We start from the raw sequence: 72,089 nt of genomic DNA on the forward strand, positions 1-72,089 counted from the left end.
TAAAACGTATGTACCAAGGTCTTTCGGCATAAGGTAAAACTGGTGAACAGAATATTGGAAACAAGTTAGTCAAATTGACAACATCGATCGAATATGAACAGTTGCGGTCCAACGTATATTGATGGAGTTTGATTTGTTTTTATATGAAGTACACTTTCCATAACTTCTAAATAAGGATTTATTGTGACTGTTATGTTGGGTAAATCAGACGAAATGGTTAAATAACTTTGGGTAACGTACGAGGTCGATCATGGTGTATTGAAATTATTATACGCCCATTATATGAACAGAGGAAGACCTTTAAAAGAATAATGGTTATTGTTGCGATAAAAAAATTGTAATTTCTTTAATGTTTGTTCACACTTTGTAAACTTGTTTATGCCCAAAACATTTGAAGTTCAGACGTTTTGGGAGGCTTATCGTTTATTCAGATTTTTAAAACGTAATTTGTTTCACTTGAAATGTCGTTAATTTGATTGCCTCGAATTTTGATGCTGTATGGCAGCATTAAAGGTGGTTTTTGTTAACCTCTTACACCCGTCAATGCGGAGGTTTTTTATCATCTTCAAGATACGATACTTTCAGACGTAACCTCACTTAACTTTCGTTAAATGTTTCGTTCATTGATTTGTTTGAATGAGATTGTATTACCATGGAATGGCATTTCAAACGGCGTTGAAGTTGATCTATTCGATTCTATTAGTATTACATACAATAACGTCTAACATTAATTTAAGGTTGAACCAGGCATCCTTACCGTTATAACTGTATCGAAACGTTTTGACCTTGGTATGAGTTAGAACTGTTTCTTTTTCGATGGTACATACAATCACAGCACTGCTACAGAGCTGTGATACAATGCATTTCGTTAAAGTTTAGCGTTATTAGAATAGCGAAGTGCTTTTTCTGTAACTGCAGATACACATAGCTAAGCGAGTTGACATCTTTTGTGTTCTTTTCCAATTGTTTTGAAATGTCAAACTTGCGAAAGCTACGCAATTTTGATGATTGAAATGAATCAATTTCCCGAATTCGCGTATCTACAGTAAGTCTTAACGTTTAATAAAAATCGAGATCCCTTTTATGTAAAGTTCAACGTCACATAAAGAACGACATTTTTTTCGTTAAAGGTTAACGTTATGAGATAAACGAAATCAATGTTACGATCAACAATGCCCACTTCGCAATGTCAAAACGTCAAACTTGCATTTGCTACGAATTTTCTTTGATTGATGCATTTCAATAGAGAAAATTTAGCGATGTGATTAACCCTATTTTCTCCATTCAAAAGGCCACGAGAAACTGATGTTTTGGTAAGGCTTCGTCTGATGAAAGTGTAGAAAATAGAAAATCTTCAGTTAAGATCAGCGAAGATTGTGGGCGGGGAAAATTCAAGATTTTCGAATTGGATCGGGATAATTGGTTGATAAAGAACAATTGATTTTAGACAATTTCGCGAATTGTAGGCCGAACGAAGTGAGGCTTACAAGCGAAAGTGCCTTAAATCAATCGTCCCAAACAGGTACACATGTAAGTTTTCATGCCGAGCGCAGAAAACCCGAGAAAATTTGAAAAATTGCCCTCATTTTCGGCCCCGAATATTCAACCTACTAAGAAATGTTGTTCCTTCAAGCGTATGGGAGCAGAAAATAAAAACTCAAATCGCCGAAAATTTTAAAATTTTAGAACATTTCTGATATCTGCAATGCTTTAAGTTCACAAATTATTTCCGACTTCTTCTATGCGAAAAATTGATTTCTTGTACGAGGAATCATCATTCTTCCCCCTGACATTTGGTAGGAAGCGCAAGCCTTTCTCCTCACAGAAGGAATTATTACTGTTTCTGCTGACTCAACGTCCTCTCGCCTCACATTTCGTAGAAGGAAGCATAAATATTTCTTCTGACGTCTTGTAGAAAGAATCATCACTCTTTATCCTGAAATTCTGTATAAGGAATTGTCACTCTTCATACTAACGTTCTGCAGAAGGAATCACATTTTGTAAATGGAATTATTCCTCTTCCCCCTAACATTTTATATGAAGGAAGCATAACTCCTTGACGCTAAAAATGGTAGGTGGTTATATCGAAAGTAACTTAAAATTTCATCTAAAAGTGTTCAGATTTTTGTTGATGAGGGCTCGTTATCGTTAGAAAGACCTCGTCAGGAAATATGGAAATGAATGAAGCTATTTTACAAAGTTATTTACAGCGCTTAGGCAAGTGTTACGACGATATCAGAAAATTCGGAAAGTAGGAGCAATAAAATACCACTCACGTTCATCATCACTGGAGATTCTCCAGTACACTTCAAGTTGAAGGAATTATAAAAAAATACGAAAATATTAGAATAATGGTCTAAAAGGTGATCCTTATCGTTGATAATACTCATATACAGTCAATTTCTTATCGTACTCAACTTACTTCCGTTGTTTAAGTAGTAAACCAAGATATTTGCTGATATATCTTAATGCTTTACTTGATCCTTGAAGTTCATATTGAAATTAGTTTGGAAACTTTAATAAGTGCAATAAAACAAATATTTTGCTAGCAAAGTTTTAGTCAATCATTGTATCCGTTTCCTATGCTGAGACGTACCAGTTTATGTGGTAGCTATAACAGCGTATAATCGATATGCAAAATAAACAATCTGCAAGCAAATCATGTGAAGCATTATAATTAATTTAATTTAAAAAAAACTTTTCAAATTTTTCTTACCGACGTAAATGTATCCAGACTCAATGGGAATAGTTTGCCAACCAAAAGTTGTCTGGTACGCTTCAAACGCTCCATGAAAATCATCACCAATTTACGATATTTTAATGAGAATGAGTGCCATGACGACGAATACACCGAATTCGATAAGGCGTTGCTTGTCAACATTATTTCGTTGCCGAAATAGCAAGGTAAAAATATTTGTACAACTACACCCGTCAAGAAACTGATGAAGAAGCAATATTGTATGAAGTTTTCGCGGGGTGATGTCTATCAAATATTTTAAAATTAAAATCGTGGAAGAAGTAAGTCAGAAAGGGAAAGGACTGTGTAAAATCGATTTATTTTTGCACGGACGATTTTCCACAGTAGATCATCCACTATCTGCTTATAGATTTACATAAGTTAGTTGGTATGCAATGCAACACATAATTGTTCCACTGAAACATATTTGAGCAAAAACTGCCATCGTAAAATTGTTCTCAATGGTCTCTGCCAGACTAGAAATGAGTAGAAATGTTTGTCAAATTTCGGTGAAACTTAAATGAGAAAACGAAATAGAAATCAAAAATAAGAATTTTGAGAACTATGGCAATACTTGTGCAGCTAACGTATAGTGCATTCCTAGACTTTCGCAGTGGCAATCCAGTGGTTTAGCTATAGGATCCATTACTTCATTTGATACAAATACATTTTCAAGAGAAATCTATTACTTCATTTTTGTTGAACATGCTTTTCGCGAATATACGTCTATTAGCCAAGGCGTGTTGTTTATTCCAGAAGTCGTTAGGAGTCATATATGCCTATAGCATATAAAAAAAATTGAAAATATAGGAATAGGACTATGTAACCCCGGAAAAGGTTATCGGATTACTTCCACAGGTGATACTTAAGACTTATTTCGAAGTGCAAACGATAATTACCAGAACCTTAGAACCAACTTGTTCAAAAATTCAAGTCAAACCTGATTCAATTAGTAAGTTGATAAGGTTATGACTCTATGGATGAAATTTGACAGTAATTCTACAGTTCGTATAGATCAAGTCCAAGAACTGTAAACCCGAACACTGACAGCTGTATCGTCATCCATAGAGAAACCTAACCTCAACTTTATTCAAAAAAATTGAAATTATTGATCTCCCGTTTAATTCTGTTTTTGTCCGGATAGCCTTTTCAAGTAGTGTTACTGCCAGCACTGAATACTGTCGTTCGAATACAACTTCACACCATCCAAAGTGTCAACGTCCTCTTTTTACGATCCGTCGTCGAAGAAGCAACAACGTTTTCTCGTACAGGATAATTTTAAGTTAATTCTAGTATCATTTCGCGTCAAATAGTACGAACGCAAAGTTTTATGTATGGAACCGCGGTAAAATTATTCATTTTAATTGTACGAATTGTGGTCGAACACGAAACGTGAGTTGAGGTTGCATTCCTCGGTTAAACATAGCCTAACTTAAGTTCAATTTGTACAGAATTTTGTGGCTGATCTACTTTCCGCAATAAATGTTAACGAAAGACGACTGCTCACTTTATTTATCGACCACAAAGGGACCCGCCAGCAACAAGTAGTTGCAAAAGTTGTTGAGATAAACATTTTCCTTTTACGAATTTTACAACTTCTTTTGCGACTCTTTCAGGTTAGATTCTCTTCGAATGTTTTTTGACATTTCAAATAACCTTCGACCTGTGGCCTTGGAACAATCCAAGATCTACAGTAAGCATACAGTAAGTTTTGGCGTATAAATAACGAGTAGTTGCGGGAAACGACGTAATTTAACATACAATAAAATGTAAATTATTTGTTGAACCTTACCACTTGCATGCCAGTCTTTGGCCTAAATATTCGTAGAATCGATTTTTTACTATGAAGCCATGATGGCACATTTTTGGCCAAATGAAAACAATGTAGAAGACATAATGATCTACATCTTTCTCCATTTGGCCAAAAATGTGCCATCATGGCGTCACAGTTAAAAATCGATTTTAAGAATGTGTAGGCCAATAATTGATATTTAAATGGGAAGGACATTTCATTGTATAGGCTGTTAAACACTTAGCTGAATCGTGATAGTTCTTGCCGTTGGTTCATCATAAAATGTTTTCCTTACTCATCCATCTCCTGGTGTAGTTTCAAATATTTCACCATTTTCTCAACGATACTTTGCTGCCCCTCGGTCTTAATACTTATGTTCTTAGCCAGCCCACCGATATCGCATACGGTTGTCGACATTCCCTCCAATCGCATACCCAAAATTTCCATTTGAATGCTCAGCATATGCATCAAATAGCTCGGAAACAATTCCATCGTAACATTTAAATTGATCTCAATAAAAATGCCGATGACCTGATAAACGTACGTAATCCAATAGTCCATCGAATCATTTTCCCATTGGAGAGGATACCAGCCAAGAAATGGTAATTCAGTTTTGGTTGCGAATTTCGGTTTTAAGTAGGCAGTTACACCGCAAATGTTTGGTACAATATAGTAAAACAATGCAATATTTTGCAATAATTTCATTCGATTCTGCATGTACTGGGCTTCGTTTTCATTTTCCAGCACAAAACTATTTATTCTTTTTAGGCATGACTTCATGCCGGCATTGTGCCAATAAAAATTAAATATTTTGGCAACATATGCAACGCATGTGAATGTTACACATATCGATAATGTTATTTGATCCACATCGGATATGAACAACAAACCGACTACCATAAATCCAGTATAACAGAATGATAACGTAAAATGTACTGTAAACGAAAGGATGTAGTACAATGCTGATGCTATGGTATTCGGTTCAAACGTTGACCACAATCCACAGATAAAAAAGTAGAAAACTAAAACTTTACTCAGGCTACTGTCACCAACAATTTTCATTTTTGCTTCTATTCGCGTTGACTTCACAATCGATTCTGGCGTTCGATTGAATTTAATTTTCCTTTAAAACCGCCGAGAAAGGATTTTTTTCTCAAAGTTTAAGTTTCTTGAGGCAAAGATTTAGATAAGTAAATTATGAGTAGTTATACAGAGGGCATCTGTATCAGTGAACTGTAGAAATGGTTTTCGGGTACATTCAGGGAAATATTTGAAAGGCGGCAGTTAATAAAGTGTATGCGAAAACGTTGAAAGGCGAAATTCGGAAAAAATTCCGGAAAATAAATTCAGAATTTTTCAGAATCAAAATTCCACAAAAAACGACCATACAAAAGCCTGTCGAATGTTTTCAAATAATGTCAAAGAAAATTGTTCTCAAATGGTTAAAAGTGGTTATGACCCCGCTCAAAAAGCTGATGTTTATCAAACTGCTATCACATCTGTTACTGACATAATCAATATAAGAAAACGATGAATTCTGACTAGTACGGTCTTATGTTGAATATAATGAAGTAACAGATTTTGGATTAATCGGTTGAAAAGTTTGAATATCAAAAGAAGTAAAAGATTCGGTAAAAATGCTTGAAAATGCTAAATTGCAATAATTTCGGTCTACCTCTTTATCACTCGCTTCTATTCGTTGCTACCGATGGAGATGCCCTGAAAGTTTTTCGAATAATTTTCTTCAACCCTTTCAATAGTATTCTGTAGCAATAAATATTTCACCAGATTACGTAATCGATGGCATTTTCCTCCATATAAGTTCGATGAAACTATCGGTTATTTTATAAGTCGTTAAAACAATCTAATTGAAAAGATTGAATATAATTATAAAGAAACTTTAAGTTGTTAAAGTTTTCAACTGTTTTCTCGTTTTTTGTTCACGGAATTGAAGTGGAATTGTGGAGTAGAATTTCTTTTCTTTTTTCATAATCGATGATCTGCCATATACCCTCTTCATACAAACAATAATAAATGGTGGTCGCATGGAACAGGTCACCGACTATTCAAAATTGAGTCACAGCATTTGCCTGTTTCGTCGAGTTTTTCAATCTACATTTCGTATTTTTTTTAGCGACGTGACACGGTGCATGATTTTGCGATAATTATTTTACAAATGGAGAAAAATATGATGCCACACTTACCAATGTTACGCCATTTATATCACTAGTGCATTTATCGTGATATCGAGAAACGATAAAAAACTTCTTTCTGGAATTCAATGGTTCATCAAATAATTTTCTTTTAATTCGTTTGATAAATGATTATCGCTGTTGTTAGTACGATATCGCTCAGTAGCAATTCCACGCAGAACCATTCCAAAAAAATATCTTTCCCTATCTAGTATTGAAATATCAGACAAAAACCTCTTGGAAGAGGAAGGGTGACGCAAGTCCTTTACTTATAAAAGTATTGATATCAGAAGGGTGACGCTTAGGGTTCCGATACGCAAAAATTTAACTTTAACATTTCGGTTCTATTTCTAAATCAATTCTACTTTCGTCTCTCTTTTTTTATTTTGCTTTTGTTTTTTTTTAAATTAAAATTAAAATTATAAAGATTGAAGTTAGACGCTTTCAAGAAACCTCTACGGATATTCAAAATCTTTGCTGTGAAGTTTTAAGAGGTATTAATTCAGATTACACCTGTGTAAGCTTAGTTTCTTGTATGTTAAAAATTTACATTCACGAAACATACTTGACCGAAATAGTTGTAATAGTGCCATGACAATTAATATCTCAGTTAGGAGGACGGCAAAAATAATTTTTAATGTTGTTTAGTTGTCCTCATCATCTGCCATTTGTGACGCAATTTTTTAATATAAAGAATTGGTGTTAAAGTTAAATCTTTGCGTATCGGAACCCTGAGCGTCACCCTTCTGATATCAATACTTATGTAAGTAAAGGACTTGCGTCACCCTTCCTCTTCCAAGAGGTTTTTGTCTGATATCATATCTCTTTTGTAAGCTAGTGTTTATTCAGGGTATTTGTATCAAGGCGAAACTGTTTTCCAGCTGCATCACATTTTTCAAGAATGCCGCACAGTTCTTATACAAAGCTCTGATACTTTGTCAAAGAAACCAACACTCTTGCTGTAAAAGTGCCCACAATAACCCAAAACCCTTAAGTTGAAACAAAAAAAAGAAACTAAGACATTGTCGAAGAAACCAACTATACTTCTGTTACACCTACATATGCCCTAAAACACCTTATAGCCTAATTGAAACACCAATGTCCAACTGCGCAACATTTTCTCACCTTATACTCTCTAACTCTCAGTCTTGAAAGCGATATATTTTTTTAAAGCAGTTTATTGTCGAAAGCGCTTATAACGCAACATTCCTCGAAAGCGCTACATTTGTCAAAACCGCTCCTAGATTTTGACAAAGAAATTAATACTTTGTCGGCCTTAATCTAAAAATACGCAGTAAATTCCAACTGCCCACATTTTACGCATGTACCGTGATCTCCTGCACCCGAAACTCTGAGACTTTGCCGAAGAAACCAACATTCCATCTGCCACAGTTCCGAAATTAATTCTAAAACCCTAATTGAAACAGTGATTTCCAACTGCCCGAAATTTTTTTGCATACACAGTCTGCTTCCCACCACAAAACTCTGAGACTTTGCCGAAGAAACCAACTTCCCATTTGCTTCGCAGCCAGAGATACACAAATCGAGGGGTGGTCAATCTTACAAAAAGCGTACATTGATGTCACTTCCACATAACAGCTTTTTCAATACGGAACAACTTTGCTGAAGAAAAACTATCCACCTGCTTCACAGCTAGATACACAAACATCGAGGGGGTGGTCACTAATACATAACAGCGTACATTATTCACTTCCACACAACTCTTTCAATATGAAACACTTTATCAAAGAAACAAACTCTCTATCTACTTCGCAGCCAAAGATACAAAAATCTAGTGGGTGGTCACTAATACCTAAAAGCGTACACTGTGGTCACTTCCATACTGCCACAATATCCACCTCTCAACCCTCTACAACTTTCACCAATAACACTACCATTTAACTCAAAGACAAATTCAAAATCATCACCGATCACTGTACGTTGAAGTACACCACAATTATAAACGCCTTCCCGTTGGTGGTCAACCACCCTTCTTCACCCTTCCTAATTGAAACAGTGAATTCCAACTGCCACACTTTTTTCACATATACTGTCTGCCCGACATAACACATCGAGAAACACATACATTTTTTTTAAATTTTTTGTAGTGTGGCCTGCGTCACGCCTGCTTACTAACGTGCAGGCATGATCGCGACGTCGTCGTATAGTAGTACACATCCATACATACATTCACTCCTGAGCGCCATTTTGAATTATTTCATGACGTAACATCATGCGTCACAAGTGAATGTTTTGGGTACAGATGAAAGAATATTATTGTGTGAGCCTGCTAAACCTGCGAACACTTTAATATTCTTTACTTGCAGCATCCTGCAGCACCGTTGACACTTGCGATAATTTTCATTTTCGCAGGGCTTATTGTTTGAAGATTGTTATTTTGCCACGATGGACTATAGCCCTCGCCTTCGGCTCTTGCTACAACAACCAGTAAGAAACATACAGGGAGATGCGGGAAATCAGAAACAAAACTACATTTTTTATTTACATCTTTAAAAAAAAAATTCTATTTAAAATCGCTTGATAAGTCGACGATAAGTCGATAAAACCTGGGCATTGCACGATATTTATTCCAAAACAGGGTCACCCATATCAAAAATAGCGTGAAAAATGGGTAAATAAACCGTCGTTACCGTGCAATATTGCACGGTATCGACTGATTTCAAACTAATATTTCGACTTATTTTTGATATGGGTGACCCTGTTTTGGAATAAATATCGTGCAATGCCCAGGTCCTCTGTCTATGTATGCCATAAACCAGACAAAATTAAATTTCGTTTCGCCTTCATTGCGTTTGATGTAAGTGACCAATTTTTCCAGAATTGCAGATTATTTCCAGATTCTGGACAGTATCGACTGATATTTTAGACCATTTTTGACATGGGTGACCAAATTTAGAAACAAATATCGTGCAATGCCGAGGTCCTCTGTCTATGAGGACCATAAACCAGGCAAAATTCATTTTCCCCTCGCTTCCATTGCATTTGATGTACGGTATCACTGTCTCCAAGATTCACAGAATTCTGCAGAGTCTTCGAAACATGTTTCGGATCGGAGTGTTTCGATTTGTATGACTTGGTACAATTTTATTTGGTTATTTTTGGAACCTTCTACTGTATACTTTGTATTTGGTTGTTGTAGAACTCTGAGAGTATCTCACATTCACATTGTGATCAACCACGAAACTGGAGACATAGAATTTTCACAGTTAAAAAAATCGATTCTTCATGTTTTAGCCAAAAATCCAAAGGTGTTTCTTCGTACGGTTAATAAGTTACTGTTACACAAAAAATTTAAGAGGATGCTGACCTATTTTTCTATGCAATAGTAAAGTTGTACGACTCAATTGTCTACACTAAAATCTTATCAAGCGATTTTAAATAGAAATTTTTTTTAAAGATGTAAATAAAAAATGTAGTTTTGTTTCTGATTTCCCTCATCTCCCAGGTAGACTACACACACATTTAAATATATCATTTTTCATTTTTATTTGTCAGTTTGTTCTATTGAGAGGGCCCTTGGTAAGAAATTACTAATATACGTACATAAATATTGTATTTACAATTACTTCAATCAACGCACTTCAAGCATGAGTGGAACTCTAGATAGAGTACTGAAACTGGACAGTGTATCATATAAACGTAAAACAGTGTAAAAACATTTTCATGTTAAATAGAGTATTTTCTGCATTCTGCAGCTGACCACTATGATCACTATGATGCTTGAAGTGCGTTGCTTAATCAAAACAATTTAATAACTTTGCACATCTGTAACAAAGAACGTTCATATATCCAGATTGTCTTTGAAATATCAAAATAATCGTTCAAGGTTGTTTTTATAATAAATAAATGCTCACATTAAGCTTATTGTTGGGTTTCCATTCGTCCTCCGTAAAGAGGACATGTCCTTATTAGCCCCATACGAAGTGCTTGGTGAAGCTTGGAACTAAATATACCAGGTAATGGCAAATGTGGCAGAGTTGAGTTAGGAAGCGAAAATTTGCACAGATTTTGATTTATTGAAAATTATTAATTTTCGACTTTTCGGTGGATCCTCACCTGTAAAAAAAAGAAACATTTATGAACGGATAGAGTTACTTTTTAGGACACAAATACCTCTCTTTGAGAAGTACAGGAAAATTGAATTATTCGATCGTAGTTTACGTTTCAGTTTTCAAGCGAAAAAAAAATGAAAAAAATTCCTCAAAAATTATTTGCGTTTTCAAAAATTTCCCGCACAATAATAATCCATACGACGCTCACTCCAATTGTTGTCATTGTGTAAACGGCGGATGTAAGGAACAAATCCGACGTTTAAAAATCGATCAAATTTTGCCTAGTAGAAGGCCTTTGCTTTCATGTATATTTTTTTTTTTAATTCAAGTCTTTTAATAATTACTTTCATAAGTCTTTTGTAAAAACAGGTCGATTATTTTACCTTCTAAATTATTTCATAAGTAAAGAAGACAGATAAAAGACAAGAACATCTGTTTGTACACGCCAGATAAATAACAAAATCAGTCAAAAAAAACCCTTAAAGGGTAAATGTGACGCAAGTCCTTTATCTTACTTACAAAATATAACTGATATCGCTGAGGGTGACGCATTGTACGCCGTACGCAAAAAATTGACCCAAAAAATTTTTGAAAGAAAGTTTTACAAAAAGAAATTTGCGTCACAAGTTGGGGGTCGTTGGAGTTAAGGGGGAGAAGTCAAAAAGTTGCTGTAAATATGCTCCGCCGTCCTCAAAAAAAATTTGTTACAACATTTTTGGTAGTGGACTTGCGTCACGCCCGCTTACTAACGTGCGGGCATGATACATTGTGTTCGAGATTGTGTTGCATACATGAAAACAAAGACAACTACGCATCCGTAAAGGTATTCTGAAGGTTGAATATTTTATTGTCTACCTCATGCGAAAATTGACTATTACATGGCTGTTTACCCTCTGCCAAAATAGGAATATTTAGGGTTTATTTCATTGTGACAGTTCTTTCAAGTAAAATTTGCCTTGTTTTCATTTTAACGTTTCGTTGAAAGCATCGAACAAAAAAGAATGCAAGAAGTGTAGCTGTAGGTGTATTTCTTACTTACAGTGAACGACATCTCAAATGTCTCACTGTCATTTTTTTCAGAGAATGTCATTGTGAATTTGCAATGACACAATAAAATTCTCAGAAAAATTTGACGGTGAGACATTTGAGATGTCGTTCACTGTACAACACTAAATGCTTTTGCTTATAGTACAAGCACTCCACTTCGTTGCAATTTCTTTAATAGTTGCACAAACAATGCGTCTTCATCATAGCACTGTCAAGCACCGAAACTGACTTTGGCATGACTCAATAAGAACGAAGCACCGAAGCTGACTTTGACATCACTCAATTAGAAGGCCAAACACACACCTGTTGACTATTTTTTTTTTGATAGCCATTGTATGAAAAAGAAAAGCCAACTTTGATCGGTTTATTCCTTTATTTGAGTGACGTCATAGTCAGCTTCGAAAAACAATTCAATGTCAACATATCACTAGCCCCGCTAAAAAAAATTGTGCAAATGCGTATAATATGACAAGACAAGACAAAAATTAATATTTACTTATTGAATATTGTTTTCAAAAAATGAACTGATTAAACAAGTTCCAGAAATAACACATTTCCGTATGTAAGTTTTTTCTTCCAATTTATTGAAAGATGAAAACAAGACATTGGATGAAATTTAAAAAAAAATATTTGATTAGTTTTCTGTCTGACTCAGACTCAAGGAAAAATTGTATAAAAACAAACTTATTTATAGCTTCGTGATCGCCATGACTTCGTGATAAGGATAAAAACGATCCATCAGAACAGTCGGAGCGTTTGCTGCGACTAAAAATGACGAAGAATGATTACTCATATGACCCTACCTGCATTAATTTTCAGAAATTATGATATTTGCATGAATGAAGGCTTCATTTAAAATATATGCAATCAATTCGGTTGAGTTGTAAAACGATGGTAACGGTTCAGCAGATTATAATAGTTGGTGATGAAATGTAATTACTTTTCGTCACTTGTAATGAAAAGTAGTTACATTTCGTCACTTGTGATGAAAAGTAAAGCCACCAGCAAACCAGCGAAAAAAGACCATGCATACGTCACCCAAAACAGGCATGAGAATATAGTTTTTATTGCCTATCCACCCGGATTGTTGTGTGTTTATGTGCTAAAAAGTGATATATGTTCCAATGCTGATAAATAAATGTATATGTACATTTCCCACCCGCGGAAGGCGGTCGTTACATGTGGGAACGTTGTTATTACATCACAGGTGAAGGAAAATTCATTACATACCAGAAGATTTTCATTACCTACCAGCAAAAATATACTGAAATGTACTGAAATCAAAGCAATTACTCGCGTTGTTGTTTTAGTTTTGATACCACAAACTTTGTGCACGTAATTATCGTAAAAAAATGTTTTAAATAACTATAAATTACTTATTAATGAAGAATGGAGACACTTATTAATGAAGAATGGAGAATCATTCCACTAATCCGAAAGGAACGGGCACTCGAAGATAGATGATAAATTGAAAATAATTTTGGCGTAGAGTGACCTTCCTACAAACAAAATGTCGTAACAGATACTTGTTGTGAGGCTGGTATGGCAAGTGTGGTATCGCTGTAAAGCTTAGACTGCAGGCTGATCAGGCATTATTGTTTTGTTGCAGCCTGTGTATTACAGATGAGTCCAAGTTTCACCGAGGATGGTGAAAATAAAATTTTTTAAATAATGTACAATTCAAATTTTGTAAAATTCATTCTCTACCAATATCACCATTCAAAGAGTCTCAAACTTTTTTCGTCTTGGACATATCACTATTCAAAGATGTCGAATTTTCGACTTAAGCTGGCTGTAGCTACATGGTCAAGTTGTCGAGGGAAGCCATTTAAACACGAATTAGCTTAGAATTAGTCCCTCTATCTGTTGCGATAACAACACCCACGAGTAACCCGTAGAAAGTACGTTTTGGATGTACAATTTACGGATGAGTAAACCATTGGTCTTATCGTGTTTTTGGGGGTTTTATCCGTATGTTGATGTACACTTTATTCGTACATTGTTGTACATTTAATCCGTACTTATCATGTGACAGTTCAACTGTCACAGTTGCAATTGTGAATTCTATATTTCAACCAATTTGACCTCATTCCGCTCCTCAGATATCTTTTTTGCAATTATTTTCTTAGACAACAATAATTTTTATTTGTGGAATTTAAAAAAATTAAATGAAAATGTTAAAAAAAAATCTGATGCGGGTTTGATTCGAAATTACGGAGAGGGCAGCCACATCAAGAATTCCTAACTTTGATCTGATGAGGCCGATCAAGGTGATTGATAAATGTAAGGTTGCTCGTAAAATTTGCAGCTAGTTTGTCTACCATTCCCACTTAGGTTAAAATGTGACTACAGGCTTGAAGCACAACAGACGTAGGAAGTAGAAAAAACTATTTGCTGATGGCGGAAGACTGTCATTTGGCAGGTGATTTTAATGACTGTCAAGATGTTATGAATTTTGTCGTGTCAGTTTTTAACATGAACGTCATTTTTTAAAAGATTTTGCCAACTTCGATTTGAAATTATACTTTTTGGATATATAAGTCGGGAAATATTTTAAAACGAAATAAAACTTTTACAAAATCGTCGAATCTGAAACTAAAAAAGCACCACTGTGCCAATCAATTATTTACTTTACTTTTAACCGTTAATTAGAAGCCGTTCGAAATTCACGTTGATTATCTCAACGGCCTGTTAGCTCAGCAGGAAAGTCTTAGCCTGACGTGTGAGAGGTACCCGGTTCAAATCCAGCTAAACTTGTTTTTTTTTTCTTTTATTATTTATGCTTGTAATCCTTTTTCCAAACTAAAAAACAGATGATATGATATGATTGTATCATTACCAATCGTTAATTAGCTTTGATCTATTTTTAAATTGACAAAGTCTGTATGACACTTACTGTACGTTTTAAATGTACATGGTGTACGGATGAGTAAACCATTGGTCTTATCGTGTTTTTGGGCGATTAAAACGTAGAACTTTTTTTTGGGTGAATCTGTATTCAAATTGGCTCGTCGGTCCCGCACGGCCATGAGTGCCGGTTCTCCACAACGGCTGGATGAATCCGCGAACTGAATGTGGTTCCTTATAGTACTCGAGTCCCTCAATAAGAACATGAAAAAAAATCAGAGGTGGTATCGCGACTCTATTTAAGTTTTATTCAACCCCACCGTGTACGATTAGTAGAATGATTGCACAAATGACTTAGTGTAAGCTATACGTTAAGCGGTTTCATAAATTACGTTAGGCAAAGATCTGGAATTTGTTTCGCGTTGTTTCGTTTGTATGACAATTTTCAAAAAAAATGTGCCCATCATAAATTACAACTAAATCGAAAACTTAAAAAATATCAACGTTAATTGACGTTGACGTCAATCAAAGTTTTTAGATGTTTTGTATATTTACCTATAACTTATAAGTGTCTAACATTTCAATTTTCATAGATGGTGTAATTCCCTTGACTGAAAGTCAGGGTCTTACACCAGAAAATACCGAAAAATGTGGGTAACAAAAAGGTTCACTTGAAAATGTATGAAATGCTATGAAAAACGTTAAATGTGGGTAACAAAAAATCGTTGATGATTTTTATTTATTGTAATTTTTTTTATATGAAAAGATCGATTTTTTATTGGCTGCGCCACTATTGTGAGCAGTCTTTTTTGTCGCAAAAAAAAAGTTGAAGGCACGATAACTTGAGTAATTTTTAACCAATTTGGATGATTCTTTTTTAAATACGTGGAATTAAAATCCCGTGGCTAAGTTCGAAGATGGGCCATGTAGGACTAAGGATCTGGAAGCTATCCGAGGAAAACGGGATTTTATACTGTTGATCATAGCCTCAATTAAAAAAGATTACTTTGATGAAATTTGATTTTGTTTGGTGTTTGGTGCCTTGGACAGTCAAAAAAGTGCATTTTTATTCTATACGTGTTTCATCGATTTCAGCTGTTTTGCCATTGTAATTTGTATTATTAAAACAGCTGAAATCGATAAACACGAAAATCATAAAAATACACTTTTTTGACTGTCCTTGGCTGTAGTGTAGGTAAATCATATAAGTTTGTTTTCGATGTGTAGGAAGAATAATTTCATCATTCTATGTCAATCTTTTAACGTGTAAACATCTCTAGCTACTTGAACTACTAACATCTTGATAGTTTATTTATAGTTGACAATTAAATTTGATAGTTGACTAACAAGTTGATAGTTGACTATCAAATTTGATAGGTGACTTGTGACTATCAAGTTCTTTGTCATTTATCAAGTAGGTAGTTTTTTACTCCCTTAAATTTTTGCAGGAAATATAAGATGAATTATCTCAACTAATTTCGGAAAACTTTTTTATTGAAATTTGGTAAACAAATCAGTTTTCATTTTTGGTTGGTCAAACAAGCGATACAACTTCTAGTCATTGAATTGTATAACAACCAGCAAAACAACGTAAAAGATAATATTGTAAAAATTTTACTAGTGTGAAGTTTGCGGCCAGAGCGAAGCGAGGGCCGGAATTCACACGAGTCGTGACATTTTATTCACCATTGAAGGTTTTGTGAATGGGAAACCGAGGGATTATTTTTTCTCGGTCTACCAATAAATTTCTCCTTTTACAAATATTTTTAATCCCTGTACCATTATAGAGTCGAAATTGGTACTAATTTACCTAAAATATTGGTAAACTGAGTTATTTTTAACGATTAACTACACAGAGAAAAAAGTCGGATTAAATGTTTAATCTACGGAAAGATTACGAACATTTTAAATTTTTCTAAAGATTTCATTTCAATCTTTTTTCAAAGATTACAAAAATTAAATCTTTCGATAGATTACGTTTCGGATTAAAATGGCTAAAATTGATAGTAGCAGTGAGAAGTGAAGTTAAATATAGAACATTTTGCCACGAATTTTTTTTTTTCAAAGTTCGTTGTTATGGTATCTAGAGTTTATGATTAGAAGCTAGTCAAAGTAAAACTAAAAACCACAGCACAGAAATGTTGGAGTTTTTTTTGCTTTTCTTTAGGAATATTGATTTTTGAGTTGAAAATCGTTAAAAAATTGAATAAATTCTTCCATGCCAATTGGTCTGTTATACTTCTTAATCAATTGTACAATTAAATATGGGGCGCAAAATATCGTTTTATTATAATATTTTCCTACTTTTCAATACTTTTGCCAGGCTCAACTTCCTTATCGTTGCTTATCCAGATTTATGAAATATAATAATCGTTTATTGAATAATTAAAAAAATGAAGAAAAAAATGTTGCCTTCGATTAGGATTTGAACTCGTTTACTATGATACAAAGGTACAAAGGTTTCGTTCAGAAGATTATTTTTTAATCTTTGAAAGATTTAAATCTCCGTAACAACGGTTCGAAATTAAATCTTGCTAAGATTAAGAACCCAATAGCTCAGTGGTAAAGTACAGGACTGGAGATACGGAGGTACCGAGGTGAAAGAGTTCAAATCCTGATCAAAGTAAGTAAAAAGAAAACATTTAATTTCAACTAAACAAATAAAATTCCCAATTTCAGAATAAATAAAACAAGTAAATCTGACTCAATATTCAAATAAATGTTGGAAAAAAAATTTTAATTTCAAAATAAAAAAAAATTAAATCTCTTGGAAGATTTCGATCTAATCCTTCGAAAGATTATTTTCGAAAGATTAAATGCAAGTAATCTTTCGAAAAATTAGATTTCAATCCAAAAATAAATTTGGTCCTATATGTAATCCGAAAAAGATTTAAATCTAATCCAGGATTTCTCTCTGTGTACAAACTAATAAAGTTTATTTATTACCATGTCACCATGTGATCATGTGAAGGTATATTAAGTACCGGGGAACTTCCTTTTTTTTACGCAAAAGTGTAAGAGACGAACGAACATCTATCGCACTTTTTTATTTTGTGAGAAAGTCCTCGTTCCACATTCACAAAACAAACTTCGCATCTACTCTGATGTAACAAAAAGGAAATCAAACAGAATAATAGACAGCTCATACGAGTGGGAAGTTTACGGTCAGAGCGAAGCAAGGTTTGAAATCAACACGAGTCATATTTTATTTATGATTTGAGGTTGATTGAAAATCTTGAAAATTGAAAATTTATAAGAAAATTGAGAACTCAAAAAGCGGTCAAAAATCATTCCACCTTACGCTCGATGGTTGCAAAGAAAACATTGTCAAATTTTACTGTCATTTGCGTGGAGTCATTAATATGGTAAATATATTATGTATTATGTATATTATGTATATTATGTATGACAAGTTTTTATGAATACGTCAAAGGTTGATGCTATTTGCACAATGTGCAAATAGTCTCTTTATAATACTTCGGCTATTTGCACAAGGTGCAATTAGAATTTGTATTATAAAAAGACTATTTGCACCATGTGCAAATAGACAAAGTATTATAAAGAAACTATTTGCACATTGTGCAAATAGCCAAAGTATTATAAAGAGAATATTTGCACCGTGTGCAGCGAGCCTTTTCCTACGTCAAAAATACATTTAGAAAAGTGTCAGGCAAGGGACCTGACCCGCCCAAAAGGTGGGACCTACACAATAACGGTTTCTCAACACTCGGTGAACAAACATATGTACACTCAGCGAAGGAAAATAATTTATTATACTCTGCCAAGTTACACAACTGACTTCTGACGGAACTTTTATTAATTTTAATTAGATTAAACTTGTTCGAGTCAGTGTTTTTCCTCTCATAATGAGAACTTTCTTCCATGATTCATATCAAATAGAACGTGGAACATATATATACACGTAGCAATCACTACATAGAATGAAGAAAACTTGTTTACCAAAATTTTTGGGCATCACAAAATTCTTATTTAAATTCACCAGGAAATGTGAGATTCGTTGTCACTGTATTCCAAATATTTTTTTTGTCTTTGCCTCTTTAAATACGAAAAAAATAAACCCACATGTTACGAATACCATTATTATATATCCAAAGCGTCGGATACAACCCAGAAAGGAAACTAGGTCATCGAGAAAATCTGTTTCAACTTTCCGCCAACAAAAGTTAATAAATCAGTCGGTATCCACATAGACGTTTTTTGTTTTTGTTTTAAGATACTGGTGGTTTTATTACTGTTCGATACACTGACTTTTGTTGCGTTTCAGTGTATCATTCTCTAGATGCTGTATATAGTTGATTGAATTATTCGATGGATACACTTTTTTCCGTTTTATTTTCCTTTTTTTATATATTTTTTAAACTGCTATCCCGTATAACATTTCATTACACCCGTGATGGATGTTGAAGTTGAGCGGAGAGTTTCGACCGAATTTATTGTTGTGAGGGACTGAGGGACTGGTGAGAATATATGGTTCCGAAACAAAAGGTCGCCAGGTTACTGTTCTTGTGTCGGTGTAAGATATCGTTTTTATAAAATTGAACAGTAAACAAGGGTAAACAAACTATACTGTTGCCGTTCGTTGATTTCAGATAACCTTTTCAAAGTTTTTCCATCCCTATTCCCAATTTCGTTACTAGATTGTCATTTAATATCTCCATTTACCTATCGATCACATGACAGGTTGATTGATAAAATTATTCGGCAATTTGAATCAGATATGTTGAGTCATAGCACTGCTTCCAGCATGAACAATGAATTGAGAAGTATGTCAAATTTAGGGGCTTTAGAGAAAAGCGCATACAACGTAAACAAGTCATCTATTTTCACGTGAAAAACATATAGATCCGGTACTTTCAGACGTAACCTCATTTTAGATTCGTTAAATGTTTCGTTCATTTATTCAATTGTAGGAATTGTTTTTAACGTCGATGGCATTTCAAACGTCCTTGAAGATTATCTATAGGCTGTTGTGATATATTTCGCCTGCTTTTCTATTCTAATACTAGAAGCAGTCCAATGGCCTGCTGGGTGCTTTGATCTGAAACAACAATAAATTTACTTGTTCAATGTTTCAAGGTCAGGTTGATCAACAGCTAATTTCGATTTCACGTTTCATATCAGTAGTTACATATCAGTTTCATTTATAAATTTGTTTTAACAACCAGTTCAACTGGAAACTGTACCTGAATCAGAACTAATGAACTAAACTGATCTCATCATAAGAATGTATTTTTGGTGGAACAATAAAAATTGTAGAATTACAAACCAATTACAAACTTTTATTGAGTTGAATTTGGTTGAATCAGGTTGAATTCGATCATTATTAAGATACGGATGGTTAGATCAATAGGAATGGAAAATATAATCGAATGAAGGGAAAATATGAACGAATGAATGAAGCGAATGATTGGAAAATATGAGCGAATGACAGGCGAATAGTGGGAACAGGATTTTCCGTTGTTGTTTCCACCTGATTATAACTTCTTAGCTCCTTAGAAAGTACACTAGTAGAAAGTGTCTTATGCAGTTACCTTACCAATATAGATAATGGAAGCTACTGATAGCTGCATTTATGGAGGTGGTATTGGTGTTTTATATCCTAGCGATAGGTAGTTGAGACCTGTGGAGACTCCAAATCGGAACTTTTGGCATCCTGGGTTCCGGCTGCATCAAAAAGTCTGCTGTTCCCATTACTTTGCGGGAAACGGGTTGCAGCGGGACCAACAGAACTCAGAGCACTGAGACCTATGATAGCACTGAACCAAGCACTAGATCATATCTTTGAAAGGAAACATTTTGAGTTTTTCCAAAAATCTACCGTCCACAGAAGTTGCGTAAATAACTATTGTATGCTAACTGCTGCCTACTGGGGACGAAAGTTGGAAAATGTAAGCACAAGGGGCGATAGTGACAGAAAAATGTAAGCCAAAGAGCTAAAGCGAAGAAGCAGTAGATGACATATAAAAGTAATCGATGTTCACAGTCTGTGATATTTTCAAATTTTTGCCAAAACATCATAACCTGAAAACAATTTTTTGACTGGAAACATCGCTGACTTTTAAAACTCTTAAATATGTCAAATATGTTCAGAACTTAAAAAAAATCACTGTATCGAGAATGCCCCTCCTGAAAATGCTGTTCTAGTGATATGATCGAACCCACTATTAGTGTACTAAGCCCATGTTGCCGAGTGTGTTATTTGTTCAATAGGAAATATCCATATCTCGTAAAACTCAAAATCATTGTGTGTATTATATAGTAGATAAGAGGTCAGTACACTCATCATATGACTGGTTTTAGCCAAATCATTGATAATGAGACCTGAGAGCTCATTAGAGTATACTTTAGTCAGTTTGTCTCAATGTTTTCATAAGTTTAAGATTAATAGAACATTTACATATGAGAATTGTTTTTTACAAATCTATTCGGTAACAGCGTATTTAAAACAACAGAGGTAATGCTTTATTTCCTCTTACCAAAAAAGTACTCCGTGTGAGAGACAAAATTGAATTTTTTCAATTTTTGCTTAAATTCCAAAAAACCATCGGTTTTTCAAACTCTTATCGCGTACCAAATATTGGATTTGAGTCCTGAGATCATGGGCTATAAATTGACATTATATTTAACTAAAACCAGTCGAATAAAAATTTAATTATTTTTCTGTTAGCATTATGCCCACACCGAGTCATTGCAACGACATCTTGCTTGCGACGGTAGAATATAAAAAGAGAAGAGTCTAGAAAATAGAAACTCATGCCGTCTGCCGCTCCAGCAGATAATAATAATTCAGAATTTAAATTCAATTTAAAAATGACATCATTTTATGACTGAAACTGGCTATAAAACTGGGTGATTCAATGTCGTTTTCTGTAGATACAAATCTAGTTTCAACGTGACAACATCAAGAACAAAATATTCTCCGTTTAGAGGTTTAACCATTTCTTTTCTTTACAATTATTATAAGTCAAAGTGCAAATTCTAATACGATTCGAGATAAGGGTATTCCTGATTGCGATTTCATATAATAGTGCAACAATTGATACACAACTATCCAGTTTTTGCATCTAAAATATAGTTAGAGAGAGCTAGCTTTTTGTTGAAATTTTATCTTTCTCATCAATCGTAGCCCGGAATACCCTTGCGTTGTGTCGTCTTGTTCGGAGAATATTTTCTAATTTATTTATTATTTGTCAGATCGTTGTACGTGCAAACTCAAGATGACCAAGTTATTCATTTTCACTGTTGTGTTCGCTGCAATTATCATGTGTACCGTAAGACTGTTTAATCAAAATTAGATTGGTCCAAAATCATCGATCAATTATTTTTTTAGAAAGCACAAGTAGCTGGCGGTCTAGGTGCATCTAAACCAGTAGATGCAGATGTCACAGAAGTGATTGAAAGACAACGGGATAGCATCATTAAGAAAATTTGTGACAGTGGGTCGACTTGTCCATCTGCAGATGCCAAAATTGTTATTAACAGTTACAAAACGCAAACGGTCGCTGGCACCAATTATTTTGTCGGGTTAGTGTCTTTTTGTTTGCAATTTTCAACAAGACACACAACTCAACACATTTTTTTCGAATGATCTTTCAGTTTGACTATTGACGACATCATCTATCACGTAAGAATTTTCAGTCAACCATGGACACAAACGGAAGAAGTTCATGGTGTCCAAGGACCAAAAACAGTAACCGATGAAATTTCATATTTTGTTTAAATTTAGAGCACCGAAGGGTCAAAGAAAAATGTATGTTGTCAGGACAGTAATATTTTGTGTTCCATTTTCATTTTTTTTTAAATAAATGCTTTTCAAGTGTCCAAGCCACGTATGGAATAAAATAAAAATTATTCAACAAATTGTATCCATAGTAACTCATGTTTAAAATACAGCACACAGATCTGTCGAAATTCGGTGCTTATCAACTATCAACATATCCCGTGCAACTGTTTTGTAATTGTTTTGATAAGTCGATGCATTGTTTAAACATGATGCCGCACCAAAAAAAAAAAAATCATGGACAAGCGTTACAATTTAAAAAAATAATCTTTCACTGCAACTATAATCCAGCAAATTTGGAAGTTCCCCAATTCACGTTTTAATCTTTTCACGGTTTTTGACTGATACAAATAACACTCTATTCTCATCAGCTATCACTATGATCATCACAGCTCTGTAATGCGATCTCGTCTGCTTTAACGCTACGCATGAACGATCACATCCATCGAAATCTTTGGAGTGGATCCTGTATAGATCAACCTTTACATCCTTGTGCAGGACGTTTGGAATCACTGAAAATACCCCCATCTCAAATGCCTACAAACAATGAGCTAAATTTATAGATAAAACAACAAAGAGAGCTCTTGCTCTTCCCTGCCCAGTCATGGTTCACGTTGAGTGAATTTAACGAAGAAAACAGAGCTGTTTCGATATCGGGACTCAGTGGCAGCGTGATCTAACCATTACCAGTTGGTTCCACCGATCCCTTCCCAACACAACAGTAAAAACTTTCAAATCTTTTCATTTCATTAACTTAAATTAATGTCGTCTGCTTTAACGCTACCCATGAACGATCACGTGCATCAAAATCTTTGGAGTGGATCCTGTGTACCACACAGTGTGTAGATCAATCGTTGCGTCCTTGTGTAGGACGTTTGAAAATTTTGGGTTTTTTGACGTTACGTTGGAAAGATTGTTTGTGCTAGAAACAGTGCGAACACTCATATTTGCAGTGAGGTGTCTGATATTACAACTTCATTCAGTAAATATATCTTGACTTTTATGCACACTGCAAAACAGTGCTTCACCTGATTTATATCGGGTCGATGCAAATTTTGCATTGTAAAATCATCAGATGTAGTGTGTAGTCTTTTATATATTTAATAAAATCGTAATTCGCTTTACCCTCGCTATAGCACACAGGATTGACTCAAGTTCCTTGGGAAAAGTTCCATATACCTTTGTTTTGATATGCTGAGGAGTGTCTGAATTCACCATATATAGGAATATATATACACTCAACAAGTTACATATATTTTCTCATTGCTTCCATCAACCACAGTTTTTTCTTCAGTGTACTCTCAAATTAATTTTTTGGATGCGGTTATCAGAACTTATGATAATAAGAGTTCTTCTCCGGTTCATTAATGTTGCCTGAAAAAATTAGAAATTGTTTTTTTTAAGCTGATTTTATTCAAAATAATACACATCGGTTGTTATCAATTGTGAGGCGGAAAAAGTTTAAAAAATTATTTTTTTTTATTATGTAACCAGCCTCATGCGATAAAAAAAAGTTCTCAAAATGTGTGATGAATTGGATTTTTAGAAATTTGTAAAAATTGCAACTCTTGAAAAGCTGAAACAACATAAAGATAAAAATGAAACCGCAATGGGCGTTATCAGGGAATTTTAACGAAATATTAAGTAATGACTTACACAACATCACACAACCATCCGCATCTATTATTGTTGTTTTTCTGACCAATTAGGAACATTGTTTATAAATTGCACTTTTAATGCTGGCATAAAGAACACTTAGCGGAACTCTCAACTTCTAGGACCCTTTTTTCAATATTTTTTTTTTTATTTTGACTAGGTTTTAAATCGTACTTCACGCAAAAGTGCTTCCAATGACAGCTGTCAAATAAAGTACTAGTTGGTATGGAAAAAAAATTTCACAGTGTCGAAATTTGTTAGATACACCGTCCAGTTTCAGTACTCCAGTTAGAGTAACACTCATGCTTGAAGTGCGTTGATCATCCCTATAAAACAAGACCTAGTGTCCCAGAAGTTGACGGCTCACGAAGTGATCTATAAAACGAGTGAGTCCACTTCAATCTAGTTACAGAATCACTGAGGAACTGTCTGCGCGAAGTTCTTCTTCTTCTTCTTCTTCTTTTTCAGCCTGTTTCTATCAACTGCTGGATGTAGGCCTTTACAATTTCTTTCCATTTCGAACGGTCCAGTGGCCACTTGCTGCTTCTGGGTAAATAGCCTCAATACGAACAACACACACTCTACAGATAATAGCGGCTTCGATTGGACCACGGGAACCACCTGGAACCACTTGCAAAAATCAAGCAAAATTTCGACTCTGCCGCTATTATCCGTAGAGTGTGTGTTGTTTGTATTGAGGCTATTTACTTCTGGGCGAAGTTGGTAAAAGTAAAATTTTATGGTGAAGCCTATGTCCTTGTCCTATAATCAAAATTCTTGACGTTTCCTGAAAATTCTTGAGGCTTTACATAAATAACGTACGGGCAGAGGGGCAAGGATTTTGGTATATACAAAATTAATTTGACCTGTAGGGAAAACGTAGGTGAATCACTAAAAAAATGCAATGAAAGTGTAAACCAGGTATGGTCTCATGAGAGCTGAGTTTATTTATATGAAATCGCTATGTGCTCCGCTACATACAAAGTTTGACATTCGACCATACCTTGTGTTGACGTTCATTGAAATAGGGTCTGATTGACGGAATAATTTGAAAGCAAACAGTACCGAAGGTCGGACGCGTTAGGCATTTCAATGAAAGTATACTCTGCACTAGAGATGTGCGGGCCGAGGTTTTTTTGAAGCCCGTCCGGCCCGAAGCCCGGCCCGAAATTCACTTTTAAAGCCCGATCCAAACTGGCCCGACCAATTTGTGGCCCAATCCGATCCGAGCCCGGCCGGATCGGACCGGGCTTTTTCCGGGCCGTCCGAGAAAGCCCGAAAATTTTTAATTGTTTGAAAAAGACCTTGAAAAAGTAGACGTATATCAAATATACCATCGTCGTACTTTCAAGTAGCATTAGACGTTAGTCGGATATGATTTGATTACATTCTACAAGTTCAAATGAGTTCAACTGACTGGTATGTACAACTGAATGTTAACGAAACGTACGAAAAATTTCAAAGAAGTTGCAAATTTGTGAAAAGAAAAATTCCGCGGGTACAAATTATGACAAATATCATATCAAACTGTACTAGTTATTCTAATAAGAACAAGAAGGAGTATTGTGTTATATGTCTGTTCCAAGGCCACATGAAGTGGCAGATTTCATCCACAGGACATAACCTAAGAGTAATTATACCTAGAGAGGAAATTTCGAACAAAATTACGTAAAATATGTGGTCCCAACATAAAATACGAAATGTTTATTGGTATGTGTGTTTGCCCTCTTAATTAAGAGGGCAAATTGAAATATCAATAGCGAAAAAACGTCAAAGCATACATGTGTTGGTGTAAAATTATACGAAATGTGTATCTTATACAAACTGATGTTGGGACCACATTTCGTCGTACAAATTTCCTCTCTAGGTATAATTACTCTAAGGACATAACAACCTAAACAATTTTTTATGTCAAATGAGCTATATGAGCAACCTAAATGAGCGCGAAGCGGCTTTAATTTGCAAAATTTGTTAAATCCGTCACAATTTTCGACAAAAAAAATTGAGGTTGGATGAAATCGTCGTCTTTTTTGTAGTCAAGTTCGTGTTAGATAGTCGATGATGGTGTATGCATATAAAAGTTATTTCCAAAATTTAGATTTAGATTTATTTTTACATTTTAAAATTTTTTCGGTCGGCCCAATCTTTTTAGTTCAAAGCCCGTCCGGCCCGGTGCTCGGGCCGGATCTAATTAGAAAAGCCCGCACGAACAGAATATTTCCATTTTCAAAGCCCGTCCGGCCCGAGCCCGGTCGGGCCGGATAAAAACTCGGACAGCCCGACATTTTCGGGCGGCCCGCACATCTCTACTCTGCACTTTCATTTAGGCATTTAGCATACGATCGCAAAATCTTACTATAAAGGGGACAACATCTTAGTAGTAAAGCTTAAAAATTATGTGAGATAGGAGCCAATTAAAGGAATTTTAATGGATAAAAAAGAAAGCCGCGTGCAGCCTGAAAAAAACTATTTTTGACAATCCGAAACAAACGGAAGTATCCACAGAACCATAACCTCAACGCTTTTGTGGTCAATCTGTCAACAATAATTTTTTGGTTATGTCTATGTGGATGATGTTTCGACAGCTGAAAGAACCTTGGAACAGATCTATTGAATTGTTCTTATGTATATAGGATCAGGCAAGGCCGTAGCCTAATAAAACATCCGACTTTTCTCAACGTAAACGAATCAAATTTTATTTAAATCTTTCTTCATCTACGGTTCGCCTGAAACTGATTAACAATCATACTCTCTCATGTCAACAACTGTTCTAGTTAACAAAAGGATATCTGCATTCGAATAGTTAATTGACCTGTGCCAACTACTCGGTTCCCACACAACCCCCTCTTAACAAAACATTTGACCTCAAATGTGTTCAACCACACAGCCCTCTTTACAAATATAACGAATGGTAAATTCACAAATGTAACGAATGATAAATCCAAACACTTTTGCCATATTCATCGCCATTGCAACGTTTCATGTTCACATCAAAATCGTCCACATTCCTCGTATATTCGAAACTCAAAATTATCCAAGTAGTCGCATCGTATGATCCGAAAATTATACAACCAGCCTTGCCGCACGATTCCGATTTACCAACCAAATCGAAGTTCAACATATAAGCGACAATTGTACTGCAAGTCACTGTTCGATCTGTTTTTTGTTGTTGTCTCGCCAACCTGCTTATTGTTTCGAATTGTATACACCACGTTGCTGTCGATTCGATGTTTCTGGAACTTTTAAAGTTCGTATGCCAACTTTAAAATTACTTTTTCGTCGCGTTGCGTGTTCGATTTCTTTCCAGCTTCTTTTCGTCCCATCTCATTCTTTACTTCTTAGCAGTTGTTTGTTATCTTCATTTCGATTTGTTCGGCGTAAATTCACTCAGCATTCACCCGGACTCTTTGCGATTTGTTCGGCGTAAATCCACTCAGCATTCACCCGGACTCTTTGCGATTTGTTCGGCGTAAACCCACTCAGCATTCACCCGGACTCTTTGCGATTTGTTCGGCGTAAATCCACTCAGCATTCACCCGGACTCTTTGCGATTTGTTCGGCGTAAATCCACTCAGCATTCACCCGGACTCTTTGCGATTTGTTCGGCGTAAATCCACTCAGCATTCACCCGGACTCTTCGCGATTAGTTTGGCGTAAATCCACTCAGCATTCACCCGGACTCTTTGCGATTTGTTCGGCATAAATCTACTCAACATTCACCCGGACTCTTTGCGATTCTTTTCTCCACGTGCTTCTTTTCATTTACTTTCGGTTTTCTATTGTTCAAAATCGTCTTTACACAATTCACTTTGCAGACTTTAAATGGATTTTCTCAATTGTCTTTTAATTTTTCTCACAATTTACATCCCTTAAAGGTCCAAAAGCGGTTGAGCCACCATATAGGATCAGGCAAGGCCGTAGCCTAATAAAACATCCGACTTTTCTCAACGTAAACGAATCAAATTTTATTTAAATCTTTCTTCATCTACGGTTCGCCTGAAACTGATTAACAATCATACTCTCTCATGTCAACAACTGTTCTAGTTAACAAAAGGATATCTGCATTCGAATAGTTAATTGACCTGTGCCAACTACTCGGTTCCCACATGTATTACCTGAGAATAAATAATTTTGTTCAACTTTTACTCACATAATTCAGTTCTAAAGCACAAATGTCCAAAATCTCCTTGCTTCAGTGCTTATCAGCATCCTATATGTAAAAGTATTATGTCACCATTATCTTGCGTCTTGTTAAAATCTTTTTTTTAAATAAAGCAATGCATTTTAAAATTGTTTTCATAATATTCCATGATTAGCAAACACAAAAAACGAAGCAAGTCCGCCCTCAAGAGCTAAATTTTTTATTTTATTTTTTTCATTTTTACGTCGACTAATACATTCGACGGTATCATACAATACGTATAAATAACGAACAGACAAATAGAGTATTATATAAGAATAAAAATATAAAGTTCTGATCATGATGTAATGTCGTCAGCGGTTTAATAATTCCAGATTGCGCGTCATTCGTCCACCTGAAAAGAAAGATTAGTAGGTATTTGTTGGTGAGACTAGTACCATATCCAAGTCAAACTTTGGTTTTTGAGCCGCGAAACAAATCAAGTCGTGAGACCCAGAAATAAGAGCTGTGAAGCAATCGAACTAATCATTTCTGATCAGAGTGAGAACCAATGGTTCGATACTTTTTAAAGTAAAACGTACCGTTCAGCTACATGTAGCAGTCGTAAGCGATTTCGCGGACTCACTTTTAGAAAAATTTGTGATATTAAAAAAAAAAGTAAGAATAAAAATTCATCATCTATAAGCATGTCGTCATATAGTCGTCCCAGTACATTCAGCAGGTAACCACTTTGGAGAGGTACCATTAGTCTGTTGTGAGGAGTAGGCTGTGGTGAATAATGTTATGAGTAAGCCCCTTACAACAAATTACTCAAAGTTTTAACCAATCCTCAAACACATCATCGGATACCTACATTAAGTAGTTCGCTACGAAATTGATTACGTGTTAGAAATCGCCTGAAACTGATACACAAAACCTTACTATGAAATGATGAAAAACATTTTTCCTAACTAATGTTAAAATATCACGACTTCGTCGCGTATTTCCAACGTTGTTTAGGTCAAACGTTGTTCCTATCTTATGATAATAGTAGATTACAGTGGATGCGGCGGAGAGCTCGCGAGTGCGTTTTTAAGCAACAAGGTTTGGAAACTGTTATTTTGTCAAGTGTAGAAATTGCATATCCGAGCCAAAGTGGAGGTATGCAACTACACGAGTACCTTGTTGCTTAAGAACAGACTTGTGAGTTCTATTCGTATCACAAAATGATCCCGAGTGATGAATGCTTTCCAACACGACAGAGTAAAGTAAACCAGGCAGGAGCAGACGACTAAAATACATTCAAAGGAGGGACCTAAATCCTGTTATAATCGTTTACGCATTCGTTTCATGCATTTGTATTAGTAAGAGTTTTGCACCAAAATCAAAGGCCTACTTATGAATTTAGGTCCCTCGTCAAAATCGACTGCTCTTGCATGGATTACTTTACTCTGCCGTGTTTCCAAGCATCTAATGTATGCTGTTGTATCTGCCGAGAACAATAATTTCCCACTTATCCTTCTAGCGCTTTTTTGTTTATCTCGGTATATATGTTCTCGGCAGATAAAAAAGTGTATGCAACTTCGGCTTGGCCTTTGGACCGACCAGCAATGCCCACACGTCTCGATAACAATTTTGGCAAGACGTGCATAATTTTATATTATTGCCTAACCACCCGGAATGTTGTAGTTACATGTACATTTCCCCCCGAGGAATACAATAATTATTGATCTGCTTAGATTACATGTTGATTTGCTATTTCTTTTATGCAAGGTTCTGAAAGAACAGACTAAGACAACTCTAAGTTGATCACGAAGACGGTGATCAAGTGTCACACGCGATTTCTGTCTTAATAAATTTTGTGGTGAAGTGAAGTGAATAAATAGTAAATACAAGCAAAAGTGTTTGTTTGGTGTTTTCGAAAAAGTGAAAAACTCATAACTAAAATTGGTTTGGCCATTAAACGTGTTTGCTGCAATTAAAAAAAAGATTGCTTAGACAAATATGGCCGACAGTTTAAATTCTGTGATTTTTTTAAATTATTTTTGTGTTCGAAAATTTTAAATAAATTTGCTCATGATGCACGCGAGATACGGATGCACGTATTTACTCAAATCTACGTATTTACTCAAACCACAAATTTATGGTATCAACAATAAAACAATATTTATTTCGATTTCAGCGTTCAATAATTCACAACAATATTTCAGATGATGCATTTTTCCTGTGAAAGAAAAACTTCCTTCACGTGGGACGGAAGAGCTTTCCTTCACTTGGTAGGGAAAGAGGTTTCCTTAACGAAAAAAGGTTCTTCATGTAACGACCACTTTCCGAACTATTGCGATAAAATACGTTCATATGACATTGCATACAGGTGGCGTAAGTTACAAATATCATGATTGATTTGCATAATAAACTATTTCTAGCTTTTTTGTGTGTGCAGTATTTAAATTTCGGCAGATTGATAAGTATATTCTTAAATTCAGCAAATATAAATTAAAAATGACATCATTTTATGACTTTGACTGACTATAAAAGTTACGGTCAAATGTAATATTGTGCATACACAAAACCAGTTTCAGCGTGAGTAGTGGAAGTGATAACATCAAAAGGAAATTAAACCAAAATATTCTGTTCTTACTTTGTAATCCAAACCAAGGTTAAATTCTAGTACGATTTGTGACTTTGTCTTGTTTTCTATTTTTGTTTATTTACCATTTGTCAGATCGTTGTGTGTGCGAAGACTCAAGATGACCAAGTTTTTCATATTCACTGTTGTGGTATTCGCTGCAATTATAATGAGCACCGTAAGTTTTTAGTTATTTCTAATCGTATTAACGTTTGTACCGTTTTGTGCATATTCGTAATTATTTCCTAATAAATACTTTTTGTTGCAGAAAGCTCAAAGGGGAGGTCTTGGTGCGTCTAAACCAGTAGATGCAGAGGTCACAGAATTGATTGAAAGACAAAAGGAGAATATTATTAAGAAAATTTGTGATAGTGGGTCGAGTTGTCCAACATCTGATGCGAAAATTGTTATTAACAGTTATAAAAAGCAAACGGTCTCTGGCAGCAACTATTTTGTGGGGTTAGTGTGAATTTGTTTGCCATTTTCAACAAATCACACAATCCAACACATTTTTTTCGAATGTTCTTTCAGTTTGACTATTGACGACATCATCTATCATGTGAAAATTTACAGTCAACCATGGACACAAACGGAAGAGGTTCATGCCGTGCAGGGACCAAAAACAGTAACCGATGAGATTTCATATTTCTTTTAAATTTAGAATATCGAATGGAATCTTGACAGACGGAAATGTATGTTGTCAGGACAGTAATATTTTGTGATGAATTTGGAAGTGCTATAAAAAACCTTTGAAGTAAATAAAAGCGTACAGAGTTGAATGAAATTGCATTTACACTTTACACAATCCTTTTATTGAGTACAAACTCGATCAAACTGATCTTATGTTGTTTGTAGTGAATCTGGCCGCTTGTTGTATAGCTTGGTGTGATGACATTATCCACATCATTACAACTTTACATATTTTCCCTTAAAATTTTATGATGTGTAATATCCGTTCTTAGGCTTGTTCTTGGGTTTGTTTTGCTAGGGTCGCAACTAAGATTTCTGGAACCGAACCCAAGCCTGAATTGGTTCGACCCGAACCGGGAATTTTACTTTTGGGTTTGACCTGATTCATCCTAAATGATTATGATTAAAACTTATTGACATATTTCTGGTCAAGACGTTCCTTCAATCGATTTTTCACCATGAAGCTATGATGGATCATTTTTGGTCAAATGGAGAAAAATGTTGAACACAACCAGATCTACATTTTTCTCCATTCGGCCAAGAAAAAGCCATCATGGCTTCATGGTGAAAAATCGATTTAAATAATGTCTTTGGCCAGAAATATGTCAGTAAGTTTTATGAGGTCAGACAAGAAAGTAAAAGTTCAGTCTCGAGTCAAACCAATTCAGGTTCGAATTATGCCCAGGTCCAGGTCAACTTTGAGTCAAACCTGACATGTAAGATAACTGAGCTAACCTTTACTACTATTGGATCTAATATTTCATTTTATTTGTGTATTTCCAAGAGATTTATTTCTTTCAACGTTGTTTTTGTATTAGTCAGGGGATTGCCGTTTATTCCTCAAGTAGTTATCAGCAAAATCAACAAACTTATCGACAAAATCAGAAATTTCAAAGAAGAATTGTCTACGAAGACTCATTAAGGCTCTACGTCAACATTGACCGTTCCGATCTTATTCCCTTGACTGAAAGTCAAGGGACTTATGCCAGAAAATACCCTAAAATGTTAGTAACCATACAGTGTATGAAAAATTATCAAAACTTTAAATGTTTGAAATATTTTTTTTTGTCACGACGATAACTTGAGTAATTCTTAACCGATTTTGATGATTTTTTTTTTTAATCGACGAGGAATGAAATTCCTGAGGTTAAGTTCGAAGATGAGCCATGTCGGGATAAAGTTCTGGAAACTATGCCAGAAAAACATGATTTTATTGATAATTTTAATTGTTGATAATTGTAATTGATAATACAGTGCTGATAATTGATATTTTGATAATTTAATGTGTTGTGGTGATATTATTATATAAAATGTAACTGTAATAACTGATAATTGGTAATAATAATATTGTTCCCTTGGCTGAAAGTCAAGGGTCTTACGCCAGAAAATGTTTGTAACCTAACAATGTATGAAATGTGAAGGAAAACGTAATTGTTTGTAGCCTATTTTTTTTGTAATCACGATAACTTGATTAATTCATAACCGATTTTTATGATTTTTTTTTAATCGACGAGGAATGGGATTCCTGAGGTTAATTTCAAAGATGGGCCATGTCGGGTTAAGGTTCTGGAAACTATTCCAGAAAAACAGGATTTTACTCTGTTGATAATTGATAATACATGTTAATTGAAAATTAATATTGATAATTTAATGTGTTGTGACATTTTATGAAATGTTATGAGAAACGTAATTGTTTGTAATCTATTTGTCACGACTTGAGTCATTCTTAACCGATTTTAATAAAATTTGTTTTAATCGACGAGGAATGGAATTCAAAGATGGGCCATGTCGGGCCTAAGGATCTGAAAGCTATTCCAGAAAAATTCATTTTACGCTGCTTATAATTGATAATTATTGGTAATTGATAATTCCCTTCACTGAAATGTTTGTAACCACACAAAGATAGTTGGAAGATAGGTCATGTGGGCCTAAGTATCTGGAAACTATTCCAGAAAACAGGATTTTACTCTGTTGACAATTGATAATTTAATGTCCTATTCCCTTGACTGGCAGAAAATAGTGAAAAGTTTTGGTTCCTAAAATTATACATCTGACATTTGGAAGGTTAAGTTCGACGATAAGCTATGTGTGATCAACGCTTCGGAAGTTACCCCAAAAAATAGAAATGCAATGTAATAAATGAACAATATCATTGATATTCGATTATTGGTATTTGATAATTGATAGTTGATTTTTGTATTTGATAATTAACAAGCAGCATATATCTATACAGTGAGTATAAAGTATTACAAAAGTCAAGCAATTCTAACATTAGGCAACTTCGACGAGTGTGAAGCTTACGGCCCGAGCGAAGCGAGGGTCGTAATTCGCACGAGTTGCGGTATCATTTTGCAATATTAGACAGCTCGGCCTTGCGAGAAGTTTGCGATTATACCAAACCTAATATTAGACAACTGACGAGTGTGAAGTTTGCGGCCCGAGCGAAGCGAGGGTCGTAATTCACACGAGTTTCGGTATCGTATTGCAATATTAGACAGCTCGGACAAGCGAGAAGTTTGCGATTAGACCAAACCTAATATTAGACAACTCTGACGAGTGTGAAGTTTGCGGCCCGAGCGAAGCGAGGGTCGTAATTCACACGAGTTGCGGTATCGTATTGCAATATTAGACAGCTCGGACGAGCGAGCAGTTTGCGGCAAAGTATCAAGCAGAGTACTAGAAAAAAATAAAGCAGTTAATTTTGGCGGTGTCAAATGTCATTTTGATTTGGTAAGATTTTTACACTCGTAAAATTGCGATGAGAGCCAACGTATATTTGAAAAATAGGCACGAACGTTCTTTCAATGAAAATGTGATCACTGAAAAAGGCTTTAAAACACAATAGAATTTCATTGTGTCTTTATCGGATGCGCTTCTTTGTCACGTTGTAGACGATTAATCTGATATGAGATGAAAAAATCAGTTAAAATAAATTAAGATATTTATAATAGTGTAATATAATTGGTTAATTATTTTGGAAAAATTATCAGTCAAGGGACCCGACCCGCCCAACAGGTGGGACCTAGTTGATTTAAACGTGAAACCTCTAGATTTATCGACAAAAAGACCATCCGATTCGAGTCCAATTGTTGATTTTGAGACATTGAATGTGAAAGTGAGTAATAAAATCGACAAAGAGAATGAAAAGTTCCCGTCCAAAAATTTTGAAATTCAACAAACTTACATCCAGCATTGACAATATCAAAATTCCTAATATTTAGATTCCTGACAGTAAAAGCCAGTCGGTTGACGATCAAAGTTGACTGCGATAGGAACTAAACGGAATGCGAGCGTCAAAAAAACAAAACTATCTAACCGAAGATACACAACAATTCAATGAAAAGTCCACAGCAATCAATCAAACGGTGGTTCACGAAGGATAGAATGTCTCAAAAAAATTTCTACGAACGAACGATGTGAATGTTTTCAATAGATTGCGTAACAAAAATATATCGTTAGGCATTTTGAAAGGCTTAGTTGACGAATGAATTGAATGAATGAATTAGCTAAAATCAAGAACAGTCCGTGTATTTGGCTAAAATGCAGTATACGGAAGCAGCTAGGATCGGCGATTTTTTGATTGGGAATGGTTTGTGGAGGTCCCCTGCCACCATTTCAGGCAAAATTTGGGCGCGGAAAGCAATTTTAATTTTTTCATTTTCCTTGTACAAAAAATAATTTTTTTTTAGTCAAACAGATTTTCCTTATACAAAATGACAAAATTAAAATTGCTTTCCGCGCTGAAAATTTTGCCTTAAATGGGTCCAGGAAACCTCCACCAACGTGGATTTTCCCAATCAAAAAATCGCCGATCCTAGCTGCTTTCGTATACTGCATTTCTGCCGCAGCAAATGTTCATATACAACTCATGAACTCGTTCCCAAAGTAAATATTTAATTTGTTTGAAGTCGTTGATAAATTGAAGGTATAATAATGATTTCTTGATTATCGTTTAGATTTATGAACGATTAGTAATCAGTTTAGAGTACTTAATTGTCCATTCCACTCAACAAAAAGTACTTCATTTGTGTTTCTCACACGGAGTACTTTTTTGGTAAGAGGAAACTAAGCATTAGGGTTTTATGAGACATGCACGCATTAAGCGAGTAAACTTTGAATTACTTTGAGCGTAAACAATTCTTATCGGTAAAATTCGATTATTTCCAGAGCGATTATTTGCTAGTGATATTTTTGAATTTTGAAGGTTAGCTTACTATAGGTCTGTTCCAAGGCCATACGAATTGTCAAATTACTGTCAAATTTCATCCATATAGACATAACCTCATCAATATTTGTATGAAAACCGAGCTCTGTGGATGAAATCGTATTCGTTCGGCCAGTCAAATTTCGTGTTTACAGTTATTCGTAACAAACCTCTATTCACGTTTCCATCTGAATAGACAAGAAAATTTAGATGGTAAAAATGTGCAGTGTACACTGCCATCGAAAATTTTACATTATAAAATTTGAGCGATGATGTCGTTTTTTGTGTTGAAAATATTATGTTTTTTGGGTCTTTTGTCATCATTGTGGTCAAGTGGCCGGAAGTGAATAATAGTAGATTATTCAAATCGTTTAATTAAACATTTTTGCAAAATTGCCCAAAATATACCGTCCCAACAGATACGTAAATAACTATATGGTTCCTAAAAGTGACAGAAATGTAAGCCCACTTGGCGAAAGGTTCTGTCATTTACGGCCCTCTTTAACTTTCGTTTAAAGGAATTTAGAAGGTAGTTTTCTGCAAATGTTTTTTTTTCGAAAAAAGATACAAAATTTTTGTAATTTGTGACACCGTCATCTTGCTTCAGCGCTTATCAACATCCTATGTAAACGTGCCTTGCGCCTTATTATTAATTTTTTTAATTATTTTATTTTGATAAAGAAGTAAAGTTAAAAAAAAAATCCAGAATATTTCATGATGATAACAGCACCAAAAAGAAAAGAAGAAAAAATTGTATGTAAACAATAATGACGGACGTCACATCACACCAATAGGGAGAGATTGTCCAAAAAAAAGTGAAAGTCCGAACAAATTTGGGTCAATTTTGAACCTTATTGCTTGACACAGGCGGAAGTGAGTATCAAAAAATCAATAAATGAGCGGAGTTCATTTACGTTGGTTGATGTGACGATCGGTGTCCCGCAAGGTGGCGTTCTGTCACCCATGCTTTTTGTTGTGTTCATTAGCGATTTCTTTAAGCAGCCGATCCATTCCGCTTCCCTCGGGAATGCAGTCTGCAAATTCGTTTTTTGTTGTATCAATGATCTGAAGCATCACTCATTGCAATTCTTGGACAACCTCAATTGCTACGAAACAAGGTATTCTTACTTGCTGAAGAAACCTAAGGTTTAGTCGAGCTATGGCAAACGTTGCCTGCTTTATTCTGGTCCGACATTGTTTAATGGCCTTCCGCCAACGATCAGAAATTCTATCACCCTTAATCATTTTTGTCGTTCATTAAAAGAATTTAATATGAAAATTTAAGCTTGCTACCATCACCTTCTGATACATTTTGCCTTGCTAGTTGTCCTTGTTCATCACTTATACTGTTTTTATCAACAAAATTGTTTTTACTTTTAACGGTTGTAGCTCCTTAGAATTGTAACACATACTGGAGCTACGCGGTGTACTTAGTTTAAGAAACTATTTTTAAAAATAAAAGAAATTGAAATTTTAAATTACGGCCCCATTGAGTTAATACTGCAAATCATGTCATTTGACATGCGCATTCTACACGTGAGGTTAGTTCAGTGCCTGTTATCATTTCTCTGAATTGCCCGAACATTACCCACCAAAGATTCCATTAATTTGTATGAGATTTTTTTAAAGAACAAGAAGTATTTAATATACCTATGTGTAACAGTAACACGCTCGCTCATCTTAGTTTTTTAAGTATCCTCGCTTCGCTCAGGCTACAACATGCAGAATTCTCTATGTAATTTTAAAAAATTACAAGAAAATGTCTAATATTCCATCGCTTTTGTCCACGAACGGTACCTTTAGTAATTTCTTTCTGTGTAGTGTTTAAATTTCGGCAGATTAATAAATATTTTTAAAATAGAAGTTAAAAATGACATCATTATATGACTTGGAATGACTATAAAAGTTGCGGTCAGATGTGCATAATACAGTAATATAACACACAAAACCAGTCTCAGCGCGAACAGTAAAGTGTTAAATAGCAAGAAATTATCCCATTCGCTCTTAGAGGTTACTTTGTAAAATAAATCAAGGTTAAATTCTAGTGCGATTTGTTGCTTTGTCTTGTTTTGTTCACATAGACTTTTTTCTCAATTTTTTTTTCTTTGTTTATCATTCAGATCATCGTAGCGAAGACTCAAGATGGCCAAGTTTATCATTTTCCCTGTTGTCGTATTCGCTGCAATTATCATGAGCACCGTAAGTGTTAATTTTTTCCTTTTTTAATCGTACAACGATTGCACCGTTTCGTGGATAATGTTATTTCCCAATAAATGATTTTTGTTGCAGACAGCTGAAACGGAAACGGTACGCCTTAGTGAGTCTAAACCAGCAAATGCAGTGCTCACAGAATTGGTTGAAAAACATAAGGCGAATATTATCAAGAAAATTTGTGACAGTTTGTCGAGTTGTCCATCTGCAGATGCGAAAATTGTTATTAACAGTTATAAATCGCTAACGGTCACTGGCGTCGACTATTTTGTTAGGTTAGTGTCAATTTTTTTGTCATTTTCAACATGTCCCGATCAATACATTTTTCTCTATTTTTCTTTCAGTTTGACTATTGATGACAACATCTATCACGTTAGACTTTTCTATCAGCCACTGACACATTATGAAGAGGTTTCTGCTGTCCAGGGACCAAAAAAATCGACCGATGAGATTTCATATTTCTTTTGAATTTGGAGTATCGAAACAGACGGAAATGTATATTGTCAGGACGTAATATTTTGTGTTGAATTTGGTAGTGCTATAAAAAACCTTTGAAGTAAATAAAATCGTATAGAGTTGAATGAAATTGAATTTACACAATCCATTTTTTGAGTACAAACTTGAAAGACCTGATTCGGCTGATCTTATGTTGTTTGCAGTGGTTTGGTGTCGTGACTTAAATCCAAGACACTGTTTACATCAATACAATTTACATAATTTTCCTTACGATTTCACCTGGGTAGTCTACCTCTATGCGATTTCATGAACTATAATATACATTCTTAGGCGCGAGATTTGTTTTGCCTGGCTAGATGTAAATGCTCGGAACAGGTCGAGTTCGCAACTAAGATTTCAGGTTGCCCGAACCTGAAATTTTACTTTTGGGTTTGACCCGAACATCACCTGAACCTGAAATTTTGAGGATGGACCGTATTCGAAAAATTTTTGATTTTGGGTGCAAAAATTTCGGGCTACCAGAACCCGACCTGATCCATCACATCCTGAAGATTTCAGGTAGATTCAGGGTCAAACACGAAAGTAAAAGTTCAGTTTCGATTCAAACCAATCCAGGTTCGGGTTGAAACCGAAATCGAAAATTTCAGGTCCAGGTCAAGTTCGTGTCGAACCTAAAATTTTAGTTCAGGTTGAAAACCGGCTCAGGTCAACCTAAGTTGAAACAGGTCAGCCGAACCAGATGCGAGCCCTTTAACACGTCTCTGAAACCCTTATATGTAAGACTATGGATGTAACTTTTACTGTTGGATCTGTTACTTCATTTGATGTGTGTATTTCGAAGAGATTTATTTCTTTGAACTAGCATTAGTCAAAGATTGTCATTTATTCTTTAAGTGGTAATCATAAGCAGATGATAGCCGTCTCTAGGTTAACTTTGCATGACATGAATTTAACCTGTTCCGAGCCTTCAGTGAAATGTAGTGTTAAGGGCTACTGTACCAGGTTTCGAATCTGACCTGCTCCTGGCCAAAAGTGAAATGCAGAGGTAAAGGTACTTGCTTTTCAACTCAGTTTTATTTATTCCCTTCGGCAAACCGCAAACTGGCGATTAATACAGCCGAATTACTCCACATTAATGATTTCAATGGAAGCAAGTCTGGAAGGAAATTCTCATCTGAATATAATTTTGTGATCTTAAAACACCAGCTTATTTAAAAATGGTAAGAAAACTGGGACTGCAATTATTGAAAAAAGACAGTCAATGGACCTGATCCACCCAAGTTTTTGAGAGTGTAAAATTTTCGATGACAGTGTACCAGTGCCGATATTCGAGAAAACAGTTTCACGAATTTTCTGAAATTTTCACGATTTTCTCAAATTTTTGTGAATTTTCGCAAAAGGTTTTTTGTTGAAATTTGAGAAAATCGCTAAAATTTGGTAAAATTCGTGAAAACATTTTCGCGAATATGGGCACTGCAGTGTATACTGCAAACTTTTACCATCTAAATTTTCTTTGTTTGTCTATTCAGATAAAAATGTGAATATTGCGAGTGTGACACCGTCGTACTGTTCTGGAAATTACCACTCGTCATTGCTCTGGAACTAATCGAATTTTCCGATAAGAACTGTTTACGCTCAGTTGAACTATAATTCAAAGTTTGCTCTCTTAATGCGTACATGTCTCATAAAATTATTAAGCGTGAAAGTGCCCTAATCTGATTACTAATCGTTTATAAATCTAAACGATAATCAAGAAATCATTATTATACCTCCAATTTATCAACGACTTCAAAAAAAATTAAATATTTACTTTGGGAACGAGTTCATGAGTTGTATATGAACACTTGCGGATTTATTCGTATTTTTCGAGAGTACATAACCAGAGAAACACTACGACTCGACTGTAAGATTATTGGTGTTGTTTAATCTTAGGAATAATCCAATAATGTCGACCACATTTTTCAGTGCTGTCAGTAAATTTAAACAATCAACTAGACAAAACCAATGAAAGAGCCTAGGTATGGTCAAATGTCAAAATTTGTATTGGAGTGGAGGAAATAACGATTTCATATAAAGAAACTCACCTGTCAATGAAAATCATGGACAGACCATACATGTTTGTACTTTCATTGGACAAAACTAGATTCTATGCAGTCAAATGTGTGTTCTTCCCCTAATAGCGTATTATGATGAAAAAAAAGAAATATTTTGACAAGTACCCCAAGGCATGTTATCATAAACTGATCTTCGATCCTCTCGCTCGCACCATAACATTTTAAAAGAGAAGCAAATATTTTGTACCCCAAGGCAATCAACGAGTCTTCGGTTTTCTCGCTCTGCACGTAATAGTCTACTTCCCTAGTTATTAGAATGTACATACTCCATAAAATGAATACTTTTCGAGTTATTGATGATTTGATTTCAATTTACTGGCAGCACTGAAAAATGTGGAAGTCATTATTGCATGACCACTGACCACTTACGGGAACTGTTTTTATAAAAAAAAGGTTTAAATGGGTTTCAAATTGGTTTCACTTTATCTTACGTAACTCACCTCATTTGACATATTTTGCTGAAGTCCCACCTTTCTGTCAAAGGGCACATCCGACAAATCTTTAAAGATGTAAGTCAAAATCAAATCAAGTATTGTTAGGTGGTTGGGTGCCGTATGTAATAATTTAAGGTGCATAGATTCAGCGAATTCCTACATCAAAGTATTATTAGTCTTCCTACACATCAGCCAACCCAACAGCCAAATTGTAAGCACTCTGCATAAATTATTCAAATAGAGTCATTAACATTCAGTGAAATGATATTTTTCACTTATATCGTGATGAAAAACACCTTCCAGCAGATATAGTTCTCATGCAAAGGAACGAAGCATTTGTCGGTGATTTTTCAGAGTTATTTCTGCTTCATCATTCTCCGCATAATGATATACCCGGCCGACTTTATTTACAATCTGAAAAGGTTGAACTCTCGCGATAAAAATGTGAGAAATAAAGGAATATTTACAATAAGCCTGGGTGCTTCTCACAGAGAGTTCCAAAAGAAACTTCAAACCGGCAAAGTTTCGGATGAATCGATTTGGATTCGATATTTGAACAACTCAACAGTCCATGGCTTTCGGTATTTGACCGATCCAACAATTCGACGCACTGAACGGTATGTGATTGATAAAAATCGTAATTTGTCCCATTGATTGGGAATAATTGAAAAATTAAAGGATCACCTGGTTTGTGCTGGTTGTACTGGCCTTATTTGGTGTAGTTTATGTTTGCTTCTTACTGCAAGTAAAATTTTCAACGAACGTTTTGGCAACCGTTGTTGAAACAACATTCTTTCCCGTATACGAGATTCCCTATCCAGCAATTACCATTTGCAATAATAACCGAATACATTGGGGACGTGTACCAGCGGCAATTGATCAGTAAAATTGAACGAGCCTTACTTTAATTGGAGACCCAAATATTGTTTTGTTCTTCTAGCTATCTCCAAAATGCTACTAATCTGACGACGTCAAAACTGTTAGAAAGTTTTATAGACGGTTTGAATGGCTTTGAGTTTGGTTCTTTTGACGAATTTGTTAAAATTAAAGACATTGACCTGAATGACTTGGATCACATCAATTTAAAGGACTTATATAAACGAGTAATTAATGCCATACAGTTCACTTTTCTTTACCATACAGTCGGTAACACCTAAAAGTGCCGCCGTGTTTTCAATCTCTTATTTTTATTAGTCCGCTCTGACAAGACAAAAGTGTGTGGAAGAAAGTGTAGTAAAACAAATAAGTGATTGACATCACGGCACTTTTAGGTGTTCATGACTGTACACGCAAAAATGTGAAATATTGGATGTACATTGTACACGTAAGTATTTTACGTCTTGAGCAAACATTTTACTTCTGACACGTACTTTGCACATCTAACACGTAGAATTTTACGTTTAACATGTTCAATTTACTGATCAGTGATCTTATCTTCACTTCATCAACGATCACTTATGTGGAAGTCTCGTCGCAAGTTGTACATGTTCAACGTAAAATTCTACGTGTTATATGTACAAAGTACGTATCAGAAGTAAAATGTTTGTTCCAGACGTACAATGCTTCGTGTACAATGTAGAATGTACATGGGAAATTTCCCTTTTTTCGTGTACGGGTCAGCAATCTCTTTTTATGAGTAAGGTAGGTTACCAATGCGAGGAATTGTTCATGGAACCATGCTGGTGGCGTAATCGTTATATGAACTGCTGTGATAATGTTCGGGGATTGTTTGTTCAGCAGGAGACTGAGTACGGCATTTGCTACACATTCAATTCCGTCCTGAATAGCGTTGGAGAATCTCGTACCGTAATTTTCGCGGTGAAATTGTTGATAAACGTTCCTATAACAAAACTTTCTTGTGACAGAAAAATGCAACGGATTTTCCATGGAGAACGTCAAGCTTTGGTGATTGGAGTGGCTTACGGGTTAATGTAATTCTGCACGACAGTGATTCCAACAATCGATACGTCAAAAATCCACCTGGAATACTTGTGCGTTGGTTTTAATTCGTAGCAGCATTGTTAAAGAATTTACAAATCGCAATATATAGAGCCAGTTTTCCAATCTTGTTTAAAGAATTCAGATAATTTTCTTACGTTTAGCAAAGTCCACAGTAGCTATTTTGCTAACTAGTTAGTAAATGGGGTTGTTTTGCCAACAGAATTTGTTGCTGAACTCACATCTTGTGCGCAAACCATCCCGATTTACTAACTAGTTACCAGAATAGCTATATTAAATCGCACACTTAACCGTCAACAGACTAAGAAATCTCGTAAACTATTTCTTGGTTATATAACAAAAGAATGTCTTAGGTTATGGCGAATCATCCATTTTCATGGCCAGGAAGTGCTTATTTTGTTCCAAAGGGAACATCAACAGCTGTTATCATAAAACCATCTTACTCGTACACAACGTCAGACGTTCAAAGACTGTTGCCAGTGGATAGAAAATGTTTGTATCCAGTAAGTATCTATACCCTAATTCAGATGTCCCCATTTTTGAACACTCAGATTGTTTGGAAATGAGAAACCAATTTTTTTTTTCGTATGGTTTTTGCAAAGATTTTTCTCAAATCTTCACTTTTCCTTCGGATTAACAGAAGATTACAATCGCTAAACCGAACTGGTGTGCATACGTTATTTTGCACCAGCTGGTCCCATTTGGAATTGTATGTGACCAGCTGGTGCAAAATAACGTATGCACACCAGTTCGGTTTAGCGATTGTATGTCGTTGCGGGATCCGAGAATTTGGCACACGCGAAGGGGGTGCCAAATTCCGTACATGAAGTGGAATCTAGCACATGTGCCAGATTACCTTTTTTCGTAGGTTTTTGAGAATTTGGCACACGCAACGAAGCTTGTGTGCCAGTTTTGTGCTAACTCATTTTAATCTGGAAGTTATGATTGAGTCTGTGAGTCAATAAATTTGTCATTTTACGAGTTTTCGCAGTCAAAACTAAGAAATTTGTCTTTTTACAAAATGACGCAAAAAAGCTATGGCTTTGAAGGCATCGAGATAAATTCAATAATTTGTCTCCAAACTAGAAAATTCGTCCTTTTACGAAATCTTTCATAAAAGTTGCGATGTCTTGGAGGAATTGTCGTTTTCCGACCCTATTGAGCAATCTTCGTCGAGCAGCTAAACGTTGTTCCTCGAATCGAAACATCACAATTCCCTAATTTTTGCCAAGCCTTCCCTTTATAGGTAAATAATGTTGACTAATAGTGACAGACGGCTAACTATGATTAGCACACCATTCACTTTTATTTATTTTTCTATTATGGCTACCGTGTGCCAATTTCCAAAGTTGCATGGTGCCAAATTACTCTTCAGATGGTGAATCTGGCACTGTGCTAAATTCACATTACAGTGGAAACTGGCACGCATCAAACTTGCATGGTGCCAATTTACCCTACCCCGTCGTTGCTTTGTTTAAAACATTTTTTTGCCAACTGTGAAGCTTGTTACACCCCACTCAAATAAAAAGTTCCAAACAATTACATGTCAATGACGTAACGACTCACTTTCCTTGAGTAATAGTAGGTTACATTTGATGCTACGAAAGTAATTCATAACTCATTACTCAGGTAACCATTTTGTGATAAAAGCAAGCTCAAAAGTGAGTTTTTGAGCAGAAAGCTTGATACAAGTATATCCGAGCCGTAGGCGAGGTGTACCTCGAGGTGTACAACACTTGTGAAAAAGATGGGTACTGAAGCTTTTTGTTCAAAAACACACGACTGAGTTTGCGACTATAGATCATCTTTAAGTTTCGCTACTTTCAGACGTAACCTCTCTTAAGTTTCGTTAAATGTCTCGTTCATTCATTCATTTATATTTTTTTAAAGTCACATTTCTAACGTCCTTGAAGAGTACCTATCATAAAATTGTGTCCTAATTAATGAATTACGTGGAAGGATCCAATGTATTCTGTGTTAATGCCTGCCCTATGCGAAAGTTGACAATCACGTAGAAATTAACGAATAAAGAAACGAAAATGATCCACACGCAATGGATTGTTTTCGCAGGGGCAAATTGCTACGTAAAAGTCAACTTTCGCATAGGGCAGACAGTAAAATAATATTTTTGGTTAGGATGAATTGTCTAAATATCAATATGAAACTTTGCCCGGAACTCTGTACTTCCGTTCAAACTGTCTGGCCGAATGTCGACAGCGCCATATGATCGCCAATTGTAACTGTACAATTGACTTTTTATACCCGACGGCAGACTATCCAATATGTAACATTAGCAGCTTCAAATGCTTGTACAATTTTGACGGTACGTACAGATGTTTTGCGTTTAAAAAGTGAATATATTGTAAATGTTGAATGATCGATTGTTTTAGCATTGTTCAATTATGAACGGCCGCCGAAAGGAAATCCATATTTCTCTGAGGAAGAGGAGGGTATCAGTTGCGATTGCTTACCCGAATGTGAATCGATTGATTATAGTTTGGATGTATCACCCATTCAAAGGATGTTGTAAGCATAAATTTAAAATTTACTTTCACGTTTAGCATTTGCGAGCGATTGCAACTTCACACGCTATTCAAATTCACGGGATTGAATTTAAAAAGAAAGCAAGAGGGAGTATAGGTCTAAGGAAGAGTCCGTAAATTTTTCTGAAAAGTCTCATACATTTTGCGTGAGATTTTAGCATGACAAAATTTATGAACGACTTCCAAATTGCTATTTACCTTACGCAAATCGATGATCTAAACCCGCTCCGGGTAATTTTGTCTCTAATGACCTATTTTTGGTAATTTAATTCTTAAAAATCCTTCAAATGAACTTTAAAAATTTTACGGAATTAAGTTACCAAAAATAAGTCATGGCCTAGACGCTAGACTGTGACACTATTGCACCTGAAGGCAAAGTTTCCTGGTGAGATTTTCAACTCTTTTTCATTTTCATCAGTGTATCATGATGGTAAAATCGATCGACGGTAAAAGACGTGAAATGTTTCAGCCGGAAATTATTTTCTTTGAAGTACGACAGTCGGCGACTTTCAAAGACCTTCAAATGAGTGACGAATTTTAATGCAGAACAGAACAGAACAGAACACAAAAACAGCTGAAACGAAATACGTCACTTATTTCAAAGACTGACTCCGCTGACTGTATAAAGTTTCGAATGCTTACCGTCAACACATTCCAAGAACGGGCAAAGGAACAGAATTTATTAACTGTCAATTGGCCTCTTATACAAGCGCCCGTAACGCAGTGGCTTGTACCAACATAAAAAACCGAATTTATATGAGAACTATGGACTACTGTGTCGTGGAGGCCTCTTCTTTAAATTCTCTTCTTTCGCCTGTTCTTGGATAGCGTTGTTACGTTACCGTTTTATCACGTTCACAACAGTGGTATAAGAAACCCGCCTTCGACTCCAATCTAATAACAAACTTTGCATGGACTGGAAACCAAGAAATCACGGATCACAACGCACTTGAAGGATGAGTGGTACTCTAAACAGGCTACTGAAACTGGACAGAGTATCATACAACTATAAAACACTGTACCATTTCAATCTAGGATCACTTTTGCTTGAAGTACGTTGCTGATGGTTCATAAAACGACATTCAGGCAACGCATGAAACGAACGGTCTCTTTTGTATGCCATTTTGTTTTGCTAAAATGGTCCCTGATGTACCGATGTTACGACCAAGGTTGTATATGAAGACGTTATGCCGACCGGTATGAACAACGTATAAACATCCTAGAGAGGTGTATTTGTGAGAGAAAATATTAAATTCTCTCACAAATTCGCCTCTCTAAGGTTTTTATGTGTCGTACGGTAAAGCGCTGGGTCCACTGAATTGTGCTGTAATTTGAATACAAAATTGTAGCGCAATTTCAGTTCAGTTCAGACATGTTTGTCTGCGATACGGCCCCAGTGAAATAATGGCGATCGGCGTAACCTCTTTATATACAACCTTGATTACGACAATATCATTGACTTGTAAGAAAGTTGAAGCAACACCACGAAAGCAGTCATTTTTTTCTATCCCAGAGACGCTGATGATAACACCATCTTAGTCGATTTTCACTTTCAACAATCGACAATGGTCAAATACAGAACGAGCATTGTATTCGGCTGGCTGGATCTGATGGGTATGCCAAATGCAATGAATTTCGTTCAATGTGCCATTTTGTTGTTCTAATCAGCCATCACTTCCAGTTGCTTTCGGCGGAATAGCTGGACTCTTTTTGGGCTGCTCTCTAATCAGTGTGGTAGAAGTGGCTTTCTATGTTGTCGTGGGACTATCAAAACTATTTCGGACAAAAACTACTGTTTTCGATTGGAAGAGGAGACACAAACCATCTAAACTTTGAGCTTGCACTGTTCACCATTCTTTAAAGCCACTGTCACTTGAGCAGGACAACTGGGAAGTGAAATTTTCGCTTTAATTTTTCTCACAATTTATTTCAAATAAGAAGCCGAGGAAAGATCCAAATAAATTAGAATAAACGTTGACTCATTTGCACAACAAACACACTCCACACTTAAGACTAATGTCATTTACAAAACCAAAAAATAATCACCACTTTGAATCGTCGGAATTAACTGGAATTAAGGTCGTCCTCCTGCTGTAAAATATCCTCTTCATCCTCTTCCATCAGCCCCTCATCATGTTCATAATCTGCATTCTCGTCGTAACTGTTCATTTGCTCCGATTCTGCTACATATCCATCGTCCAGCATGCCATCCGAAATGGCAGCAGTTTCCTCATAGTCATCGTCATAGTCCACCTCCACTTTGACTTTCGTCAGTAAGTCATTATCCGTATCGACATCGGTAGTTGTTTCAACATTCTCGTCTGCAGTGTCGTCGATGTGACCTCGAATATGATCGCCCAGTTCAGTTACCTGATAGACTGTAAAACAAATCGGACACGGATACCGATCGGATGACCTCACCTTCACCTTAACATTCAGTTTCCCTTCAACGTCACTCTTGGGCAGGACGCCATGCACAACTCGTCTATGCTCAATCAAATTCACGTACAATTCGAACCGAACATGGCACATCTCGCATCGATAAGCGCCCGAGTGGATCCTCAAATGTTCCACCTTTTCCTTGGACGTTTCGAACCGTTCACCGCACTGGTTACACTTGTACGGTTTCACGTTCCGATGCGTCTTTATGTGGCACAGCATATGGTCGGGTCGGTTGAATTTTTTATCACAAAATTCGCATTCGTATCGTTTCTGGTTGCTGTGGATGGTCATATGGCGCTTCTGATGTTCCAGCCGCGAAAAGCCTTGACCGCATATGTTGCATTTGAACGGTTTCTGTGATGAATGGATGCTGTAGTGCCGTTTCAGATGGCTTCGTTTAGTGTAGACCTTGTCACACTTATCACAAGCGAACGTTTGCGGCTGGCCAGGCTCTGTATCCGCTGTAACAGTGTCGTCGTGCGCTTCAGCCTTGGCCATGTCACCGTTGATATGTGTCATGAGATGTTTCATCTGATCGCCCACTTGGAAAAAGCTTTTATCGCAAAAATTGCACTTGTACGGTCGGATACCGGTATGGATGATAACGTGGCGCTGCAGATGCTCCATACGATAGAAACCTTTATCGCACTGATCACATTTGAACGGTTTCACTCCGGAATGAATAATGGCGTGACGATTCAGATGGTTCCGGTTCAGGAAAACTTTATTACAGACTTGGCATCGAAACAGCCCATCCTCTGACTTATTTACCGTTTTGTTGTCGTCGGTTGTTTTCATTGGAGTGAGTAGGTCTTCACACGAATCGTCTTTACCATCATTATCCGGCTCACCGGACGAAGCATCGTCCTTGTTACAGGTCCCCTCATCCGAATTGGCATTCAAGTTGATATCAGGTGCAACCAGTACGATCTCCACATCGTCTGTGTCTTTGGCGTCCATTTCACTGGAGTCCAAATTTTCGTCCGCTTCGCTCGTTATTGGCTGGATGTTGCCGCATTGAATTTCGTACATTTTTTCGTTGATTTTCTCTTCCAGACTCCGGAAATCGGGAGGATCGCATCCGTATTCATTAGCACCGGGCACTCCAATGTGCGGCCTTTTCACAACAATGCCAAAATTGACGAGCAAACAGCTGGCCATATGTTTGTACTTGTTGTCTTTCCGGGAAAAAGACTTTGCACAAATGTCGCACTCGAATGGCTTGGCGCCGGAATGTATTAAAATGTGTCGGTTCAGGTGGTCCTTGCGCGAAAACATTTTGTCGCACGTCGGACATTTGAATACTTTTTCCTGTTCGATTGACGATTCGGTTCTGACGCTGACCGCTATCGGTATTTGAGGATCAACCGCCGAATCGGACTGTTGTGCGTCACTAGCGGCAACAATTTGTTTGCTGGCCTCTTCTTTGATTTTGACCCAATTGTGTGTCTTCATGTGACTGTTTTTATGGTCTATCCTACCGAACGCCTTCCCGCACACTTCGCACTGAAATGGACGCTCGCCACTGTGGATCCTCTGATGGACATTTAAACGATTTAACTGGAAGGGGGGAGGATAAGAAACTCTAAAAATCGTTGTTCATGGTAAAGGGACGGTTTGCAAACCTGCGAGAATCCCTTGCCACACACGTCACAGTTAAATCGCCGTTCGCCGGTGTGAATTGCCATGTGACGTGTTCGGTTTTCCATTCTCGTAAACTTTTCATGGCATATAGTGCATTCGAATGGTTTCTGGAAGTAATTTTGACAAATTAGATTCGATCGGCCAATTTCAACCTGATCAATCCTTCACTCTATCCACGACATAGTAAAACAAACCAGAAACAGTCGAGTGAATTGGGTGAATGGGTAGGCTCTTGACGTTTACTAACGACTTTTACGGGATTAGTGACCGCTCCTGGCCAGTTTTACTACGTCGTGTTGTGGCTCATTCAAGAATACCTCTCCCGTGTGCAGCAGTTGATGTCTTCGTACGTGACTTAACCGGCCAAATGATTTATGACAAACATCGCAAGAAAACGGCTTCAGAGCTTTGTCCTTATCTTCGTGGTACTGGTAGCCAGCGTCCACTAACTTACGTTTAATATCCATCGACATTTGCTCGAACTGAGATGTATCTGTCGATGTTTGATCAGTTTGTTGATTGTTTGCATCAGCAACTGTTGCCGATGGAAAGGTTTGTGGTGCATTTTGTACGATTTGTAATGGCATATTGTATCCCTGATAGTAATAATTTTCCACTCCTACACCACCGTCGGGTGGTTGGACGGCGTGGGGTGTTTCTGCAGAGGGTAAATGTAATGGCCGATAGGGGAAAACCATTTGTGGCTGATACATTTCACCGTAATTGTAACCATCGTTTTGTTCCGTTTTTATAATGAAGGGCACTTGAATATTCATTTCGTTCGATAACAACGCTATTTGGTAACTTGATTATTCGTCGCTTTTATCTAATTTTGTTTAAACGTCTACTACCTAGTCAATATTATTTCGAGTAAACAATCGACACAATTCACAAACTTTTTTCTCTTCTGTACACATTGACAGCAGCTGTCGAGTTGCCATAAAATTGATTTTTTATCAAAATTTGTCCAGTGTTGCTGTACGTAGTTTTATAGATGGGTTTTGAATGTTATAGCGCTGGCTTTTCGTGTTTCTTTAGTTGTGATTTTACTAAATGTAGTTTCTGCTTTCATCTCCGTCAAGATACGAATATTAAGAGTTAAGAACATACAAGAATCGTCACCCTGGGCGCCGATTCTTGTGAATTTAATAATTTGTAATTTGACAGTTGTCACCTTTAATGGAGGAGCGGTCCATACGATTCGTTACTTTTAAGATGACGGGCGCAAGGCTGTATACTTTGGGGAGGTCACGCAGATGCAGATACGCGGGTTACACACCACGTTTCATACAAAAAATTCACCACGCCATACAAATTCAATTTTGGTGAATTTGTTTGTATGGAAAAGGTGTGTTCCCGCGTATCTAATAAAATGGCGATCTGCGTGACCTCCCCAAAGTATACAGCCTTGGACGGGCGTAGATTCTCATAGCATTCGTAACATTAGGAAATCGTAATTTGACAGTTGCACGCGTAAAATCTTATAAGAACTGTCAAGTTACGAATTCTTAAAGTTTTGAATGCTTCGAGAATCGGCGCCCTGAAGTATCTTCATCGCCTGAACTCTTAATTTTGAGAGCATAGTCGATTGAACAAAATGTCGAAGCACATGATTTGAACCAATTTTTATTTTACGTTTGGTCTTTGCTATTCTGCCCTACTTTGCAAGAAAAACACATGTCTTTTATGCAATTTATTTGTTGCCATTTTTCGAGAAAAAGTTTTTTATGCGATTTTCAAAATTTCGTCAAAGAAACTGCATAAAAAACTTCTTGTTCTAATTAAAATTGCATAAAGAACTTCTTGGTGAAAAATGACAACAAATAAATCGCATAAAAAACATATTTTAACTGATTTTGTATTGAAATTTGACAAGAAGTTTTTTATCGAATTTATTTGTAAGAAAAGTCTTTTATGCAATTTATTTGTTGCCATTTTTCGCCCAAACGTTTTTTATACGATTTATTTTTTGGTAAAAAATAGTATTTTGCATAACAAGGGGCGAAAGTAAAAAAATTCAAACGTGTGAAGTTTGCAGCCCGCGCCGCAGGCAAGGGCGGCAATCACACGATTTGAATTTTTTTACTTTTGCCCCGAGTGATGCATACTATTTTTTATGCCAAATACTGCGGAAGATTTGTATTTTCGGTCCGAAACAAAACATAATTTAAATTAAACTGTTGAGTTAGCAACAAAATTTGCTGTAGAAACACCAAAATGCCGAAAAGCGCGGGGGTCCAGGGGGCGGCAGCCCCCTGGTATAAAAATAAAAACAATTTAACAAATGAAATTACTGTAAACATACATTCACTTGCTCACAAAACATTTGGCTATCGTCAACACAACACTACACTCAATGCGTACTTTCAATCAAGTGAACATGTGTTTTCGAGACATATGAGGACCGAAAGTAAAATGATGACAGTGACATTTACTTTCGGCCCGCAAATACGCAAGCCCACGGGGCGAAAGTAAAATGATGACAGTGACATTTACTTTCGGCCCAAGGCCTGAATTTTTTTACTTTCGGTCACCATTTGAGGACCGAAAATACAAACTTTCGCAGTATTTGGCATAAAAAAAAATTGAAAATAGGCTAAGAAGTTTTTCTTGCAAAGTAGGGCAGTATTTTCATGCCATTTAATACTTGTCCTCATTTTGTAAAATGATGGAATCTGTTCTCAACAATGTTGAGTGATAATTATTATTCCCTTGACTGAAAGTCAGGGTCTTACGCCAGAAAATACCGAAAAATGTCTGTAACCATACATGTACACTTTGATTGAAAATGTATGAAATGTTATGAAAAACGTTAATGTCTGTAACCGTTTTTTTCTTGTGGGCAGGATAACTCGAGTAATTCTTAACCAATTTCAACAATTTTTTTTTTAATCGATGTGGAATTAAATTCTCGAGGCTAAGTTCGAAGATGAGCCATGTGGGATTAAGAATCTGGAAGTTATTCCAGAAAAACCTGATTTTACACTGTTGATAACTTCTCTATTAAATACGATACGATTACTTTGATGAAATTTGATTTTTTTTGGATGTGTGTGTAAATCATGTGAATTTGTTTTCGCCAACGATTGATATTAGAATTTATGGTAGACTATCAACTTGATAGTTGACTATCAACTTGTGAAATGTTATGAAAAACGTTAAATGTCTGTAACCGTTTTTTCTTGTGGGCAGGATAACTCGAGTAATTCTTAACCAATTTCAACAAATTTTTTTTTATCGATGTGGAATTAAATTGTCGAGGCTAAGTTCGAAGATGAGCCATGTGGGATTAAGAATCTGGAAGTTATTCCAGGAAAACCTGATTTTACACTGTTGATAATTTCTCTATTAAATACGATACGATTGCTTTGGTGAAATTTGATTTTTTTAGGGTGTGTGTAAATCATTTGAATTTGTTTTCGCCAACGAATTATATTAGAATTGATGGTATACAATCAACTTGATAATTGACTATCAAATTTGACAGTTGACTATCAACTTGCTTGATAGTTGACTATCAAATTCGACAGTTGACTATCAAATTTGATAGTTGGCTATTTGAATATCAATTATGAATTTATGTATAAAAAGAACGCATTAGCTATGTCTTTTGTCACTCCAGAATCATCTTATAAAGAGTACACATCGATCTAATGATCTATGATCTAATACCATAAAATGTTTGTCGCCTAACAATGTACAATTATCAAAAATTAAAAAGTATCACATTTTTGTTTTATGTGTGTTTTACCTATTGAAAACGAAAATGTGATACTTTTTAATTTTTGATAATTGTATGAAATGTGAAGAAAAACGTAATTGTTTGTAACCTATTTTTTTTTTGTCACCACGATAACTTGAGTAATTCATAACCGATTTTGATGATTTTTTTTTAATCGACGAGGAATGGGATTCCTGAGGCTAAGTTCGACGATAAGCTATGTGTGATCAACGCTTCGGAAGTTATGCCAAAAAATAGAAATGTAATAAATGAACAATATAGTTGATTTTCGATAATTGGTATTTGATAATTGCTATTTTATATTTTATTAATTAACAAGCAGCATATACCTAAAATTACATATACACTACAGTGAGTATATAGTATTACAAAAGTCAAGCAATTCTAACATTAGACAACTTCGACGAGTTACGGTATCGTAATGCAATATTAGACAGCTCGGACGAGCGATAAGTTTGATATTAGATCAAACCTAATATTGGACAACTCTGACGAGTGTGAAGTTTGCGGCCCGAGCGAAGCGAGGGTCGTAATTCACACGAGTTGCAGTATCGTATTGCAATATTAGACAGCTCGGACGAACGTTAAGTTTGCGGCCAAAGCAAACCAAACATTAGACAACTACGACGACTGAAGTTTGCGGAGCGAAGCCTGGGTTGTAATTCACACGAGTTGCGGTATCGTATTGCAATATTAGACAGCTCGGACGAGCGAGAAGTTTGCGATTAGACTAAAACTTATTATTAGACAACTCTGACGAGTGTGAAGTTTGCGGCCCGAGCGAAGCGAGTGTCGTAATTCACAAGAGTTGCAGTGTCGTATTGCAATATTAGACAGCTCGGACGAGCGATAAGTTTGCGGCCAAAGCAAACCAAACATTAGACAACTACGACGACTAAAGTTTGTGGAGCGAAGCGAGGGTTGTAATTCACACGAGCTGCGGTTATTCCCTTGACTGAAAGTCAGGGTCTTACACCAGAAAATACCGAAATATGTGGGTAACAAAAAAGTTTACTGTGCTTGAAAATGTATGAAATGGCATGAAAAACGTTTAATCTGGGTAACAAAAAATCGTTCAAGGCACGATTTTTTTTTAAATATGTGGAAGTAAAATACCAACGCTAAGTTCGAAGATGGGCTATGTGGGACGAAGGATCTGGAAGCTATGCCATAAAAACAGGATTTTACACTGTTGATTATAGCCTCAATCGAAAAAGATTACTTTGATGAAATTTGAATTTGTTGCGTAGTGTGTGTAAATCGTATAAGAATGTTTTCGATGATGTGCATGAAACAAATAGGAAGAAAAATTTCGTCAGTACATGCCCAGCCTCTAACCGGTAAACATCTCTTGTTAGTGAACTGCTAACAACTTGATAGTTGACTAACAAATTTGATAGTTGACTAACAAATCTGATAGTTGACTAACAAATCTGATAGTTGACTAACAAAAATCCGTCTACTAAATACCAAAGAAAGATGTTTTTAATGTAATGAGAAGGCGTTTTGTTCGTTCCCAGGGAATTCATCCTTCTACGAAATGGGTTTTTTTTAAATTTTTTACCAAAGTGAAAAGGCCTCTCATCGTTCCATATTCGTTAAACTTCGCATCTACTCTGATTCAATTCGACAAAATGGCAATCAAACAGAATAATACATAGCTCATACGAGTTTGATTGGTTGATTGAAAATCTTGCTGCAAATTTATAAGAAACATAAGAACTCAAAGATCATTCGGTCTTACGTTCAAAGATTTTTTGAAGAATTTTGTTGTAATGTATAGAGTAATCGATATATTAATGTTCTAAATTTGACAATTTTTTTTAGGAATACAGCATATGTAAAAATAAATTAGGATCAAATGTAGGCATTTGTATCAGTGATGCTTCGGAAGTTCAACAATGAAAATGATCAAAAAGATATTGAAAAAAATTATCAGTCAAGGGACCTGACCCGCCCAAAAGGTGGGACCTAGTTATAGACGATACAATGTATAAACAATACCACACAATCAAGACAATTTGACAGATGTCAGGCAGATACTGCCAGAAGTGCAAAAGAGCCAAGTTTGATTGGAATACAAATGAACATTTTGGATTAGGCCTCTTTCGCGTCGCAATGTGTACGAGCAGAAAGTATTCGCTACATCACTGTGTTCTATTGTCTCATATGCACTGATATTCGCAATTAGCACGTAATGTAGGTGACACTACTTTCTATGTTGAAGAAATTTGAATAATGGACATATAAGTACTACTACTACTACTACTATAAGTGTGTTCGATTTATTTCCTCTATGCGCCAAGAGAGTGTCATGATCGTAGCGAGACGACCCAATATACCAGGTAATTATACCTTGCCTTGGGGTACTTGTCAAAGTATATGCTTCTCTTTCAACATCTTACGATGCGAGCGAGAGGACCGAAGACTAGTTTATTATAACTTACATTGGGATACTTACCAATATACTTCTTTCTATTTCATCATAACACTCTGTAAACTACGTGAAATTTTCCAACACATACTCGGCGCAGTACTGTCAGCATTTCTCTGATTTGAAAACATAAATGGTATAAAGTCGGTAAGTCAGCATTTTAGTTTGTGAAGATTGAGTATAGATGGAACGCTCTATGATTAATTTTTATTCAGGATTCGAATCTCGACACCTTGTGCAAAAAATGGTGAATAAATTTTATAATTCAATGTTTGAACCACAGGTAATTTTAATAATAAATCGTCGCATTAATTAGCCTTTCATAATTAGCTTTAGAGTAATTATATTAGAAAATAGTTATTATTTATCAGTACATATGAGTTATTTAAATATTACAGTTTTTATGAAAGTTATCAATTCGGCTGGTAGCTTTCTCTGCTATTTTTTATAAATTAATTTTCGGGAATGAAATTGCGATGGAAACATACCGTTGATAAAAATGAGTACAAGGAAATGTTGTTTGGAAGCTAAAGATCAAATGTAATAGAATTCTACTACATTTCTAGTACATTTCGTCATATGAAACAGGGTCGAGCCGAATTTAAAACACTTTATTCATTTTAAATTGAAATTTTACAAATTCCGTCATAGAAAACCTCGGCCTTTAGAGGCGCCACATTTTTATCATTACATCATTCTTTGGGCTCTATCTTCGGTTGATATAACTTCACTCTAGCAAAATATCCATGAAAATTGATAGACGTGAAATTGGTTCACAAAACATAGAGCGCTCACATTAGTAATTTTATGGCGAAATGTAATAGAATTCCACGAAAATCTATTGCATTTTAGCTTTAGTTTCCAAACAACACTTCCCTATAAAGTTACTAACGGGAGCGTTTTATATGAATTAACTTCAGTGCAACGACATTTTTGGATATATCTAGAACGGTGAAGTTATTTCACTAGTGAAGTACTAAATAACATTGTGGCGCCTCTACAGGCTAACGGAAGTTTCCCATCATATCGAACAGCTGTTAAGTCAACCACTTTTATTGTAGCGTTAAAAGTGATTTGTGATACGCCTATTAAAACAAAATTCGTCGAGACTTTCTTTCAGAAATCCTTTCTGGGGTGCAAATTACGCTACAGCACTTGATATGAAAACTAAAAAGATTGTTAGACATTTTTGCAAATTTGCCAAGTATAAATACTTGTTGAAATCAAAGGTCTGTTTCTTCATCCCTTTGAACTCTTCAGCTGTGAACCCACACCGAAACATTTTAACCCAAAAAATAATTCCACATAATACCCACCAAGTAGAAGTAAATAGAGAGAAAGAGAGAGAGAGAGAAACAGGGAATAGTCACAGAGCAAAACAAGTGGCAACAAGAAAATAAAATCGCTTTTAAAGATAAAGAAAAATTTCACTTGTAGGTTGTATATCTATACAAAGCATATGGTTATACAGACGATATAGATAATGTTGTATTAGGTTTTGAGGCATTTTATATATCCGTACACATATACTCTCCGTATACAGCATCGAAATTTGCTTGACATATTGAAAATGTGTTTTATGAAGAAGCCATTTACAATTTGAGTTTCTATTGTGCGAGGAATTTTTCCGATGTAATGGGCACAGGGATTTTTTTTTGCTCTTGTTCACATTGATGATTGATTTATCGAGATTGTCGATACATATTCCTAACCAGAATATTTAAACGATTCAATTATATAACGACGAAAGAAGGTGCAAATACAATTCCAAAAAATAATTGACTCGAACGGAAATATGGATTTTTACTCAACAAAATGTTCGTAATATAGTTTCGGTTAGGATATCTTACGTAACAGCCTACATCCAACTAAAATTTATTTAAACTTTGCACTTTGATATTATATAACTAACCGTATTGCGAAAATTACGTAAATACTAAATCTATTACTTCTTTTGTTTTTAATGATATGTGGTGTTGATACAAAACATTTTGCTACAGATGTTACTACTACACATCTTTTGTTATATAATACGAACATCAAACCAGAGATCATCGTTCAATTTTGTCAATGTTGACGACAACAGACGACTGGTCGTTGGATTTGTAATCAGCATTTGTCCCTGTCCTGTGGCTATAATTTTGTTGAAAAAAAAACTGTGCCGGAATCAAGTATCATGTATCCGTCCTAAACTTCTACGTCACAATGTTTCCCTCAAAGCTGTCCATAAATGACGTTCTGGCAGGGCAGAAGGGGCTTCATTGAAAATTGCGATCAGAAGAGGGCAGTGGTACATTCCTAACTTCGTTGAGGCTACAACATGCGAGAAAGTCTAAAACCCGCTAGCCAAGACAGACACGAAAATTACTATTTACTTCTGGGCGAGTTTCCATACGTTTAACACTCATGTGTTAGCTGGTCGAAATTCGTTAACTATATGAAATTGCATGAACTTTCGACGACCGTGGCATGTAATAGTATTTTTCATGCGTGCGTTGTGTTTTGCCTTATTTTCTCCCCTCAATACGTCATGTAAAAATTGTGTTTTCTTGACGACTGATCGAATGAGAGAAACGTACAGCACTTTTTCTCCAGTGGGGAGAAAATAGAACTTTTCTCATTCGAACCGTCACTTTCATATTTTCGCTCTTTTTGAAATTTATTATTTTCTCCCCGCGGTAAACAAATAACTCTTACATGACTAGGTACAAAAAGATGAAAAATAGAGTTTTCGTGTCAATTCTGTTGATCCACGGCGTAGCCGAGCTCAATGAACACACGAAAACGATAAAGATTTTACATGCTGTTTTACAATTTTGTTGATTTGAGGCGAAGCCGATGTCAATAAACACACGAAAACGAGACTTTTCATTAGGGCGTCGAAAGACGTGCCTCAAACATGAAAAGTACGGTTTTCGACGCATGTAGCTGTAGCATGTAAATGACGTGGGAATGAAGTGGTGTGGGAAAATGTAGAGCGTGGTTGGAAAAGATAGTATATTATAGGTAGCAGGCTTGGTGATATGCATAAATCGAAATATAAACTTCAAACAGGGTCATTAACACGTAGGGGACAATGCTCGGGCAGGCACTTTAGGCACACCGGAAAGTGCTAAGGGAGTCGAGGAATACCTCCAAATAAATTTCTAAAAATCAAAAGTCAAATTTTTGATTTTTAGAAATTTATTTGGAGGTATTCCTCGACTCCCTTAGCACTTTCCGGTGTGCATAAAGTTGACAAGTCATAATAACGTGTTAAGAGCAATAATTTAATGGCCTAAAACTCGTAACAATTACACGATATTTGTTTCCAATTTCCTTTTTACTGTATCTCTCAATTCAGAAATTACCTTCACACCATTTTTCACGGAAATATCCTTCAACAGCACTCTACACCTACATGTGATTGTTACTTTCCTACTTACTGAACACTTATACACAGAATTGTTCAGTAATCGCTTACACATGTTATTTTTATAATCAACAATTGATGTGGAAGTTTTAATGTAAAGGCTGAAAGAGTCTAGCCATGTGAATGAGAGAAAAAAAAGAACAACAACGTTCGTTCACACGACACATCGTTTCATCTGTATAACATTTGATTTGATTGTCATCGAATAAAAACATTTTTATCACAAATTCGAATCCAATACAATCAATTTAAATTCAACGTAAATCATTTACTGCTCTATCTGATGCCTTTATGTTAATGAAACGCTAGTTAATCACAAAACGAAATGATTAAATTAATAAATAAACACCAGAGCGATGTATATATGCATACATATATGTATGGCCATGCGCGGTTTCTCTCAAATTTAAATGAACAGATTTTTACTTTGGACTGAAAATGTAGGAGTGTGTGTGCCTCTGGTTCAGTGAAAAGAATTTTTAGCTATACACTGCACACTCAGCTATATATGTTTTGAGATGGTATGGTGTTAATAGTACATCTAAACGAAGCTTGACTATCAAAATTATGTTTATACACGGGTCTTCGTCGTTGTTGTTATATATAATGTTGATATCGATGGTGTGTGATGTTTTTATTTTGCTCTGCTCTTCAAATATTTCTGCGTCTATTAAGTCTCTTTGATCCACAAGCGTATGGTATATTCAAGAAACACCATAAAATAACTATGGGTTAGAGTATTAAAACATATTCAATATATTGCTATAGAGTCGAGTATATACGAAGGAAAAGCCACCACAGTAACATTAAATGAATGCATGGCATACAATAAAAAAGAAGAAGAAACAACTGCAAGCGTTTTATACAGAGAACATTGTTTTGATATTATAGAATGTACACGTAAATATGCATATGTACAGCACCATAGAGACGCTACGCTAGAGTCTGAAGCTTGTTCAAACTATATTAATACACATATATACACCGTTTCGTAAAGGGTTAAAGCTAATAAAAAGCACTAAGTCAATATAATCACAACATAATCGATCATAATGCTGAATAATATCATTGACAAACGATTTTTAATGTCTTTTTGATGAACGTTATGTGTATATGGGAGTGTGGTGAATTTATGAAGAGTTTCGGCTGTGAAACCAGCATTGCAGATCGTTCAAATGCTACATTATGCACAGAATTTTACTGATACTTACTTACTGTAGATACACATAGCAACGCTGGTTAAACTTGCAAAAGCTACGCAATTTTTTTGCTAAGTGTATTTACAGTAACAGTAACAGTCATAGCCGTACTAACCAGTGCCTATTGTAAGGAATTTAATTTCCGAAATTCCCTAAAATAGGCACCAGACGATTGGTCGAAAAGTGATAGCAAAATTAGGAAACTTTTTAGAAGTAAATTTCCTCACAATAGGCCCTGGTACAAACCCAAGCAGCTTTTCACTCTTTGTGAAAAGAATCCGATAAAAATGCGATTAATCTATAGGTTCTAGAGCTGAGAAGACGATGGAACATCAGGAAGGTACTTCAAACGAATGGAATGTATGGAATGTGAGGGATTCGTTTGAAAAACAGCCTGCCCAAATCGGACTCATTTTCTAGTGGATTTTTTTAAATGTGCCTAGATAGGTATTGCTCCCTAGAAGCCAAAACCACTTTCAAAAAAATTCGTCCATGCTTGTATGGCTAGTGAGAGGTGACCAAAAACCAAAAACATGCACTTTTCTTATGGAAATTTTTCGTAGGCCACGAAACATACAAGTTCGTGCGGGGTGTCATTAGAAAAGTAATTGCATGTACTTTCGGAGCAGATTGGTCTTGTTGTGTTTAAAATTCATCCACACTGAGTTATGAGCAGTTGAAAGTTTGGGTAAAAAATGGATAATTTCGGCGAACTTCTACCGGTTCCCATGCATCCGAAAAGCAACAGAAAAATAAATCCCCATATGATACTGGTCTTAGCTTTCCAATAATACCAAACATGCATGGGTAGTGTTACGATGAATGTGGTTTTGGAATGAAAATTTGATGCTCAGTATCGCTACTCGATAGAATTTCATGCATGTGCAATTTTTGATGAAAAAATATTTTTTGCAGCAATGTTAGTTGCTAGTTCACTTTTTCGAAGTTAGTGTATCTAAAACAATGCGAAGCAACGTAAGAAAAAATTCGAAAATCTTAAAGCGACAAGGGGACCTGGACTAAAATCACTTTTTACACATTGTTTTTTTACAACTTGTACATTCACAGTGAAATATCATCAATTTCAATAATCTGGTTCAAGCTTTTGTGAACTTTAACGAGTGGCGTTGACTCAAAGGAAAAGTCAACTTGTATTTGATAACTTCCTCAGGAAATTTTGATATTAAAAAAAACCAATTCAAAGCGGAGGTTCAAGAATACACTAAGAGAGTTAAGGCAGTGCCGTCACATGCATTTCTTACAATGTCGTACACAATTTCAAATTTTTATATCCAACAACGCAAAAGCTATATCCTTCGTATATATAACGAAATGCTTGTCATCAAAATCAACGATTGCATTCTCAATGCTTTTTAAAGTTCGACACATCTGACCTAAAACATCCGGGGTTTTATGTCGCTGAACACGTAACACGTGTTCGTTGTCGACAAAAAAATATGTAAAATGTACTTACTTAAACGACATCCGGTGTCATGGATAATCATATTAATTTTATTTCTTCTTTCAATAAACAAACAATGACTGAGAAAATGTTTCGAAGGAGGTAAATCAATCGTTTTTGTTACGTTTGTTCGTTTGCCCTACTTTTCCGTATGCAAGGGAACATTTCTACGAAATCAGCATTATATCACACGTATGCTGAGAATATAATACGGCATGCAGCATACCCGCTATTATGCAATAATGTAAATTGTCTGTATATTAGTATCACCAACTTGATTTATAATTAATGTTACGACCCCAAAACATTTAGAGCATTCATTTGAAAGCCTATAATGGCATTTAATTTATTGATTAGATTCTCATTACGTGATTAAATTATAATTCTAAGTTCCATTTTATAACTTAAACACATCGATTATCCGAATATTCGCAGAATCGTCCCACCATTTTACATATGCTTTTGTTTTCTCTAGGATGGAAAGTGGCTTATTTCAAACCAAGGGAAAACAAGAAATTTGCTAAGTCCTGCGAAAATGAAAATTATCGCAAGTGTCAACGGCGGAAATTTCATTTTCGCAGGGTGTTGCAAGTAAAATCCATTTCATGCTTCCGGCCCTCTGCATGAAAACTTACATGTGCGCCTGTTTGGGACGGTTGATTTAAGGCACTTTCGCTTGTAAGCCTCACTTCGTTCGGCCTACAATCCGCGAAATTGCCTAAAATCAATCGGCCAAAACAGGTACACAAATAACCATTACATAACTCGGGATAAAAAGTTGAAAAGTCTCGTTTTCGTGTGTTTATTGACCTCGGATTCGCCTCGGATCAACAAAATTCACATGAATTCTCTACTTTTCAACACTGTATCCATTGTTATGTAAATAACTATTGAGGCGATAACATTCACGGTGAAATGCAAACAAAGCATACCATAGCGTTTTATTACATAATGGGAGACACATATAGCACAATATAATCATACCGAAAAACGTCGGTGTTTATCGACCCCCAGCATTTAACTCGCATAAGGTTCATGTTATAGCGCTGGAAAACGAATAGCCGACTATCGAAATAACCTTCTGTACTGGAAAGCCAGCATTATACACCCTAAAATGGTTATGTGTTTATATTTTCGGAAAAAAAAAACATAAAATTTGCTTTGCAAGAATACAGTACACACGGTCGCCGATCATCTCGATATACATCTATAGACACTATAAACTCTCCCATATCTACTAACGATAGAGACACTCATTTTATGGGAAATACACAGCATAGTAAACGCAAAACTTATCCTATTTCATATATATATGTATATATATGTATGTGTGTGTGTACTTGCTATAAATAATAAATGTACAACTTTGTAACATAACATAGAAAAGGTACAATTTCAATGGAAATTGAAATATATTTGCCGTGGAACGTATTATATATATTGTGACCCAAAATTTTCTCACAGCACACCATTATATACAAGTGTAGAATATAGCGACAAGTGTTTGTACTTCGAATATGATAGAGAAATCCTGGCTCATAAATTAAAATTTATTTAGTTTTTGGAATAATAAAGTAGTGTGTCAGCTTTACACGATGGGTATGATGTTGTCCTTAGATAGTTTTATATAACTTTTCTGACCCGACCACAATACTATCTCTCTGTTAATCCTCGAAGTTTTATTGTTTTTCGTATTAATTGGGGTTGTCATTTATCTCAAGTAAATGTCGACTTATTCGATATGCATTCGGAATTCTAACAAGATGTGTAACAATAGACTTGTTTTGCCGTACGGGAAAAACGATTTTTGACAAGCCGAAAAAGAACGAAAAAGAACAATTTGTCAACCATAAATATTTGGTTATGGCTCTATGGATGACGCTTTGACAGCTCAAATAATCTTGGAACAGACCTATAAAGCAGTGAAGTCACCGTCGATTTCTATTTTATACAAATTTTTACGACATTTTCAACATTCGTAACACTAAGAATTTGACAGTTGCATTTATAACATTACATAAGAATTGTTCGAGAATCAGCGCCCCGTAGTAGAATTATAAGAAACAACAACTGAAATCCCATTTAAGTTTTCATTCCACATGAAACAGCGATAAAAATGTTATAGTATAAACGTACGTGCCGTAATGTTGTTCTCATGTGGTAACGCGAGTGGAATTGAAGAAAATCGGATTGAAATTGTCAATTCTTACAATTCGTTACTGAGCTTGGAAAAGATGAAACCTTAGATGTATTGATGAAACTAAGGAGGTAACAGTAAATTGCGAAAGTAATTCATTTTGAATTGTGTAGAGATTAAAAATCTGAGCCGAAGACGAGGAAAGCAACTACACGATAGGCGGCAGGCAACAAAATATTTTTGTAAATGCCCTAACGACATTACAGAACAATATAATAGGACACTGAACAAATCATTACATACTTAGACTCACAAACAAACCAGTCCGTTTTGCATCCGTTTAGTTAAACCACGTCTCTTTGTTTAAAGAGTAAACGGAAAGAAAACGAAGAGTTTTTTTCGTAAGAGGAATCTATAAGACTTACTATCGTGTTCTGTAATCGTGTTCACGGTACTAAATCCAAGACGCAACCTAATAACCGATGCAATCAGATGTTATTATTGTGGACAAAAACCTGATGTAACGGATTATTTGTGTTGCGGTTGAGTTTCGAACCCACAACAAACCATCCAATAAGTCAATGTGAAGTCTTGACTTGCAAACTGCACTATTGAGTGGTTATTAAATGAATGTTCTTATGTCTACATGAATATATCAGAGGCAGTGAAGTTTCAGCATGAATTTCCTTTTGACACATGCAATCAAAACTGTTTATACTTGTTTATAAAGCTGCGACACCCCCGCGCGAGTCTATTAGTATCTGTCTGTTGAAAACTCTGGTGGGTAAGGTGGGTAAATTACCTATTTAGCACCTGAAAAGTAAAATTGTCTGACATGCAAGATTCCGTTCTTAATACTTTACCCGTTTCTTTGACAATGTAAGCTCTTCTGACTCCTAAGCACACAACATCTACCGTTAACACTTGAGTTGCACATGCAAAATATTTTATAGAATGCACAAAGCTTACCTAAATTTCTACAACGTCAAATATTTCAGGTTAATCCTTTGACTATAAAATCTGAACAGGAACCAACATACGGGTCACATATACGTATATTTGAGACGGTTGGTTGAAAGAAACGGTAATCATTTATATATGACTCAAATTTTATTGGTATATATGTGTGTATGTGAGTCTGCAAAATTTCATCTTTGGGTGGTCGTTGTAAAACCGTGTGCATTTCACATTCAGTTCAATGTTCAAGGTAAGTTTTAGATGTTGTTCTTTATTTTAAATGTTAAAGATAAAATTTTGTGCAAAAATAAAAGTGTGGTAACCAGAAGTAACATTTTGGAGGCTACAAAAAAATGCTGCATAAAATTGAGTAAATTATTTGCGTTAAACATTCCAGATCGTAAAAATTACATTGACATTCTGACCTGTCCAACCCAAAAAGAGTACTAATTAATTTGCATAGCATCCCTTTCTGCGCAACTCATCAGCTACACATCGCTACCTACAGGTAAACGATCAAATATAAAAACAAAACTCGAACCACTGCAACAAACATTTTTGACTGAAATTCCATAACGCTTCATTTTTTCTCTCTCTCACCGAAAATTAAATTCCCACGATTATACCATAACTTATCCCTATTTAAAGTTTAATTACTCTGACATAATAATGTAACAAATAATATAAAACATTGTGAGACGAACGTACTCTACTCACCGCATATAAAAATAAGATTATACGTCAGAGAACGTAGCGTTGACTTTATCAATCATGTTTGAATAAGCATGACAGCATTTTGAATGAGGCGAGATTTTTTTTTATATTTTAATTTGACATAAAAAGTGAATCTGAACAAAATAGTCTATTATGTTACTAACAACAAAAAGGTACTTCAAACCGCTCCATCCTCAGAAGTTTACACCACCTTGATCAAAAACAAACCTTTTCGTTCCGAGTGACATATACTACTTTACATCCAGACTGTCACATTCCGAACAAAACATTACAACAAACACTGCGGTATATCATTCACTTCCGTGAGCAATCAAAGCAATCTAATTTAATATCAAATTTCCTTTTATTCATAACAATTGCACGAAATCCCTAGCAATACGCAAAAAGTGACGTAAGTGGGAACGAAAAGTGAAAGAAAAGGTGGTAGAAAAAGTTGATGTTTTGGCTCTCTATCTTGGCTCTCAAATATAAATTTCGATTTACTTAAGACTTTTGTTTTGAAGGACTAGATTTTGAAGATCAAAAAAAACGATAAATTTTTGAGGTACATCGTAGAACAATTTTTTGATGAAAATGAAGAGTTACATCGATTAAAAATAGAATAAACACAACAGGAATTTCGGTGATGGCTAATTGAGGACATTTAAGGTCAGGTTATGTAACATACTAAAATAATTATTTGAATTGTTAGCCTGTTACAGACGGCAAGCATATGACCAGTATTATTTTCAGATCTATTACTTCCGTCTATAAAAGTATTTTTAATCTGTTGATTTCAAATCTTTTACTTCAATTTTTTTAACATGCATTTTACTGTATAAAGGACCATATTACCCAGAGCTTGTGACAGGTTAAATAAAACCAAAAGAAGCCTTTGCACTACAATTCTAGAAGTGGGACTACCAATAAAACCGAGGGGCAGATGATTTTAAAGGATTTTCGGAGGATCTTGGGAACGTTCTATGGTATTTCTATGAATTTGAGTAATTCTTTCGTAAAATTTTGAAGGATTTTTCCTTGACTGACAAAGGATTTTCTATTAATATTTGCCCCTTGAATAAAGCCCACATAAACAGTCGTCAACCTATTGCTACGAAAACAACCAACACGTAATCAAATCGTAACAAAACCCCGATCATCGTACGAGTCGACGAAAAAAAATACTAACACTAATGCCATCATCCTGTAATCCACCATCAGCATTATAATATTATATGGCTTCACTGTGTATGGTACGCTATACGCTACATTGTATTTATCAAGCATAATATGTTTATATACGTACACACAGGAAGGAGAGGAACATTCTACGGCTTTTTGATGTTTTTATTTTACGTAGAGTATAACAACGTCAGGTTTGAGCCCGTCCATGTGCATGTTTTACAAATAAAATTCTTTGATACAACAAAAACAACAACATTGCACACCGAGTGATTCACTCTCTTTCCTTTTGAGTAGTAGTACAACAACAGGGGTGTAACTTAGAACAATTTTTATTGTCGCTGCTTAGAACATTTTTGATTTTTGTGCCAGCCCTTGTTTGAATGTCGTTCAAAAACATCGACTCGTTTTTTAATTTTCTGAATTTATAGTTTTCGTTCGGCAACAACGATTTTCTGTTACAGTAACTTATTGTCTTCGGCAATTGCCTAACATCAATGGTATTTTACGACAATTTTTATGGTAAGTGGTACACCCCTTGGTGTAACACATCCACGATATATCTCAGAGAATGCATATGTTTCACATGAACCATAAAACGAAGCAATAAAAATGGAATATAATTACTTAAGTCATCACAAGAAAGCATAAGCAGCACGTGTTACCTGGTGGAAAGTTAAGTATATAACACATATATAAAATGGTTGGTGTACGGTGGCTCTTCATTAAGACTATATATTCGCTCGCACCGTTAAAAGGAAACGCTTTTTATACAACAAATTAGTTCGTTAATTAATAAATATTTATTCAGAATTTTTAACGTTATGCCAGAGATTAAAACCACTTAACGTTGCTCTCAGTGTCAGGATCTGTACTCGCGAATTTGCTTTTTTTAATTATAGTAATGTTCTAGTCTTATACGTAAGTCTTCGTCTATTTAATTTTTACAAAACGCTTTGAAGCAAAGACTAGAGCAATCTTTTTGCAAGGGTATAATGCACATGCCATTAAATTCGTTTAAAATTCTACTGAACTTTTAACCATAAATGACGATTTTCTTTCTCCAGTCATAATGTGTGGCAGTTTTATGTTTATAGAAAAACATGAATAGATTGCGATTTTTACACAAAAAAAAATCTCATCTCTGTGAATCACTTTTTCATCAACCTTTTTTTTTGGTTTTCGTTTCTTTATAAAAACGAACCGAGGGTAAGAGAGTTGTTTTTTTTTGTGTGTGCAGCGAACTCGTATTTTGGTGTCTGTATAGGGGGTCATTCACTGTTTTATTTAAAATAAATGTTTGTGTTACGTTTCAAGAATAAAAACTGTTTTTCATTCAGTGTTTCAGAGCAGATTCATATAATACTTTATTTAATACTCTGCGGGCGCGAAATTTGTTACTCCAACTATCAACTAATGCTTCGGTCATGCTAATGATGGAAAAGTTAGTGTAATATCAGCAACGAAAACGCTTTGTTCGATTATTTAAAATGACCCACCAGCAAAACCAAAGCTCATAAATTATAATCGAAAAATATTATTTCCACTGTGCATTTATAATGCTCTCCGCACAATACCCAACATGATAGATTGTGCATTCATGTCTAACCGTTCTGCATGTTTTCTGTTCACATTGTGGTGTTCATTATTCCATTGTTTAATTTTCGCTTAGCTAAATTGCAATTTGAACCTAATTTTTATGTGCACACGATATGCTGATAGTTATAAAATTGAACTCTCTTTTATTTCGTGTTATTGTCGGTTAATGGGAAACCATCACCAGTGTACTAACGAGACAAGGAATATAACTTTAAAAATAAAATGAATGAAAAAAAAAGGTTTTTTTTACGGTCTCCTTTGTCCTTTTTACGGCGAAGGTACAATGGTCACTCACACCTAATAATGTTGTGCTATTTAAGAAAGAATCTTAGTTGTACAGTGAGCACGTCTCTAACAAGATTATGTACTGATAATATTGTGAATGACTTCACAAACAATTTATGAATGAACCATAAACAAAACAAAAAATGATTCATTCAACGAACGAGAAAACATTGTTTTCGATTGATTCATTCATTGAATTTTAACTTGCTGTGTTCGAACTTCGAACTTATCGAAGTTGCATCTGAAATCACGTATAATTGGTTGATTACCCGTATCACTATTAAGCATAACCGAATTGAGTGGTCGAAATAATTGATCAACATTGATGCTAAGTCTTGATATCCACTTACGAAAAAAGCACTCAGTAAACAATAGAAAAGACGCGTGGTTTAAGTAAACAGAGGCCAAACGGAGTAGTTTTTTTTTAAGAGGACTTAAGGCTTGATTTCCACTTACCAAAAAAGTACTCCGTGTAAGAGACTAAATTGAATTTTTTCAATTTTTGCTTTGTTTACTTGACAGCTCGCTGTCTCACGGAGTACTTTTTGTTGAGTGTTAATCTTATTTAATCTTCAGGCCCGTACCATTAATAAACGGATCGTAATATTTGAGCGTTATTTTAAATGTGGTAACCATTTAAAAATAGTAAAATTGCCATTAAATTTTCCTGATATTGGTAATAACGGTAAAGTGCTTTAAAATATTTGAAATTGTGAAATCCAATTGATAGACTTTACTAACTCTGTTGGTGTGTGCAATGAAAGTGTAAAACAGGTATGGTCTATTGTCCGCACGGAGGACATAAAAATTTGATTTTCGTACTTAAACACACTCATTTTAATATTATTTTGACATAAAATGTGAGTGCGTTTAGGACGAATTCGCCGATCGACCATACCTGTTCTAGACATTCATTGGGTGTGTGGGGGTCAGCGAAGAATACGTTGATAGATGAAATGGGTTGGGTTGATTCCTTTATAGAAATGAAGTGCAATGTTTCTACATTTGATGAATTTTCCACCACCAGCCGACTAAGTTACCACTTATATGTGGTTGCATCGAATGCAAAGCATTATATTCGTCACATCAACAACGAATCCACCAGTTGCCAAGTTTGATGATGAGTTCAAATTTCATTTCGACTATGATTCGCTAGACTTGTTCGTTTGCAAATCGGTATAGTGTTCTTAGAGCAATGTATTGAGTACCACCGTCGCCATGGCCTGATGAGAAATGGTATTTTTGAGCTCCATATTAATGCAAAAACGTCGAAATACGTAATTTTCTATCAGATCGAAACAGTGGTCGAATGTCTTATGATGAATTTTATGTTACACAATCTGCAACAAACTCAAAGAAATTTCGAATTATTAGAAAACCAATTCCCAAAATAACATAATGTTCAGTACATATAACTTCATGTAGCAGCATTTATGCGCTCAAAATAGAATTTCTTATCCGACTACGAACTAAACCATAAAAAGCAACTGTAGCTTACCACAAACAGAAAATTTTCCTCATATTCTTCTCTGTTGCGGACTTCATTTATTCGAATGAATTTTCTGTGTCTTTTTTTTCTTCCAGAATAGCTTATATAATTGTGTGTTATGCCGACCGACAATGTCTGGGTCTGTCATTCGTATGGAAATGTCTTTTGAGAATGATTTAGTTCTACAAGGCCATCATAACAAAAAGGGATGATATGAGAAATGAACAAAAATGAAAATTATATATCCTTTATCCGCTGATATATTATGCAATTGTGGGAAACTATTCAAATGCAGTACTGTACCATAATGAACACATACTGCGAATTTGCATCAAAGTATTACCTTTTGCATTTTAATAATTATTCGTTCGACTGCACGATTTGTTGAACTTACTATTGGTGTGTAAAACCCTCAATGTAACGTGTTCAAAGCTTTCCAACGTTGGTAATTTTTTTGTGAGAAAAAAGACGTGCCTCGGGTGGTTGGACACAAAATTAGGTACGACCGTTCTTTATAAACTATTTTAACCCTCTGGAGCTTACAGTCCTTATTTCTGCTATGAAACAGTTATGCTCCACGAGTTGTCCCGAGGTTGTCTCACTCTAAGACAGAACCAAGTTTCGCAAACAAAGTCAAACAATCACTTTATATAACAGATTTGATGCTGTAAAGGGTTTTTCAAAATTGATTTAGCTATTGTCAGGCTGACTTGTGGAAGGAATAATCAACGTGCCCCCAATGCAATACCGAAATTGTTAGGTCACTTTGTAGGAGAAATAGTTCTTTGTTAAAGCATAAGGTAAATGCAGTCTACTCGATCGTTCATACTATTTTTTGTTCATTGAGTGGCATAAGTTTTGCATTTTAAAAGTTCAGTTTACGTAGCTGGTTGCATTAAGGTTGTGTGCAGCACGTTGAGAAATTCGATATTTTTGTCACACGATGTGGTTATCAAACGAGCGAAGCGAGTAACATCTTCTGACTAAAACAATCTTATTTCTTTACGTGTTCCAAAGAACGTTTCTTGTCGCATAAATTCTTATAAAAGACTGGCGACTGGACACACCGTGTTAACAAAAACATGTCGAAATATATCGGTTACGTTTCTAAATTTCCATTAGAATTTATCAAACATAATTATAATATATACCGAACGCTACACAAACCTTGCAAAGCTCAAAAATATTCGCCAGTAGAGTTCAATGATCTAGCTGCGCATTAACAGTAATAAAATATTGTTCTGGACGAAACCGCAAAAACTCGAAACGATGGGCTAAAGAGGAACACTTAACATGGATATTTAACTCTAACCATGCCGTATATATACACACAATGTCTACTATATACACATACGTAAGGTGTATAGGCGAAGTTGATCTTCAAAAGCAATAAACATATGTGTAAATACCAATGAGAGAAAACCCGTACATATCCGAATAACCCACACACACACACACACACGCAAATGTCAACGCCACTCTAGTGAATATATACAATACTCATAAGACCTTAAGCCACTCTTCACCAATTTATATATTCAAGTCCGTTGAATTTAATCGAACAATTATTGTGTATAACACTTCGAATAATTCGGGGTTTTTTTGTTTCTCTCGACATTATAGCGAAAGGTATAGGCAATCAAAAGAAATGGAAACAAATAAAAACGAAAGGGTAGTGGTGCAGTTTATATTTTTAATCGGCATTAATAACGTCATGATTTTTGTTTTGTTGGCGACCTTCAAGTCTGGCAGGCATTTCGTTGAATTCAAGGTCAGGCAATTGAATTGTCAGTATTATTACAATATGAACTCTCCCGCCAAACACACAAGCGGCTACATTTTTAATTTACATTCAATTTCCCATTCCTCTTTCAACAATACCTGTA

At 35.5% G+C, this 72,089-nt stretch overlaps 5 protein-coding genes and 1 long non-coding RNA gene across 12 annotated transcripts; 3 read left to right on the forward strand and 3 right to left on the reverse strand.

Annotated features, from left to right (window-relative positions):
• Positions 1 to 2,677: 2,677 nt before the first annotated feature.
• On the reverse strand, positions 2,678 to 5,155 carry LOC119078144 (putative odorant receptor 71a). The gene is given in 3 exon segments (XM_037185619.1): positions 2,678 to 2,983; positions 4,530 to 4,551; positions 4,825 to 5,155. Coding segments are annotated over 3 exon segments (594 nt in total). The 5' UTR covers positions 5,091 to 5,155.
• A 1,173-nt stretch (positions 5,156 to 6,328) lies between these two features.
• On the reverse strand, positions 6,329 to 12,892 carry LOC119077804. Its single transcript, XR_005087878.1, has 3 exons — positions 12,741 to 12,892; positions 7,766 to 7,767; positions 6,329 to 6,340 (listed from the first exon to the last, which is right to left on the reverse strand). It is a non-coding gene; the product is annotated as an uncharacterized LOC119077804 (long non-coding RNA).
• Positions 12,893 to 21,550: 8,658 nt separating this feature from the next.
• On the forward strand, positions 21,551 to 31,627 carry LOC119077807 (cystatin-A2-like). Of its 4 annotated transcripts, none has more exons than XM_037185117.1 (4): positions 21,551 to 21,638; positions 21,904 to 21,980; positions 22,040 to 22,233; positions 31,426 to 31,627. In XM_037185117.1, the coding sequence occupies exons 2-4, from the start codon at positions 21,927 to 21,929 to the stop codon at positions 31,547 to 31,549; spliced, it is 372 nt and encodes a 123-aa protein (XP_037041012.1). In that variant the 5' UTR covers positions 21,551 to 21,638; positions 21,904 to 21,926; the 3' UTR covers positions 31,550 to 31,627. The 4 variants fall into 4 exon arrangements, with proteins under 4 accessions (XP_037041012.1, XP_037041011.1, XP_037041013.1 ...); XM_037185116.1 differs by lacking the exon at positions 31,426 to 31,627 and adding an exon at positions 22,306 to 22,537; XM_037185118.1 differs by lacking the exons at positions 21,551 to 21,638; positions 21,904 to 21,980; positions 22,040 to 22,233 and adding exons at positions 30,823 to 30,924; positions 30,991 to 31,072; positions 31,163 to 31,353.
• A 6,055-nt stretch (positions 31,628 to 37,682) lies between these two features.
• On the forward strand, positions 37,683 to 38,513 carry LOC119077806. 4 transcript variants are annotated; one of them, XM_037185114.1, is made up of 4 exons: positions 37,683 to 37,762; positions 37,909 to 37,987; positions 38,078 to 38,274; positions 38,344 to 38,513. In XM_037185114.1, the coding sequence occupies exons 2-4, from the start codon at positions 37,931 to 37,933 to the stop codon at positions 38,465 to 38,467; spliced, it is 378 nt and encodes a 125-aa protein (XP_037041009.1). In that variant the 5' UTR covers positions 37,683 to 37,762; positions 37,909 to 37,930; the 3' UTR covers positions 38,468 to 38,513. The 4 variants fall into 4 exon arrangements, with proteins under 4 accessions (XP_037041009.1, XP_037041008.1, XP_037041007.1 ...); XM_037185113.1 differs by having other exon boundaries at positions 37,695 to 37,832; XM_037185112.1 differs by having other exon boundaries at positions 37,697 to 37,821.
• Positions 38,514 to 41,387: 2,874 nt separating this feature from the next.
• Positions 41,388 to 47,394, forward strand: LOC119078145 (pickpocket protein 19-like). Its single transcript, XM_037185620.1, has 6 exons — positions 41,388 to 41,620; positions 41,682 to 41,874; positions 45,099 to 45,285; positions 45,353 to 45,488; positions 46,983 to 47,119; positions 47,187 to 47,394. Exons 1-6 carry the CDS (start codon positions 41,388 to 41,390, stop codon positions 47,339 to 47,341), a joined length of 1,041 nt encoding a protein of 346 aa, XP_037041515.1. The 3' UTR covers positions 47,342 to 47,394.
• A 20-nt stretch (positions 47,395 to 47,414) lies between these two features.
• LOC119077805 (zinc finger protein 681-like) lies at positions 47,415 to 50,511 on the reverse strand. The gene is made up of 3 exons (XM_037185111.1): positions 49,909 to 50,511; positions 49,573 to 49,698; positions 47,415 to 49,507 (listed from the first exon to the last, which is right to left on the reverse strand). The coding sequence occupies exons 1-3, from the start codon at positions 50,365 to 50,367 to the stop codon at positions 47,570 to 47,572; spliced, it is 2,523 nt and encodes an 840-aa protein (XP_037041006.1). The 5' UTR covers positions 50,368 to 50,511; the 3' UTR covers positions 47,415 to 47,569.
• Positions 50,512 to 72,089: the final 21,578 nt, after the last annotated feature.

Source organism: Bradysia coprophila, unplaced genomic scaffold (genome assembly GCF_014529535.1).
Source record: "Bradysia coprophila strain Holo2 unplaced genomic scaffold, BU_Bcop_v1 contig_24, whole genome shotgun sequence".
NCBI lineage: Eukaryota > Metazoa > Arthropoda > Insecta > Diptera > Sciaridae > Bradysia > Bradysia coprophila.

What these genes read in the sequence shown, in the direction of transcription:
- LOC119078145 (XM_037185620.1), top strand. Translation starts at nt 41,388, where the DNA reads ATGATATACCCGGCCGACTTTATTTACAATCTGAAAAGGTTGAACTCT. An exon ending in ATGCTTGTACAATTTTGACG is followed by an intron (nt 45,286 to 45,352) that starts GTACGTACAGAT and finishes CGATTGTTTTAG; the next exon opens with CATTGTTCAATTATGAACGG. An exon ending in TCACCCATTCAAAGGATGTT is followed by an intron (nt 45,489 to 46,982) that starts GTAAGCATAAAT and finishes AGAAAGTTGAAG; the next exon opens with CAACACCACGAAAGCAGTCA.
- LOC119077806 (XM_037185114.1), top strand. Translation starts at nt 37,931, where the DNA reads ATGGCCAAGTTTATCATTTTCCCTGTTGTCGTATTCGCTGCAATTATC. An exon ending in CTGCAATTATCATGAGCACC is followed by an intron (nt 37,988 to 38,077) that starts GTAAGTGTTAAT and finishes TTTTTGTTGCAG; the next exon opens with ACAGCTGAAACGGAAACGGT. An exon ending in GGCGTCGACTATTTTGTTAG is followed by an intron (nt 38,275 to 38,343) that starts GTTAGTGTCAAT and finishes TTTTTCTTTCAG; the next exon opens with TTTGACTATTGATGACAACA.
- LOC119077807 (XM_037185117.1), top strand. Translation starts at nt 21,927, where the DNA reads ATGACCAAGTTATTCATTTTCACTGTTGTGTTCGCTGCAATTATCATG. An exon ending in CTGCAATTATCATGTGTACC is followed by an intron (nt 21,981 to 22,039) that starts GTAAGACTGTTT and finishes TTATTTTTTTAG; the next exon opens with AAAGCACAAGTAGCTGGCGG. An exon ending in GGCACCAATTATTTTGTCGG is followed by an intron (nt 22,234 to 31,425) that starts GTTAGTGTCTTT and finishes ATGTTCTTTCAG; the next exon opens with TTTGACTATTGACGACATCA.
- LOC119077805 (XM_037185111.1), bottom strand. Translation starts at nt 50,367, where the DNA reads ATGAATATTCAAGTGCCCTTCATTATAAAAACGGAACAAAACGATGGT. An exon ending in AACTGCTGCACACGGGAGAG is followed by an intron (nt 49,699 to 49,908) that starts GTATTCTTGAAT and finishes AATTACTTCCAG; the next exon opens with AAACCATTCGAATGCACTAT. An exon ending in GTGGCAAGGGATTCTCGCAG is followed by an intron (nt 49,508 to 49,572) that starts GTTTGCAAACCG and finishes CCCCCCTTCCAG; the next exon opens with TTAAATCGTTTAAATGTCCA.